The sequence below is a fragment of the Anabrus simplex genome, chromosome 1, assembly GCF_040414725.1.
Source record: "Anabrus simplex isolate iqAnaSimp1 chromosome 1, ASM4041472v1, whole genome shotgun sequence".
Lineage (NCBI taxonomy): Eukaryota > Metazoa > Arthropoda > Insecta > Orthoptera > Tettigoniidae > Anabrus > Anabrus simplex.
Genome location: NC_090265.1, coordinates 53,478,319 through 53,550,407, shown reverse-complemented (window position 1 = coordinate 53,550,407; position 72,089 = coordinate 53,478,319).

The window sequence follows — 72,089 nt, the reverse complement described above, 5'->3', positions numbered from 1 at the left end:
TATGCCAGTTAATAGCATAGAGTACACCACTGTTTAATTCTACAACTTAACCTTAGGAAAACAGAGTTAATTAATTAATTTATTTAGCGTATGGCTTTACAGATACGCCAACGGCAGTAGCCGTGTCGAAACACCGGATCCCGTGAGATCTCCGAAGTTAAGCAACATTGGGCGTGGTCAGGAGTTGGATGGGTTGCCACGCGCTGTTAGTGGGGGATAAGGGAATGGAGGAGCGGAAAGGAACTGGTCACCCTACCGCACGTAAACTCCGGCTCAGGAACACCTCTGCTGAGGTTCGGACCTGCCTTCGGGCAGAATAACCCTTCCCTTACCTTTACAGATACAACTCACAATGATTCTGAAGAACAAACTATATATTTATATCTAGGTTATTTATATAGCTAACTGTCTCTGGAAGCCCATGAGCAAAGTCACTGATATCGACACTGGACTTTCTTGTTGGACATTCGCTGATAATGTGCAGGATGGTCTGCTTGGAGGCACCACAGTCGCAGTTAGGCGTAGGAATTCTTTTCCACTTGTAGTGGAAATCTGCGCAGTTACCATGGCCCGATCGTATCCTGTTAAGAGTAGACCAGGTTTTCCGATGAAGCTCAAATCCAGGTGGCAGTGACGGTCCTATGTTTGGCAAAGATGACTCAGGCCTAGTATCTTGTCTTTCCTGCCATTCCTTAGTAATGTTGAAGTTGGTATTCTTCAGTTCTATTGCAGTTCTTATTGGTGGATTTCGGGACCTTAGGCGATTCAGATGAACACCGGCGATGTCGTCATGTATTGGTAATTGGGGATTATTTATAAATTTCATAAATTCCCTGAGGAGAGCGTTTTTACGTCGAAGATTTGGTGGGGAGATATGGCTGAGAATAGGTAGGCAATATGTGGGTGTAGACCTTATTGTGCCAGTGACGAGACGCATCGTGGTGTTGAGCTGCGTATCTATGAGGTTGGTGTGAGGGCTATTCAGCCAAACAGGAGCACAGTACTCAGCAGCCGAGAACACAAGTCCCAAAGCGGTGCATCGGAGTAAAGTTGCTGTTGAACCCCAAGTTGTACCACATATTTTTTGGATTACGTTGTTGCGAGTTCTTACTTTGGATTGGACGTTACGAAGGTGTTATCTAAAGGAGAGTGTTCTATCTAAGGTAACTCCTAGGTATTTAGGAAATCTATTATGTCTCAATAACTGATTTCCAATGTACACCTGCAATTGTTTGTTAGCCATCTTGCTGTTCAGATGGAAGCAGCATACTTCTATTTTATTGACATTAAGTGTAAGTCTCCACAATTTAAAGTACTGTACCAACACTTTTATGTCGTCCTTTAAGGTCATCTAGGATTTCTCGAATGTTGTATCTCTGGTAGCAATAGCCCAATCATCAGCATATACAAATTTTCTTGAAAATGTGGCAGGCATGTCTGAGATGTATAGGCTAAATAAAATTGGAGCAAGAACAGAACCCTGTGGAAGTCCATTATTTAGTGATCTTTTGGTGATTACAGTATTCCCCATATGCACTTGGAAAAGTCTTTGGCTTAGCATATTATTCAAGAGCCGGGCAGTCGTCCTACATGGTATCACTTTCAGAAACTTTCAGAGTAGGCCGTCCTTCCAGACTGTATCATAGGCTGCTGTCAGATCAATAAAAGCCACTGATGTCTTAATCTTTCTCTGATAGCCTGCTTCTATGTAAGTTGTACGATACATTATTTGGTCTGTAGTGCTTCTGTTCGGTCTGAATTCTGCCTGTTCCACTGGGACTTTCTCGAGGATCTCTGGGCCAATTCTATTGAGAAGGAGCCTTTCTAGTAATTTATATGTCACACTAAGCAGAGCAGTAAGTCGATAGTTCTCTGGTTTATCGCTGGCTTTGCCTTTCTTCAAGATGACTATGATCTTTGTTTGTTTGAACAGCTTTGGCAATTGTCCACTCTGTAGGATGTTCGTAAAGAAGATTGACAGCCATACTCTAGCTCTATCCCCACAATGAGTGATAAATTCTGGATGAATACCATCCACACCTGGTGCTTTGCCTGGCTTGATATCAGCAATTGCAATAGTTATCTCATTCTCAGTAAAAGGTCTGGAGTACTCCGATATATATGGGACACTGTCCTTTAGGATTTTCAGATTCTTCTTTATTCGTTTCGTGAATATCCCTGCTACTTTTGGATGTCGTGACTATATGAGATGCAATTTTGTTTGGGTGAATTTCTGAATTCATTCGTGTAATGGGTTTTCCATCCCACAGCTTCCTGAGAAGGGACCAAGCTTCACGACTAGATTTTGTAAAGTCAAGAGATTCAACTTTTGAAATCCACTTTTGTCTTCTTCCAGAATCTAAGCCATGTAAAAGTTGATCTGAAATTTCCTGATCACCAATATCAATGTATTGCTGATAAAGATTATCTGTTTCCTCACTCCATCCAGGGATATACTCTCTACGAAAGCCCCTAGGAATGTGCTTTTCTGCTGTAGAAATCACAGCTCCCACGAATCTCTCATATCCTGGGCGTGTTGGTGGTATCTTTCGCAAAACATTGTCAAGGTCCTCTGTAAAGGCAGACCAGTTAGCTTTACTGAAGTTCCAGCGTGTTCGTGGGGTAGTTGAAGCTATAGGAATCTGGATTCCTAGCTCATAGAGGACTGGTCGGTGCTGGCTATGAGGAAAGTCTGTGAGCACTTTCCGGATGTTTGGTAAGGATTTATCGCCTTTGTTTCTAGACACAAAGCATAGGTCAGGGCAATACTCTAATATCCATGCTGCAGATCTAAAAGTACCTCGATCATTGGCGTAAAAAACATGGAAAAGGTCATTAATTTCAACCCAACCCATTAGTGCCTCTCCATTGTCGTCGTTGGTTCTATAATTAAACTCCTGATGATGGCTGTTGAAGTCTCCTACATAGACAGCTGGGTGTGGATGCACATCCAAAACTTGACTAAGCCACTTGACATTGGGTGGTTTATAGATATTTGAGACTACAGTGTCACCTATTCGAGTAACAACAGTGTGAATATCCTCGCTTGTACTGGAAGAGGCAAGGTAGGCATTATCTCCGGTGGAGCGTACGTAGGTGGCATTACCATACGCTTGATGGTAGATAGCTCCCAGAAGATCATATCCTGGAATCTTTCCTCTTGTTCTCAACTGCTGATCATCTGCAGCATGGGTTTCTTGGGTAACTACTAAGTCAACATAAGAAAGTAGCAGTTTAGACAGCGCTTCACTCTTGGATCGGCTAATGCCTTCTATATTATGTTGGGAAATACGGACAGTAGGTCCCAGTCTCCTAGTAGTAGTAGTAGTAGTAGTAGTAGTTTGGTCCTGGAAAGGACCTTTGGATAGTGAAGCCATGTTCATTAATGTTGTATCTTGACCAGGAGAGAAATATGTCTGGTCGCCTGTTCGCTCTTGCTCTCTTAGCACCACCCGGGGATCACGTGTAGGGTACTTAAAGGTTAAACCTACGGACGTGAGCAACAATGGATCCCCAGGAAAACAGAATAATTGAAGTGTGGAAAACAACGAAATGGGTCCATTAACATCGGTGAGGTTCGTTTTTCTAAAACAATTTAAATATTTGCGATTAGTCATTGTTTCAGATTGTGATCCACTGCCAGATACAAGGAATAGAGTAAACGCAGCCTGGATGAAGTGGCGCTAATTTATGGGAGTCCTTTTCGACCGGATGATTTCGTTGTACTTCAAATCAAATATTTATAGAACGGTCGTTCGTCCTGCAGCACTATTTCAAGTGGTAGTACTAGCACTACAGAAATATGCAATAGTGAATACTTCACTCCATTTCGCAGAGGACTGGTGTCAAGAAGGTCTTTCAGAGGCAAAACTGGGTCAAATTCACATCAGTTGCCGTCCCTGGTAAATTAGAAAAAGCGTAGGAACATGACTATCCTTGGTTATAAAATGCCACCTTTGCAGACTAGAAGAGTATACACTGATAGTGTACAGTTTTCCCTTTCAGTATGTTGTCTGTAGTTGCAATGAAAATAAATACAAAATATTGAGCATGAAGCAAAAGACTTAATCGTTGTTTTCTATTATGAATATTAAATGTTATCTCCTACGTACCGGATGCTTCAGAAACATACTTTGCAGTTTGTTGGGTTTGCACACCGGGGAGGTGCATTCGCATGGAAAGGAAATTCACAATAACTATTGAACCGATGACCTTTGAGTCATAAGGAACCAGAGTCCCAAATTCATTACATGAGGCCCCATATGAATTTCAGGTCATAAGGAGCGCTAGTTGCATTTTATTTCTGACTAGATACGGCACGTGGAGAACAAGGGGGATGATTCTCATTCTCACGCTACATAAATTACGCCACCCACGCGTGTAGAATGTGCAGGGATACGAAGTAATTTGGCGGAACTATATTTTGTTAAAAGTCCGTTTTGAGAAGAAGTGGCGGCGAAACCTCTGTGGTAACCGGCAGGAAATAATGTGAAACAATTTGGTTGTTAATGGTAAAGAGTTTAGACCGCAAAAGCTCCAGAAAGAAAAGTGCGAGTTGCGGAGTTGTGATGTTAACGAAAAGTCTACTTGTCTACCACAATTCACTATGCGTAACGTCAGTCACATTTTGATGGGTAAATTTATTTTTAATCGGGGGCACCCTTGTAAGGGTCCACCTATACCTAATGATAAAGAGAATCAGGTGAAAGAGTTTTGAAAAAATGCACACTCCCTTGCCTTCTGCTAGTCAAATCGAGAAGGGAATTATTCATTACAATGGCACACAGGCGTTGGAGGAGGACCCCATTCCTACTGCCAGTTAAAGTCGATGTGGGCAGTACTGATTACAACAGCAGACGCCCTCCTTGTACTGTTGATTTGAAAAGTATTAATTACAATGGCAGACACACTCCTTCTAGACTGCTATAAATCGACTTAAATTAATAATAATAATAATAATAATAATAATAATAATAATAATAATAATAATAATAATAATAATAATAATGATAATAATAATAAATTAATAAATGTTCACCTTCATTTACAGAAAACTGCTGCTAAACGGTGCATCATATCGAAAAACGGTTTGTACGAAAATACGCCTCTGGCCTCATTTAGCGATCTAAATGGCTGGTCCTATGATATTTCCTCGTATCTCATTTATTTAAAGGTAAGATTGTTTTAGAAACGTTGAATAGGGTGAAATTTGTGTAAGATTTTCACACAGTGAATTACTTTTCTGACACTTATGCGACAGGTTCAAACATAGAATTTTGCTCACATATGGCTACTGTGTGGGCCAATATTCATGTAGAATTTGATTATCCCATCTTTCCTATAAGTGAATCAAACCATCAATTATACGTGTACAAAGTGCAAAATTTAGGTAAATCCAGAAATAGAGCCAAATATAACGTATAAGGGATAGAGATACTACAAAAATTCACAGGACAAATGTGGTATATCACTCCAATTTGAGCGGAGATTGTGCCTTCCGTTTTGTGATACGACTTACCGTTTATCCACCAAATACCCCGGAAAGAAGGTCTGCACCGTCATTAAAATTGCCTTCATATTTCGATATTTTTCGGGGGGTAAAATAATTAAACATCTCGTAAAATTTCCGTCGGTTACAGGCTAAAAGCTGTAATTTTGCCAAATTTCAATTTTCGAACTCGTCTGGGAGATTGTGCTGCCATCTTGATATTGGGAGGGGGTTAACAATAAGGACTTTCAGGAAACTTTTAAGCCCATGAAACCTATAGGTTATCGTTCTGGATAAATATTACCGACCGTGTTCTCATACAGATTTGAAACTCCCAGCGTGTCACCCTCAGATAATTTTGAGAATTTTAGACTTTTCTAGGGATCCTGATGTCATCAGCTTGTCTGCTACCAAGTTTTAAGTGTCTAAGATGCCTGGAATGGTCTCATTAATTCACGCCTGTTTTATTTTCTGCCTTAATTTATATATATAGTACAGTATATATAGATCGCGGCAAACTGACTTCCATTTATTAAATGAATTATATTTCACCTGCTTCCCTAGTGGTTCTAGGGGCGTCTTACTCCCACAGTACGTTTTCCAGGTAGTAAGTCATACTTGAAAGTCATACTGGAACATACAGGCATTCATTATCTCGGTCATTTTTGACAATTAATTTCTTCACCCTTTCTCACCCCCTATGCCAAAGGGGGCTGAAATTGGACTTTAAAAATCCGGAATGTTACTATTCATCTCAGCGACCCGGAAAACTATGGATTCGGCAGTATATTCGATTGTTATATTATCTCACTCCCCCCTCCCCGACCCTAACGGGGGCTAACTTCGAGTTTGAAAAAATCGGGAGTGTTACTATTCATCTCAGCGACCCCGAAAACTATGGATTCGACACTACTTTCGATTATTTGTATACCTAAGACCTCTCGCCCCACCCCTCTCGCCCCTTAGGGTTCCTGGGGTGTATTACCCCCACGTGGTTTGTCTCCTGATACTAAAAATCCGGAGTGTCACTACTCATCTCAGCGACCCCGAAAGCTATGTATTCGACACTATTTTCTCTTATTTCTATATATCACTCCCCCATCGCCCCCAGCACGAAGAGGGCCAAACATGGATAAAAAAATTCGGAGTGTTGCTATTCATTCAGCGAGCCCGAAAAGTATGGATTCGACACTAATTTCGATGATATTTTTATCCCACCCCCTCGTCCTCCCCCGCACCTAAGCGTTCCTGAGGTGCCCTACTCCCACGTGGTTTGTCTCCTGATACAAAAAATCCGAAGTGTACAATTCACCTCGGCGACCCCGAAAACTATGGATTCGACACTATTTTCGAACAATTTTAAATATCACTCCCCAATCCCCCCACCCTAAAGGGGGGTGAACTTGTACTTATAAAATATGTGCAGTCCCACTATTCATCTCAGGGACACCGACAACTATGGATTCAACATTATTTTCGATTATTTTTATATATCACTCTCCCAACGCCCCCCACGACGAAGGGGGCTGTACTTGGACTTAAAAATTCGGGAGTGTCACTATTCATCTCAGCGACCCCGAAAAGTATGGATTCGACACTACTTTCGATGATTATTATGTCTCAGCCCCTCGCCTCACTGCCCCTAAGAGTTCCTGGGGTGTATAACCCCCACGTGGTTTGTCTCCTGATACTAAAAATCCGGAGTGCCACTATTCATCTCAGCGACCCCGAAAACTACGGATTCGACACTATTTTCTATTATTTTGTATATTACTCCCCCATCGCCTCCACCCCGAAGGGGGCTGAACTTGGACATTGAAAAATTCCGGAGTGTCACTATTCATTTCAGCGAGCCCGAAAAGTATGGATTCGATACTACTTTCGATTATTTTTGTATCTTTGTATTTTTGTATTTTTGTATGGTGGTACATGCAGTCTCAGATGGAAACCGATCTTAGGGATCTCCAGACTTTCTTTATTTCATTCTTAAATTAAGACAGTGGTTTCTAGTAAAGATACCCCTCAGGCGGTTAAGTTCTCCAAAGCCAGCGTCTCTCATCATCGTTGTTGTTATTCGTTTCTTTTTTAAAACGAACAGAATTTAGTTCGTTGATTAGATGTCACAGGTTTCTTCGATTTCGTTTCAAATGATAAATAAACTTATACTTTCAAATCGAGTCCTCTCATTGTAGATATTATTTTAGAATTAGTGAAACCCACCTCTCACATAAGTAAGTGACGAAGAACCCATCAACGATCCAAGAGAAAGATCTCATGCCGATTTGCTGATAGGTAAGGAAGGTAGGTATCCTTCGAAGGGCTTTAAAGATTTCAGTAAGAATATTGTGTACTTTCAATCAAAACAAATGTTCAAAATAGCATTCTCCCTGTTTGTACACAAAGCTATTGTTCTCATTATGCTCTCTCGCGCTCTTGTTAACATTGCCAATGTGATAGCTGTTGCTGCACAAAGTTTACGAGTAAAGTCAGCCATGTTTGCAAGCAACGTTTCATAATTTTGGTAGTGCAAATGGTCCCATAAATAATATCCATTGGGGGTTAAATCAGTGTAACTTGGTAAAACGAAACAACACAAGACATTTCATACGTTATCTTGCGACCTTTAAGTAAGAACATAAGTAATGTTCAGGTGTAGGTTACTCACTTGTCCAGCGATCCACTTGGAGTAAGTTTCGCAGCTACGAATATGATCATCCGGTTACGTGCAGTTTGTCCGGGTACCAGTGCGGATTAAATTTACTTGCTAAAGCTGATTGTGTCATGAGGTATACCTTGGATTTGTAGGTGGTAATAGGTTAGAATGCAAAGTAATTTGGTTTGTAGGAAGTGTCATGCAACCCGTTGGACCACAATGTAGGAAGAGTGGCATAAATTCAAGGAGTTCTATAGGCTGTACCCCTAATATATATGCAAATCTCATAGCATAACCGTTGCGCAGTGTAGTGTATACTTGTTACTGGCTTAAGTGAGTTTGCATTCTAACCGAACAGTACCTAATAATCCGGACTCTTTTCAAGAGCAATGCAGAGAGAACCCTCACGCAGTGTTTCAGCCGGTTAGTCTGCAGTCCTTGCAACATTCGGAAACCTCCCTGACTTTACATTGTTGCGTATAGTCATTTTGAGCATCACAGTCAAAGCTCCTATCGCGGTACAGGTAAAGTATGTGTCTGAAACACCCGGTTTACACATATTTGGTGGACACTTTTCTCAATGAACTCAGTTCTCAAAACTGTTTCCCCCCAACAGATACATATTACCATGTTAAAGAATACAAACGCGCTTGTTCCAAATTTCGATTAATAAAAACGAAAAAGGTGAAATTTGGGAAATTAGATTAATGGAATAGAATAAATTTTCTTATAAACACTTATGTTGGTTAATATCACAGAGTACGCCATTATTTAATTCTGCGACTTAACGTCAGAAAAATGGAATTCTTAGACTCAGGAGAGCAACTAAATAGGGCCCATTAACATCGACGGCGTTGATCTTTCTAAAACAAATCCGTTTAAATATTTGCGATTAGTCAATGTTTCATACTGTGATACACTGCCAGATACAAGGAATAGAGTAAATGCAGCCTGGATGAAGTGGCGCCAAGTTGCGGAGTCGTTCTTGACCGGAAGATCCCGCTGAATTTAAAATCAAATATTTCTAGAACGGTCGTTCGTTCTGTAGCAGTATAAGGGGCGGAATGCTGGCCAGTCACAAAAAGGCATAAAAAACATCTCCATGTCATGGAAATGAGAATGCTTTGATGACCTCTGGGACTCAGTAAATTGGACCACGTAAGTAACCAGGATGTCAGACCTGTATTTGGATTGGCTGCAATTTCCAACAAAATGCGAAAGACTCGTTAAGATTTTATGGTCACATATTGCGCAGCAGTAGTACTTCAGTTGCGAAGGTGGCACTAGATTTGAACCCCGATGACCGTCGACCGCGGGGAAGGCCGAAGAAGAGATGCCTTGATGCAATATGGGACGACATGTGCTTGGTGGGCATTACTCCAGTTAACGCCAAGGATCGGAAGCGATGGGAAGTGGACCCTGCAATTATCCCGCATAAACCCTAGGGAGAAGAAGGGTATACCGTTATTTATAAGGGGTGATCAAAAGGTTTCCGTTCGACGGAGGCACACTCCTGAATCAGGATGCCAACCAGGCAAAATCGCCCTGAGCATTGAGGCATTCATCGCAGCGACAGACCATGTTGAAGAACACCGTGGAGTAAAAGACCGTGTCCTGATGTGTGAAGAAGTCCGTAACCGCCTGCTGCACATCCTCGCCCGACAGGAAGCGCTGACTCTCCAAGGCTTTCTTGAGGGGACCGACGGTGCGGTAATCGCGTAGGCAGAGATCAGGTTATGCACCAGTCCGCACTAATCACCTCATCCACCGCCCGTTTGTTTTATTTTCCGTAACGGTTGAGGCTGGCCTTCCAGATCGACCGGCGTCTTGTGTCGAAACGCGACCTGCACGGAACTTGGTGCACTATTCCACACCGGTGGTTTTCGACAGACTTGTTGTCCCTTATACAGTCTTTATTCTCCGATGGATGTCCACCAGTGTTTTTCCTTCGGCAGCCAAGAACAGAATAACAGCACGTTGGTCCTGTTTGGACTGATTTGGTAATAAAGTCGCCATAGTTCACGTGGCCGCATTTAACGCACGCACCTCGGCATGTCACGACTGCCTCACCAATCCCTGTGCTTACATATTCGTGCTTTTATACCCGCATCGGAGTCGTGATACGTTGCATGTCCTCTTCAGCAACGCTCTCAAGCGGAAACGTTTCCATCACACGTTATAATTTCATTTCTATTATATATTTTTGAAGATCGCATCAGACAAATGTCCACCTTCCCTTCACAGACATCCTCACAGACTTTTGTACAGAAATTCTTGCCAGTTCCTCTCATATTTTTCCATTCAGTTCTTCCGTCGTAGCAGCTTAAGTATGGTAAAATTCGCTCTTAAGGTATACGAGGCTCAATCACATGCTATAAGGCAAGGAGGGAGACCCAGCTTAATACGGGGAAAATAGGCCAATTCTCATTCGATTTTTATACTGTATATGCTAAAAACGTTGTTGACAAATGATGCACATATCCCAGTATTGGCATGCATCAGGGCAATTGGAAGCAACTTCAGTAATGTCAAAAGTCTAATTATAACATTTTGAAATAAAATTTTGAAAATTTCCCACCTTTTTAACAATATATCATGGTTTCCTTCATAACTCTCTTACTGATTCACGGATAATTATAATTTTATCAGTGTTTCCTCCCATAGTGTTGTACTACAATCTGTACCTCATTCAGATCAACAGGATTTAAATTAGATTTTAAATAATATTTTTATTTAAAAAACTATTAATATTTTCTGGTGCTCGGAATAAAAACGCGACAAAAATTCCAAATCACAGTCTATGTTAATGATTGCGGTTGATTTTGTAGCTGGACGTTTGATACACACTTTAAAAAAGGAAAAGTACGAAAATTCTTATAAACTTGGAATTTATAACGGAAACAGTGATATATTGTTAAAAAGGCGGGAAATTTTGAACATTTTATTTTAAAATATTAAAATTATTAAAATTCTGACATTATTAAAGCTGATTCTGGTTGCCAGGAAGCATGCCAATACTGGGATATGTGCAGCAATTGTCAACAACAACTGTAGCATATTTAACAATCGAATGAATATTAACCTATTTTTTCCTTTGTTAAGCTGGGTCTCCCCCCTTGCGATCTTGACGATACTGATCCTCGAAATGACATGGTTGCTAAACATTTGTTGCACAGTTACCATATTCGTGCTGTGTGTATCGCTACCTCGTCTTATTGGAACCGAATGTTGATAATCCGTAGTAGAAAATGAGTAATTGATGTGCAACACAGTTTTCCAGCATGGAACCACTCCACTGACCAATGATTATTGAGTTCGCAAGATGTTATGATCAGTGTTTTATATGTCATTCAGCGGTACCAACATCCCACGATAACCACAACACATTTCAAAATTTCCCGTTTTTTTTTTTTTTTAGTCGCGCTGTACGCTATAGCTCTCAAGCACACTATTATACAGGGTGTTCGGAAACAACTTAAACCGGGCACATGAGCGTTAGAGGGTTGGTCATACTGATAAATAATTTGAAAAGAATAAGTCGATACCTCGCTTCCTTGTCATTTTATCAGCCGCTGAAGTTAGCCAAGCAGATCGCTTCGCCGGCGAATTCAGATGGGCTTTGCGAGGCAGTGTTACTAAATATGCAGGTGGCTTACACCGGATTGAGAGCACCAATCGAAGGAAAAGCTTCACTAGCGGAGGGATTTGAACCCTGGCCTCCGAGCTGACAGGATAGCAAGTACACTGCGGTGAAACTGGCTGACTGTTGATTCCTCGGCATAGTTCTCAAGTAGGTCTTTAGCCAGTGCGGATTTCGCAACACCGTCTCGCATAGCTCATTTGAATTCGCCCATGATGCGCTCTGAATTTTTAACTTCAGCAGCTTATAAAATGAGAACAGTACGAGATATCGAATTAAGTTTTCAAATTATTTATCAGCATGACCAACCCTCTAACGTTCATAATTATATCCGATTCAATTCACGTTGTTTCCGATCTGCCTGTATTGTTGTTTTCTTTATAATTTTGGAACTGAGAAGCAGCGTTGAAAGTGCGAGATTGTAGTTTCATTTTGACTGAGTTGTAGATGATTTAATATTATTTCAGTGTCTGTTTCTGTAATTCGGTTAAGAAATGATACTGACTTGCATGATGGCGTCCCATAACAATTGCACCCCCGGAAAGGTTAGTTGTCCTCGAAATTCGCTGAAATACTGGATCATACAGGTTCAGTACTTCTGGCATACATTGAGAAGTAATTGCTTGTGGGCGTCCCCACGTTCTTCCTCTGCGAACATAAGAAGGCAAGTCATCTCAAAATATTTATCTAAGGAATTTCTGTGAAATGTCATCAAGAAAATTCGCAATTTTGGACATCTTCCACTTGGAGCACAAACGGTAATTCACACATTATTTGTGCTGCTATGTTCTTGTCTTTCAGTCTGTATTTTTCTGCAAATACTTTTGCGAAAACGAAACAAACAGGCTGTAAATCTACCTGAATAATATTTTCGGAATTTATGAATGTGAATTCAAAGTATTTCATGATGTACTGTGACATTGTTATTGAGAACCCAACATTTTTCTCACTTCCTTTATGACTCCTAATACTTTAGAAAAAACGAACTTCGGATAGGACACGTGCATTTACTGAAATAAAAGACAATTTATGGGATTTCTACACATTGATTCCGCTCCCTTTAAAGCATATTTCAGTTTACTATATATGGCATTAATGAATATGACAACAACCTAACACACGAACTAATAATAATAATAATAATAATAATAATAATAATAATAATAATAATAATAATAATAATCGTATGGCCCCAGCTACCGTGTGCAGACATCTCGATTTGACGCCATCTGGCTGTCTGCTTGTCAATTTTGACGTTCCGGTTTACTCAAGGCCCACTAGATGGCAGGCAGAGTAAACCGGATCTCTCTTGGGCGACTATGGCTGAGATTTAATGCATTTTGTCGGGTAAATACCAAATGTATCACCAGAGATCTTTTACACGCCGACATCGTATGACATGGAATGTCGAATGGACTTTTTCCGCCTTTCAAAAATCCGACTGCCTCTGCCGGGTTTGAACCCGCTATCTTGGGATCCGGAGGCCGACACTCTACCACGGATCCACAGAGGCAGCTTACAGACGAGCTGAAACATATCTTTGCTCTACTTCCCCTTCATGGGATCTTTGGGCGCGTTCAGATGGTATTGTGTCAATGTGTGGTACCATTGCTTGCGAAATGGCAACGCAAAGCACATTTCAAGTTTTGATCGGTGAGCCTACTTCTGTGTCTGGATTTACACATCTTCATTAATGAAAACAGCACTTCGCATGAATCAGTTGATCCGAATATACGTTTGTGTAATATAAGAAATATTTCCCGTGGAATACGATCAGATATTTCCGTAAAACTGTTTGTGTTTGCAAACTTATCTTTGATTTGAATTTGCACGGTGAATCAATCAGCTCTAGCTGCATTTCTGGTGTAATAGTTTGCACATCTGCAAATCCTTTTATAATGCCTGCATATCATGGAACCTATTCTCTAATTCGTCATATGGAGTGAGAATAGTGTTCATCTCCACTGGCTTTCAGGACGTATTACGCTCTGTACTTCCCCTTTATGCTCGCTCGGCTGCTCTCGTTCCTCAACAGCGTGGAACAAACTGGGTCCGAAATTGTTTCGCTCGGAGTGAACGCTGTTTAAACTACGCTATTTGATGAATATTTTTGTTTATTGATTTATTCTCACTTTCTTAATCTGTTTACCCTCCAGGGTTGGTTTTTCCCTCGGACTCAGAGAGGGATTCCACCCCTATTTTCTCAAGGGCGGTGTTCTGGAGCTTCAAACTTTTGGTCGTGGGATAAAACTGGGGAGGTGGACCAGTACCCAGCTCAGGCCGTCTCACCTGCTATGCTAAACAGGGGCCTTGCGGGGGATGGGAAGATTGGAAAGAAGGGGGAAGGAAGCGGCCGTGGCCTTTAGATACCATCCCGGCATTTGCCTAGAGGAGAAGTAGGAAACCACGGAAAACCACTTCCAGGAAGGCTGAGTTGGGAATCGAAGCCCCTCTACTCAGTTGACCTCCCGAGGCTGAGTGGACCGTGTTCCAGCCTTCGTACCACTTTTCAAATTTCGTGGCAGAGCCGGGAATCGAACCCAGGCCTCCGGGTGTGGCGGCTAATCACGCTTACCACTACACCACAGAGGCGAACTTATTTATTTATCTTGTTTCAAGTGGCGAAGTTAGGGCGCCTGTCCCTCTCTTCCACTTAACCACACTTACAACTTTTCTGCAGATAGATTAAGTTATAATTTAGTAGAATTACATTATGCTAACACACACGCTATCACTCTCACTCACATTCATAATGGAATTAAAATATTGTACTGTACATTAACCAATATGAAATAATATTGCTCGAACACACACAAAATTAATACACATATTACACAACTATCAACTAGCTCTACTGTACATGTCCAAGGCTTCAGTACATAAACAAGTTACCGTGGTTCATAAATATGACGTTAGAATGGAGCACCATCGGTGAGCCTCGAACTCAGCCCGGTCGTCGAAGCCTCACCCTCCCCTACTAGAATAATTCGCTAGCTAAGTCGGTATCGCATTTCGGGTCAGTAGACCGTCCGATGGGGCGGTAATTTCTTTAATAATACTCTCTATAGTAGGGGAATATTAATTATGAGAAGAACACTATTTCATTACTAATGAGACGAGAAACTATATCTTGTATAACAATTTTTACTATACTAGTGAAACACACCTTATTGACATGGGTATGCCCTACAACATCGTACATGTGATATTGAAGGTTATCTTGACGTTAATGTTCGGTAGTCTTTCTCTACACTTCATCGTACGTTCAGTTATTCAAACTTAAGAGGCGTTCCCTCTTGAACTATTTACACTATCACAGACTTAGAGAGGCGTTTTCTCTCTAATTACTTCACTTTACACATACACTGATCACCTTACACACAAATCTATTCAGTATGGACATACCCTGCTGTAATCCTGTTCATTTGCCGAGAATTAATATACTCAAACTACATCAGGTTGTGATATAGGCCTACGAACACTTATGAACTGAAATATACGAAGGCAACCTAAGTGTTTACTCCCAAGCATTTGAAAGTCGTACCACAACATTTCCCTAACTTCATCATTACTTAATAGGCAGTGTAATAAACACGCTCATTTCATTAGGATTTTTATCAATAGACACAACAGGACACTATTTACACAATGTTGCTACCTAGGGACAAATCATAGAGCGACTCCAATACCAAACATCATACACAGAGTATCATAGCACTTCCTGCGAGAAATGGACAAGAACATATACATTTCACACACTCACTCGAATCACAGATGGCACAAGCCACCCGCTGTTAGTAACAGTGAACATAAACTTTCACTGTCTCCTGGAACGAACCCAGGATCTTCTGAGACGGGTTATATCTAACCTGCAATTCCCTGCACGCTGTAAATAATTAAGAAAAGAAATTGGAGGGATCTTTCTTTTAATTCATATTGGAATATGTGCGACATTGGCAATATTTAAATTGATGCACGTAATCGTTGTGTCGAGAGGAAAGAAACCGGCTACTTGTATTTGTTCCCTTTCACTGAAGAAAACACTTTTACTCCGCCGTTTAAAGGGGCTCATAAAACTTCAGCTGTTAGCTGCCCGTGACACACTTCCAAAGAGCGGTCCACTAAGCCTTCTCGGACAATGGTTTCACGGCAAATAATCTATCTCACTTCTTTCAATACCGGCCACAATGGCATCACAACAAATCTCGACTCTATATCCGGCCGTAATAAACATATTCACATCGCGATATCCATCTCGCGTATCTTAATGACAGATTCCAAGGGGACTTCAAATTTTAATTTCACACTATATATTATGGCTACAGCCTGCTCAACCATCTCGTTTCTCCTTTCGGTACATCGACTACGATGCATATTTCATGATGAACTCCTACCACACGGGTCCAAATTACCTCACGCACTCGCGAGCTAAATAATTCGACGTAATATTCCCCACTGTCTCGATCCGTTCTCCAGGCGCCTTACTTACTAATTTGGAGGAATCTCTACCAGGTGAACTGCGCAACAAAAAAATGAATTACTGAAAAATATTGATGACTCATATATGCTATGGAAAGATGATAACTGGGGTCCTTTTTACAGAATATGTAAGCCCTCTTTACTTGACAGCGCTTCACACTTAATTAATCTAAGGTCCTTATTATTACGTCATGCATTACCAAATCTTTATATAAAAAATGGAAGTAAAATATGGTCGTTCCAAACCATGAAGAAAGTATTCTATAGAAGACCCAAATATAATAAAATTCTTATTATTATCCCTCTGAAATGGCATATTGGCGATCTACTTTATGTCAACATGCAAAATTTATATATTTACAATGGGTAACGACCTTCAAAGCTACAAATACTTGGAAATGTACTCAGCCTTCATCATGCCACGTTCACAGCATTACAGGAGGGCACATCCCTGAGTTTACTCGAAACCCATAATGTAGTCAGCGATATGAAGTTCTCTGGTGACCAACTGGCAAATCACGAACATGATGGCGACGTTCCAGACGTTCTCTGCTACCAGGCGAAATTTCGGCAGACAGCTAGATGTCTCGTTCTCTCTGGTACACAGGCAAATTCTGGCATGCAGCTGGATATCCCGTCACTCCGACGCTCTTGTAGACTCCTTATATAAATGAGGGGAAAATTATTTCATGTGAATGCGTTAGTTTGTTACACATCACAATTTAAATACATGGCTGGATCTGCTCAATAGCACGAGCATTCCAACCCAATGCCGGTAATGTCCTTGAAGCCCGACACTGTTCCCTTCTCATCTACCTATCCTTTTTATGGACAGCTACTCTAGGCCCTGAAATTCCACTGGGTCACTTAGTACAAGTCACTGGTTAGGCCACTAATGCGTTAGCATTCTCGTATTTCACGACGAGAGTTCAGGCATACTCTATTGCACTTAGTCGTAAGTCGAGCTCCCTACTGCATTAGAAATTGATATAACGTGACACTGCCCTTAATTATGCCGACAATGAGTCGATCACTCACTTTCTTGGTAATTCACATTTATATCGAGCACGCTCGCTCCACACACTTCGCTAAATACGTGCCTATTTATGTTAATTTAGCCGCATTAGTTCAGGCAAATATGAGGCTCGACGCACGACCTCTTCGACACACGGACAGCGGTCATTACGGTTCCGTACTCTTCCGACTAGATTAATTAGCGGCACACTGTACTCGCAGACAGCTTACTTAGATTGTGGTTATTTCCACATATATTCACAGACTTTAATAAATCACTGCATTACACTGTTCACACACAAAAAAAGTTCCTTCATAAAGGACTCACTCACAGTCGCGACGAGCTAGCACCGAACTGACGTTGAACTGAAAATGCACTGGTGGTGTCTGCCTCTCAGCTCCTAACTGTATAGGCGAGATGCTCGGATGCCTAGAGTGGGGAAAAATGCAACCCCTTCTCAGAGTTCGCTCCGGTAATATGCAACGTAGAGTGACGAGCAGGGTCTCAAAATGTAGCTCCTGTATTCCCATTTTCACTGAGTGAATGTTTTTGAAATAGCTTCGTAGATTCTCAAGCAATCTTAAAAGAGTCCTTTTGTCTCTGTCGGTGAATGATGACGAGCACTAGGGGATTCCTTGTGTTCGCTCGCACGGTTAGGGTCCGACATCTGGTAGTCATTAAGACGCGCCCTTATTTACGGCGTAATTACCGCTCTGTCAGTTAAGTAGAGCACTTCTCGGTCTCATAATTATGCATAAAATTCCCTGATTCAAATGAATGTTTGCACTTGATTATCCATTGAGTATCTTGCGATTTATAAAAATTAACAGGGAAAAACAGTTGAATTCGATGAGTTGGCAGTGGTGAAAGAATGAGGGAAGTAGGCTATAATGTTTGTTCTCCCGTTGGATATACTCTCTGGGCTCGGCTAGTGACATAGATCCTGTGTCACGTGATAACGCGTCTCTTCTCATCTCGCTCGCGGTTGGAGTGAGAAAACTTCACGTACAAGCGCTCTTGCACTGCCTCGCTGTTAATTACCAGCAACTAGAGCTGGATACTGCAAATCGAGTCCCGGAGCGGGTGGAAAAATTCCAACTTGGGCAGTTTTTATCGTAGAATGACGCGGAAAACGGCATATTTCATCTCCTGGATATCATGACATACCATAGGTGGCGTTGTGAACGGTCACACTACACGTACCAGAAAAGCAGTCTATCGCCATTCAGACCTTCAGCTGTACAGTACACACGTCAGTCGGTAGTTTTTAACAATCTCGGCAAGATCTCTGTGTCGTCGCTGTTGCGAACAGTGTCGATTGCGGACACAAAATATTTGGGAAGAGTGCCAGCTCGTTCCAGGATTTTCCTCTCTCAGTTGTCTTTATAGAGTTTCTCTGCACGAAATATTGCTTGTTTTACATCCAGCCGAGCCTCATCAGGTATGCTATCATGATTTAAAGTTCTCAGTACTTTATTAGGGTCTTCTATACTGAGAGCCTCCGTGGCTCAGGTGGCGGCACACCGACCTTTCACCGCTGGGATCCTTGATTCAAATCCTTTTCACTCCATGTGAGATTTGTGCTGGACAAAGCTGAGACGGGACAGGATTTTCTCCGGGTATTCCGGTTTTCCCTGTCATATTTCATTCCAGCAACGCTCTCCAATATCATTTCTTTTCATTTCCCCAGAGGAGTGCGACAGGCTTCGGCAGCCGGCACAATTCCTAACCTCGACGCTAGATGGAGGCTTCAACGGGCGAGTTGGCCGTGCGGTTAGGAGGGCGCAGCTGTGAGCTCGCATCCGGGAGATAGTGGATTCGAACCCCACTATCGGCAGCACTGAAAATGGTTTACTGTGGTTTCCCATTTTCACACCAGGCAAATGCTGGAGCTGTGCCTTAATTAAGGCCACGGCCGATCCCTTCCCATTCCTAGGCCTTTCCTGTCCAATCGTCGCCATAAGACCTATCTGTGTCGGTGCGACGTAAAGCAACTGGCAAAAAAAAAAAAAAAAAAGATGGAGGCTTCATTCATTCCATTTCTGACTGGAAACAGGCTGTGGATTGTCATTTTCATTCCATTAATATTGAATAAATAATGAAATATTAATGCAGATGGACTTAAATTTGGAAGGAAGTAAAAGAAAAAGAAAATATTGTAAACTGGATGAAAGAACTGTTCGAAGCGCGAGTAAGTACAATGAGGGAGACAACTCGGAAAGGTTTTTGGACGTATTGTAATTTGTTCTCAGACTGATGTGAAATGAAATGTCGTATGGTTTTTAGTGCCGGGATATCCCAGGAAGGGTTCGGCTCGCCAGGTGCAGTTCTTTCTATTTGACTCCCTTAGGCGACCTGCGCGTCTTGATGAGGATGAAATGATGATGAAGACAACGCATACACCTAGTCCCCGTGCCATTGGAATTAACCAATTAAAGCTAAAATCCCCGACCCGGCCGGGAATCGAACCCGGGACCATCTGAACCGAAGGCCAGTACGCTGACCGTTCAGCCAACGAGTCGGACTCAGACTGAAGTATCCGTAAGTGTCGTTCGTTCAAAAAACGTATGTTGTAAATACGATTGTATTATTAGCAGTATGTATTTACATTTTTTGATGAATCTTATGGATGAGAAATAATTATAAGCCTAAATTGTTTCTCCGTCTCAATAAATTCCATAATACCACAACGACGATTAATGAACAGAAACAAGCAAATGAACTAAAAAGGCTGTACAGTGGAAGAACGTTCTGTATGACGACTAGAGCAAAACTGGATTGGTAAAACGGGTGGAAGAGGATTGGAAAAGAAAACCCTGGAACGAGCTGCCACACTTGCCAAATATTTTGTGTCCACAATCGAGACTATTAATGAGGTATCCGCAATTGACACTGTCCGCAGTCAACACGCAACCGATCTCGCTTGAATTTAGTTAATGAGTCACTGTCCCTGACATTGAATGGTAAGGAATTCCAAAGTTTGGAACCGGTCACAATAAAAGAATTTTTATATGCTGATGAATTGTGAAGAGGAATTGCACGAGTATTACAGTTATGAAATGAGGAGAGAAAGTGAAATTTAGAGGAAATGTACTGAGGCGAGTTGCTGTTACCTTTTTTTGCAAGTTGCTTTACATCGCACCGACAGATAGGTCTTATGGCGACGATGGGACAGGAAAGGGCTAGGAATGGGAAGGAAGCGGCCGTGGCCTTAATTAAGGTACAGCTCCAGCGAGTTACTACAGTATGTGTCTCTGTTATTCGTACAAGCTTCAATTTCTTATCAAGTCTCGTATATTCACATTAACGATTGAGAAAGTGAAATAAAACGTACATTACGAGTAAATACATGGTTTGTCAATGACAATTCGTTAGTGAAAACCATACTTATTTACATACAGGCAAGAAGACTTGATATTAATGTGCCGGCATCAACAAACGGGTGTATCGTTGTATTCGTATACATGGGCAGGATGATGCCCACCATTGGGTTGCGATGCACGGAAAAGTCTCAGTGACGGCATACGACTGGTCAAGTGCGATAGTCTCCTTCCTAGTGTATCTGTGGTGGAGTGCAGATTTAAGAACGGAGCTCAAGAACACTATACTTAAACTGGCACCAGGACTTTCATTACGAAAGATTGAGCAGCTGGTCAATAGAACACATTCTACGGTGCAATATGTGGTTGATGCATTTAAATACAAAGGCACTATTAAGAACATGCCAAGGAAACCCAAGAGAAAGTGTTTAACTGAAAGGAAAGAACGGCTTGTTGTTCGGCTTATAAAGTCAGATTCCAAATTAAGTGCACCAGTATTCAGGCAACTCACGGAGAAACGAACTGGAAAGGAGATCAGCAGCTCCACCATCCGTCGGATCCTGTATCGGCATGGGTACTATGGAAGTGAAAATGAAAACCTACAACCTGTTTTCCAGTCATTGCCGGGTCAGGGATGTAATGAATGAAACATATATAGGCTGTTATTACAATGGGGTCGCCACTCCCAAGGTGGGTACTATGGACGTATCCTTCGGAAAAGGCCACATGTAAGTATAAACAACAGACGGCTTACAATGACATTCGCTAAGGAGCGTATAAATAAGGAGAAAGAATTCTGGAATGATGTTATCTGGTCTGATGAGACAAAAATAAACCTTTCTTGGGTCAGATAGCACCCACAGAATATGGAGAAAAATTGGTACGGACAATGATGTGGTGAATGCACTTCCAACTGTAAAATATGGCGGTGAGTCTGTAATGTTTTGGGGCTGTATGTCAGCCAAAGGTGTGCGTAACATACATTTCATCCACGGAATACTGAACAAGGAGGGCTATAATGCAATCCTGTGGGCAAACGTGAAGCAGAGTGCCGAAAATATGGGGATGCCACCTGTTTATATATTCCAGCATAATAATGAACCAAAACACACTGCTGATATTAAAAAGACATGGTTGATCTGGAACATTCCTAAGCAGCTTAGAACACCTCCAAAGTCTCCGGATTAAAATCCCATCGAACATTTTTGGGCTACGTTGAAGAGGAATCTCCGTAGGCAACGTATGCGTACGAAGGAGGAACTTAATAGTGTTATTCTTCAGGAATGGCAGAAAATCAGCCCCGACATGTGCAAGAAATTAGTGTATTCTATGCGGCGACGATGTCAGGCAATTGAGGACATTCCACTAGATACTAAAATGTTCCAGGAACCCTTTATTTTTTGTTTATTTCAAGTGTTCAGTTTGCTTGTACGAATAGGAATGATACAAGATTATGGGCGCGCTTTTATTTATTAGCAACTGTATGTGTGGTTAACATGATTGCAGAGAGATACAGTAGAAGGCTTTGTTGAATGTATGTTGAGTGAATAAAATCCTTTTCAGTTCATTATTTTCTGGCAGTGCATTGTAGTACTAAAGCAAACAGCCCGTACGAATAGAATAGGTACATATTGTACGTACGAGTCTACGTATAAATACAAGTATGTCATATTTACGTCTTTTGTCAGGTTTTAGCCAGTTAAGTTCTTGATAGTAAGCAGTTAGGCGCCTATATGCACATCAAATCTCAAATTATACAGTAGAATCTCACGTATACAGTAGAATAGCAATATTAAAGGGGTCAAAATAGGAAACGCCGAATCTAACGTGTACCAGTAGGTGTATTCAAACTGGGGATCTTGGTTTCCCGGGCTCACGAAATCCGAGCTCTGTGTCTGAAGAGTACACGTTGCTCAAAAAACGTGTACAAGCGATATTCGCAGAACACGTAATTCCAGACAACTGTTTTTGTTCTGAACTTACGCGCAAATGTTTACACAAGAGAAGCGCAAACTGGCTGAATAGCCCATGGGTACTACATCGGCTTCTCAGCCTGTGATTGTAGTTCGATTTTTACTATCAGCAATGATTGTTTCTAGCATAAAAATACACGTTGTCCAACATTCTAGTATGTTAATGATATAAGAATTTCGAATCCGGTTCGAATAATATGAAGGTAAAAATACAGCGTAGGCTCAAAGTTCCGCTGGAAGATAAAAATTATTTGGTAGGTATTTAATCATTTAATTCCACATTAAGGAAATTCTAGAGAAACTATGCACAGGCATCTAATGATGACACTCAGCTGATATACAGTGAACCTGTCTGTCTCTGTCGTGTAGTGGTTAGTGCAATTAGCTGCCACCCTCGAGGCCCAGGTTCGATTTCGACCTCGCCATCCTCGAAGTGGTTTTCCGTGGTTTCCCGCTTCTTCTCTAGGCAAATGACGCGATAGTATCTAACTTGGTTGCTTTCTTCCCTATTCCCTGCCTATCCCTTCCAATCTTCCTATCATCCACAAGGCCCCCGCTTAGCGTAGCGAGTAAGGACCACCTTGATTCGAGGACTTGAAAAAGTCCAAAGAAAAGCAGCTGGATTTGTTCTGGATAATTTCCGACAAAAGAGTAGCTTTATGTTATTCCACGTCATCTCTCCACTGTCCGGCTCTATGGGTAAATGGTTAGCGTGCTGGCCTTTGGTCACAGGGGTCCCGGTTTCGATTCCCGGCAGGGTTGGGAATTTTAAGCTTAATTGGTTAATTTCGCTGGCACGGGGGCTAGGTGTACGTGTCATCATGATTTCATCCTCATCACGACGCGCAGGTCGCCTACGGGAGTCAAATCAAAATACCTGCATCCGGCGAGCCAAACTTGTCCTCGGACACTCCCGGCACTAAAAGCCATACGCTATTTCATTTCATCTCTCCACTGACAATTCAAAACATACAGTTTAGCCGAGCCGCTCGTCTCCTTACTCCAAGTCTTCCCATCCCAAAATTTGCAATATTTTCGGGACACATCTCTTTTGTCGAAAATCACCGAGAACAAATCGTGCTGCTTTCGTTTGGATCGTTTCCAGTTTTCGTATCAAGAAGTCCCATACACTGAAATCGTACTCTAATTGAGATCTTAACAGAGACATACACACACTCTCCTTTGCAATCCCTAAACACCCTCATAAACAAATGAAGAGATCTGCAGCGAGCCAGTGGCAGCGAGATCTGAGTAACGTAGCTATCAGCTTGCATCAAGAGATAGTGGGTTCGAACCACACTGTCGGTAGGCCTGAAGATAGTTTTCCGTGGTTTCCCATTTTCACACCTGGTAATTGCTTGTGCTGTATCTTATTCAAGGACATGTAGATTTATTCTCACTCCTGCGCCTTTCATGTCCCGTCATCGCCGTAATACCTATCTGTGTTGCTGGGACGTAAAGCAAATATTATAAGATAAAACTGTAACTTTTATTTACAACCTTGTTAATGTGATTGCCCCAGAGAAGATCTTTCCTTTATCTGACCCTGTAATAACTGAGAGGGGAATTCCTCAAGGCAGTATTATTGGACCTTCATGTTTTATTATATATATTGTGACCTTTCATGCACATCTCATTTCTGGGTTCTTAATGCTGGGTTACGCCACGGCAAGAAAAACAGTCGGTGATCCATGAAAACTCCACTCTAGGGACATGCAAGTTCGACGAGTTGGGTCACAGGTCTTACGGTGGACTGATATTGGTACGGTTGACGTGAAGGAGTAATCATTATTTTCTACCTTAAATTAGGTAATTATCCCATAACTGGATATCAAAAATATTTAAGATATTGGCATGTTTGACATGAAGAATTGATTATTGTTTCTATCCTAAATCAAGTAGTTATCTTAATATTCCTTACACTACGACAAATGAGAACGCTGAGAATATTTTTTATGGAAGGATTTTCCGTTTAATGATTAATAAAAAACTTCAAATGACAACTACATAATGGTTAAATTGAAGCAACACAAACGGATATAGAAAATTGAACATTACGTTAATCAGAAAATAAAATGCCTAACTTCCTGCTCTTATTAATGTATTCTCACAATATCATCAGTTAAAATCGAAAATAAAAGAGACAAGTGTCCCAGTGCTAAAGGCTTAATGTAAATAAATCTTATCGTCCATCACACATTTCTCAAACACGTAACTGGGAATTGCTAAATCGCCCGTATCGAAGAATTATTCCTACTCAAATATGTCTCAATATTCCGTTGTTTCTTATTTAAATCATTGTATTAATTGTCGGGAAAATTCTACTTAACAACTTGAAAACACCGATACGTTATGTTCATAATCATCGCACATGCAAGAAAATGTTCGAATGACATGGGATTACACCATAATACATCATCCATCAACATGATACAAGTGAGAAATAAGTTCGATCCTCTCGGACATTCACCAACGTCTGCACCTAGATAATGGACATCAAGAAATATTACAACATCTACAATAATCTTCTCTAACTACGTTGATTCCGCATCTCTGGAGTCCTCTACGAAGTTCAGCCTGAAATAACATCAGCCCTAGGCACCAGTTCAAATGATCTACAGAATATATACGACTAGCAGAAAGAATTGATTTACTCACCGTTGAAGATCATATCCTTTTTAACGTAATCCGAAATCATACGACATTATTCATTTTGTGAAGATCATAAACGTTCCCATTAATACCGAGTGCGCTTGTCTACCTTGTATTTAATTGGGATAAGTTTGACGACCATTCTATCAGTGTTCTCGAAACGAAATCTTAAGAATAATTCTAAATACGGCTTCATGCCTAAACAATTATTCATTCATTCATCATAACAACGTTGAAATTCACACGCATGACCGACTCAATTCCTAACATAATAACCTTCACCAGGACCTTCATATCGCATCATCCTAAGAATACGCAATCCCAATGACACATCTATAGCAATTCACATTACATTAACCATGTACATATTTTTCAAAGACCCTATTATATTAAACAACTCATCGTATCACTCAAATGTTATGCACAGAGAATCCACATTACCTTTAAACAATCTATTCAGGCATTTTCACGTCGAAGACTACTAATCTTATTGCCGTATTAACACAATATCACCACGATAACATCGCGTTTACATTCTCGAACACTGTATCCTGTACAAGCACATGATTACTATTGACCTTAAAACTGCGCACATCACGATTATTAGGCTCTTCCGAAGTATTTCGAGCTACGAATTAAATGAACAATCTTCACAATGACACCATTCTGACACAAACACCTTCGATGCCAAAATCATTTCGTATAACTTTGCCAGAAAAACATTTTAAAAAGTCACACGACCTATCGTATATTATATCGCAACATAAACTGAACTACCACACCAAATGCAACGATCTTGTTTGACGCAACGCAATGATTAATGAAAGGAACGGTCGCCTTCAAGTCGTAACATTACATGTCATAAATCGACATAAATCAAATACTACTCTACATTTTAAGAAAGCAATTACTTGCGGAATAAAGAGAAAATATTCAAGTACTCATCCTTAGTCGAGCTCCATGATGATGACACCTCTCGTCTTCCAGTTCTTATGTTTTATCAGCCATTGGAATCCATCATATCTCTCGCCAGATCCTTTGAGGTCCCTTTATTTTAACTGCTCATGTTGGAATTTGTTGACATTTCATAACCACATCCAATATTCATTGATTCCATGTCACCTGAAACTTAAAATACCTATTAGAACAAGGTTACATGCATTAGTATAATTACAAATTTCGAGCAACACACTTGCCTTTACGTTCTGTCAGAACAAAATATATTTTGTTTTACAATATGTTATTTCTCTATGATATGCCAATATCGCGTTATGTTTAGCCTTATACAATCTCTCTCTCTCTGCGTATTCAGTAGCTCTGATCCTTCCAAGATACAACCAGACTGAGAAACACCCTCATCAGAAAACAAATTTTTTACATTACAATATAATAATTACAGACGGTTTGCATTTTTAGGATTCTTCTGTACTTCCAGCTCCCATATGTTCTTGACAATTAAAAACACATGACACATAATGCGTAGTGATCCCTTACAAATCATTTATGTCGGCAAAGGAACTCGTTTAACAATTTACTGCATCGTATTTTAGGTTATTAATCGACAATTTCGTCCTCAATCTCGATCGTTGAATCGTACGAGACTAGATGAGCAAGGTATGGCCCTCACATATGAACTCTGCTTATTCCGATTAATTCAATACATTTCCATGGCCTTCGGTATCTTTCTACAATGATGTTTTCCGCCATTTATACACATTTTAGCAAGTTTTACTCGAGGGACGTGTAATATTTATTTAGTTCTACATTGTGATCCACAACGTCTTATTATTTATTGACATTTTGCGAGGCACCACGGGGTTTAGAGCTAATCACCATTTCGCCGATACCTTCAATCTGCCGCCTATCGTTCACATAATTAGACAAGTCACCTGAATTCATACATTCCTGGGCGTATGATGATCGGACATAAGATTTCATCGACATTATTTTCATCATAAACTTCCAATGTATTTACCGACTTCATCCTGACATACATTGGAAGGTTATAATATAAATGATGTGAGTAAATAAGTGGAATCAGAGCTAAGGCTTTTTGGGGATGATGTTATTCTGTATAGAGCAATAAATAAGTCACAATATTGCGAGCAACTGCAAAATGACCTCGATAACGTTGTGAGATGGACAGTAGACAACGGTGTGATGATAAACGGGGTTTAAAGTCAGGCTGTGAGTTACACAAATAGGAAAAGCCTCTCAGTCTTAATTACTGCGTTGATGGGGTGAAAGTTCCTTATTGGATTCATTGTAAGTACCTAGGTGTTAATATAATGAAAGATCTCCCCTGGGGTAATCACATAAATGGGATTGTAAATAAAAGGTACAGATCTCTGCACATGGTTATGAAGGTATTTAAGGGTTGTAGAGCATGGATCCAGTGTATGGAACCCTCAGCAGGATTACTTGATTCAAGAACTGGAAAAAGTCCAAAGAAAAGCAGCTAGATTTGTTGTGTGTGGTTTCCAACAAAAGAGTAGGGTTACAAAAATGTTGCCAAGTTTGGGCTGGGAAGACTTGGGAGAAAGGAGGCTAGTTACTCGACTAAATGGTATGTTCCGAGCTATCAGTGGAAAGACGACGTGGAATGACATTAGTAGACTAATAAGTTTGAGTGGTGTCTTTAAAAGTAGAAGAGATCACAATATGAAGATAATTTCGGAATTCAAATATTCGTTTATAAGAACGGGAGTTAGGGATTGGAATAACTTACCACGGGAGATGTTCAACACATTTCTAATTTCTTTGCGATCACTTAAGAAAAGGCAAGGAAAACAACAGATAGGGAATCTGCCACCTGGGCGACTGCCCTAAGTGCAGATCAGTAGTGATTGTTGTTGTTCATTGTATTAACACCTAGGTACTGACGAACATCGTAGGGTAGTCCCCGTACGGCCAGGCACATCAATGTTTGAGAGCTGCATATTAACGTAGGCGTGAAATTTCTCATGCTGTCGAGCTCACCCGTCCATCACGTCGTGGTCTTGAGCTGTCAACAGAAGCTAGTATTCTTCTCACGCATCGCCGCTAGTTTGCTATTCACACAGTCGGACAACCATGACATAAGCGCTAATCAATTTGAGCGGGACCGCAGCTCTTGTTGTGGCTTCTTTCTCTTCAGAATTGCTTACAATTGTGACGGGGATAAATATACCTTTTAGACCGTCTAATGTACAACGGGTTTCTGTCCTATTTTAGGAACCCTGTTCAAAGCATAGATGTTTCTGTTATGCTGTTTGTATAGTGTAAACACCGAGTAATAGGCACGTACAGAGGGAGTACAGTGAATGTATAGGCATCGATCACTATGAAATGAAAGAAAGGCATAATAAATGTGAATTCATTACAAACAAGAAAAGAAAGAGTTCGACCCTCCGTGGCTCAAGCCGCATCGCGCTTGTCTCTCACTGCCGGGTTCTGTGGTTCAAATCCCGGTCACTCCATGTGAGATTTGTGATGGATAAAGCGAAGGCGGGGCAGATACTCCGATTTTACCTGTCATCTTTCATTCCAGCAACCCTCTCCATTATCATTTCACCTCATCTGTCAGTCATCAATCATAGCCCCAGAGGAGTGCGACGGGCTTCGGCAGCTGACACAGTTCCTATCCTCGCCACTCGATGTGGTTTCATTCATTCCATTCCTGATCCTGTCAATTCACTGGAACAGGCTGTGGATTCATTTTCAAAAGAAAGAATTAGACCTACTGCGAATTATGTTACAGGTTTTAGGTCTCACTAAGTACATTTTCTGAGATTTTCGGAGACGCTAAAGTGCCAAAATTTTGTTCCGCAGTTCTTTACGTGCCAGCAGATCTACCGACACGAGGCTTACGATCTGAGCACTTTCATACACCATCGGACAGAGCAGTAGCGTAGCCAGAATTAGCCGGTTGGTGGGAGGTGGATGGGTTTAGTTACAAAATGATGACAGAACACTATCAAGGTGTTTTTTTCTTGCTACTGGTTTTACGTCGCACCGACACAGATAGGTCTTATGCCGACGATGGGATGGGAAATGGCTGGGATTTGGAAAGAAGCGGCCGTGACCTTAATTAAGGTACAGCCCCAGCATTTGCCTGGTATGAAAATGGGAAACCACGGAAAACCATCTTCAGGGTTGCCGGTATCAAGGTGCTTGTGTGTGTGTGTGTGTGTGCGTGTGTGTGTGTGTGTGTGTGTGTGTGTGTGTGGTGCGCGCATACAAGACTTGTCATCATAAGGACACTGCTATAAGTGAAGTATTATGTTTATATTCAGATTGCAGTACACTAAAAAATCTTCCATTAAAATACAGAACAGGAATAATACGATGGGGCCGATGACCTGCGATGTTAGGCCCCTTAAAACAACAAGCATCAGAACAATACGATCAAGGTCAACAGTTTTACAGTGAATGGTATGTTCAGTTTACAATCTAAAATCCAACTTTCAAGGCTTCTTAGGAAAAAGATTCAACAGATATGTGATTTCTACGAATGTCTGTGAATTTTTATTTAGTTCATTGTTTATTATCAGCTTCTGTTTATTTGCCAACGGCCGTAGCCGTGTTCAAACACCGGATCCTATGAGATCTCCGAAATAAAGCAACATTGGGCGTGGTCAGGAGTTGGATGGGTTGCCACGCGCTGTTGGTGGGGGTTAAGGGAATGGAGGAGCGGAAAGGAACTGGCCACCCTACCGCACGTAAACTCCGGCTCAGGAACACCTCTGCGGAGGTTCGGACCTGCCTTCGGGCAGAATACACCCATACCTTACCTCTGTTTATTTTTATAAAATGTCCATTGGCGGTGGGTGGGGGTGTGGTGGAGGTTTTTAACCTCCAGTAACTACCCCTTGGCTGCACCCCAGGAACTGAGCCAGGATCGAAGTTTCCAAGCTGGGCTCGGAAGTCCAGTTCTCTACCTCGCGATCTACTCACCCCGTCAATGTCTCTTCTTCTTCTTCTTTCTGGTGTCATCTCATCACAGAGAGTTGCCGACCATCCTGGAGTATTTTTTACTCGTCTATGTTTCCCTTATCAGAGATGTCGTATTGTGGATATTGGGCCACTGTCGGAGGTTCCGGGACAAGAATAATCTTCTGTATCCACGTTTTCCTCTATCTTCCTCTCTACGATCGGTCGTGCATAATGACCGAAATGTTCACAATTTCCGTCCAAAATATAGATATTTCAACTTTCGTTTAAAATATACTTCATTTTTTGCTATTTCCAAGAGTTGAATTAGTTTCATCCTGTCACCACTTTGTCAGGCGTTTAAAGAGCAATTGCACTTTTCTCACGTTTATATGTTTTAGTACTTCGTCATACACGAAATGCATCTTGCATCATATTTTCAACCATATTCCTGTGAAACTTTGAGGAAATCTACAAGTATGTATAAAAATTGAACTTTACTCTACATTATTCTGATCAAGTGAGTGTTACTAATTTTCGTGTTGTTGTCTGTTTAGGTCATCAGCCCAGAGGTTGGCTGGATCCTTAAATAACACCACCAAAGGTTATGCGGTTATAAGGAAACCCCCAAAACCAATGGCAGCACCAAAATGAGGCCTACTAGGCAAGATGAGGAGTGAGATAGTTTGCCATTGCTTTGCTCACTGGGTCAGAAAGTACTATTGCAGCATGACTAACCCTATGAGCAGCACCTTTCATAACACTCAAATGCACTAGTCATGCTCTGAATGTCATTACTCAGCACTACCCATACCCCAGCAACTTCCATATTGTCACAGCCATGGATGTTGACTGGGACTTCGGTGGAAGCTACAGTTTACTCTGGCCTGTGCCAAGAGATGGATGCAAAAGTACTGTATCCATCAAGAAATGACAGCAGGCAGTCTAATTTTCGTATCTCTTAAAAAGGAGTATACTGTATCCAATCCTTGTCCCGTTTCTTCATTGATGTGAGATGGTCCTTCGCCGTGACTGTTTAAGACCGGATGCCCTTCCTTGCGTCGACCTTATGAGAGGAGTTATTGAGATGAAATGATTGACGTGATATGTGATGCTAGGAAGGGGGAGGGTGCAGCGCATAGCCTACATCTGTCGAATAACAGCAAAGGGTCTACTCAAGGATTTACGTCCCCATCCGATGGACAAATCACATCAACAGCATCTTTTGCCATCGCTCCATATGGATACTGCGGACAGGTTTGGATTTGAATCCAGGTTTTAGTCACGCAGTCTAGTAATTAGATATTGTATACCACCAAAACCAAACCAAACCCCATGGCACTACAGCCCTTGAAGGGTCTTGGCCTACCAAGCGACCGCTGCTCAGCCCGAAGGCCTGCAGATTACGAGGTGTCGTGTGATCAGCACGACGAATCCTCTCGGCCGTTATTCTTGGCTTTCTAGACCGGGGCCGCTATCTCACCGTCAGTTAGCTCTTCAATTCTAATCCCGTAGGCTGAGTGTACCTCTAGCCAGCCCTCAAGTCCAGGTAAAAATTCCTGGCCTGACCGGGAATCGAACCCGGGGCAACCTCTGAAAAAAACGTCCACCAATGGGACACGAACCAGCTAATCACATAGACTTGAAGATTATTCTTGAATTCAGTGTTTTAAGTGTTTCACCTGGTCTTTTCAAATTGGAACAAAACTTTGAGAACTTACACAAAGACGTGTGTTCGTGATTAGTGTTTAACATTCAACTGTTTACTTGTCTTGTACTGAATATCAACAACACACGCTTGCTTCAAAAAATTTATCTATCTATAATTCATTGTCTTGCCTTAAATTTAATGATTTTGACATGATGGTCTCTAGCAACTTTTTTAGGTTACGATAAATAGTATTGAATGGGTGGAAACCTTTTCGCTTTCGTTTCACATTATATTGCTCTTCAAAAATACGGAATAATATGAATTTGTTACCTATGATTGTAATACTATTACCATGTGTTTTCGATTTCAGTTAGTTTATACATTTATTACTCAAAATTATTTTCGACAGACTGAAGAACCTAACAGTTAAAAGTTAACTGAGTCTAAACTGAAAAGAGAGGGCTTCGGATATTACAAAAAAAAAAAATCAATGAAACACTCTATTCACTTAAACTGCTACTGGTATGATTTATAATCACGAATTCAAACAACTAACTTACCGAAACACGTCAATTAGGTTTCTAATAAGTACAAAACTGAACTTCAACCAGCGTAAACGCCTTCAAAAACACCACTGTGTGTTTTATAGGCCTAATAACAAAACATGTATACCATCAAAAGTAGTCAATGGCGAGGAAAGGCCTAAGCATATCATAAACTTTCTATTCGTATGAAAAGACGCGAAAGGAGGAAAATACTAAACTATACTGATTTAGAAATTCCACTCTTTAAAGAAAATGTATTCTTTTTCTTGAGTCTATTTCTTCGATGGGCGAACAAACGCAACAGTTCTGTCAATGTTTGTATTTTATCTCCTGGGATTTCGATATGTACTCCAGTGGCGGCTGGTGGTTTAAAAGTTCAGTGGTGCACAATTTTTACCAATGATATAATATGATTACAGGCTAATTTTCAAATCTAGATACATCAACAATACTCTTTTATTATTAAAAATAAAACAAACATTTTACATTTCTACATTTCTATTTTCAGGAATATTACTATAACGCATTAACATTTTCTCATTTAAAAACTCTTTTACCATACTGAAATGAAACACTTTGAGGTAGCCTAATTCCGGTATTGAAAAAAATATCCTTTTGTAATGTGTCTGGTTTCGAAATTAAACGTCGCGTGGGCCTTCCCATTCGTTTCACCTCGGATTGTTCCTTGGTGGTCCGTTGCGGAAACGGGCTAGACATTAAAGACTGTACCGAATTCATGATCTGGCAAAATACCACTAACTGATAAAAACACAATTGCTAACACGAATGTTCACACAATGAAATCAATAAGCTACTTAGCTTGTACGCACATAACAAAGCTCACGACTATACTGAAAGAAATGGCGGTGTTTATTATCAAATTTAGAGACATTAGTTATATATCCAGCCACGGCCGACTTGATGCGTCGCTCTAGCCAGGACGAATAGCTCTAGCTAGCTCCTTACTGAGCGCAGCGAGGGATCCAACCGGCCGTGATCCAGCAGATGAACTTCCATCCGGTCTCGCTAGATGACACGCCTGTTCTATAACAGAATCTCACGTTGAGCAGCAACGGTCTCTAGCGACTTCGCTAGTAGTTGGTTACGTAGGAGCACGGCCGATTTGATGCGTCGCTCTAGGTAGCTCCTTAGCGCAGCGAGGGATCCAGTCGGCTTTGGTAGAAGGAGCCAGGTTGATAAACCTCCATTTAAGCGATGTATAAGAAGCCACGCCTATCTTTTCCTCTCCCCGCGCACCCCTCTAGCAGCCAAGAAGCACACTTCTAGCACACCTGCGCACCCCTCGAGCAGCCCAAGTTTCATCCTACCTCAGGTTCACTTCCCGCTGCAAACTTTTCGCCTCCTGCAGTGAACATCTAAGAGTACAGGCTTGTAAAGTACCCTGTAGTCAATATTTGCTCTTTAAAGCTCTTGAAAGGTTTGTCTTGTTGAATGAAAATACAGTAGTTGAGTAATCCAAATGATAAAGATAGGGAGATAGGACTCCCTCAAACAATGTACAGGTTACAGTAGGTGTACAAGAGGAAGGGGAAGGAAAGGGAAGAGTTGTAGAAGACAGGTGGTCTAATGTTCTAAGGGGAAGGAGATTGCAGGCTAAGGGCTCTATTCAGGATCAGAATTCAGGACAGGTGTCTGTGCGAAATCGGTACGAGTCACTCCAGGTAGAACAACAGAGGGAAGATGAGGGACAGGGAACTGTTGCTGAGATGCGTGGAAGTAGGAGGAAGGGAAAAGGTAGGAAAGGGAAATGTAGAGTAGAGGATAGGAAAATACAGGTGGAACAGGGTCATGGGAAGGAGAAAAGGGAGGAGGAAGTAGCTTCTGCAGCAGTGAGAGAAGATAGGGCTGACCAGGAGGGGAGGGGATCAGATGAGGTGGGGAGGGTTGAGGCTCTGGTCATGGGGGATTCCATCGTTAGACATTGGGGAAAGTGTGTGGAGGAAAAGGAACCAGGGTAGAATGTTATCCAGGAATTAGGTTGAGGCAGATGTTGAGGAAAGTAGAAGAGAGGGAGGAGGGGAAGGAGAAGGTGGTAGTGTTTCACGTTGGTACCAACAATGTAAGGCAAGCTGATATAAGTACCAACATAGTTGGAGATGTGTGGGATCTGGTAAATGCAGCATGGGTGAAGTTTAAGAAAGCGGATATTGTTATTAGTGGAATACTGTGTAGGAGGGATACTGACTGGAGGGTGATTGGGGATTTAAATGAGACTATGGAGTGGATATGTGGGAAACTGGGAGTGAAATTTCTAGATCCTAATGGGTGGGTAGGAGATAGGGATCTGCGCTCAGATGGCCTTCATTTAAACCGCAGTGGTACATATAAGTTAGGAAATTTGTTTGGAAGGGTAATAGGGAGGTATATTCAGGGAAACAGGATGGCCTAGGGAGCGGTGATAAGGGAACACGGAACTGGAAATCAAGTAGGGATGACATAAAATTGTTAGTGTTGAACTGTAGAAGTATTGTAAAGAAAGGAATAGAATTAAGTAATTTAATAGACATATATTTACCAGATATTGTAATAGGAATTGAATCATGGCTGAGAAATGATATAATGGATGCAGAAATTTTCTCACGGCACTGGAGTGTGTATCGTAGAGATAGGATAGGAATGGTGGGAGGGGGAGTGTTCATTCTGGTGAAAGAAGAATTTGTAAGCTACGAAAATGTTAAAGATGAGACACATGAAATTCTAGGTGTAAGGCTCATTTCTAAGGATAATAGGCAACTTGATATAATTGGAGTGTACAGATCGGGAAAGGGTAGCACTGACGCGGATTCGGAATTATTTGATAGGATAGTCAGCTATGTGGGAAACGACATGGAAAGAAATGTGATTGTAGCGGGAGATCTGAATTTGCCAGATGTAAATTGGGAAGGAAATGCGAACGACAGGAAGCATGACCAACAAATGGCAAATAAGTTAATATGGGAAGGACAGCTGATTCAGAAAGTGATGGAACCAACCAGAGGGAAAAATATCCTGGATGTCGTGCTGATAAAACCAGATGAGCTCTATAGGGAAACTGAAGTAATAGATGGTATTAGTGATCATGAAGCTGTTTATGTGGTAGTTAAAAATAAATGTGATAGAAAGGAAGGTCTTAAAAGTAGGACTGTTAGGCAGTACCATATGGCTGATAGAGCATGCATGAGGCAGTTTCTAAAAAGTAACTATGATCGGTGGAAAACGGTAAATAAAAATGTAAACAGACTCTGGGATGGGTTTAAAGAAATTGTTGAGGAATGCGAAAACAGGTTTGTACCTTTAAGGGTGGTAAGGAATGGTAAAGACCCACCCTATTATAATAGAGAAATAAAGAGACTAAGAAGGAGGTGCAGACTGGAAAGAAATAGAGTTAGAAATGGCTGTGGAAGTAAGGAGAAATTGAAGGAAGTGACTAGAAAATTGAATCTAGCAAAGAAGGCAGCTAAGGATAACATGATGGCAAGTATAATTGGCAGTCATACAAATTTTAGTGAAAAATGGAAGGGTATGTATAGGTATTTTAAGGCAGAAACAGGTTCCAAGAAGGACATTCCAGGAATAATTAATGAACAAGGGGAGTGTGTATGTGAGGATCTTCAAAAGGCAGAAGTATTCAGTCAGCAGTATGTAAAGATTGTTGGTTTCAAGGATAATGTCGAGATAGAGGAGGAGAATAAGGCCAAAGAAGTAATAAAATTTACATATGATAACAATGACATTTACAGTAAGATACAAAAGTTGAAAACTAGAAAAGCGGCTGGAATTGATCAGATTTCTGGGAATATACTAAAGACAATGGGTTGGGATATAGTACCATATCTGAAATACTTATTTGATTATTGTTTGGTCGGAGGAGCTATACCAGATGAATGGAGAGTTGCTATAGTAGCCCCTGTGTATAAAGGAAAGGGTGATAGACATAAAGCTGAAAATTACAGGCCAGTAAGTTTGACATGCATTGTATGTAAGCTTTGGGAAGGCATTCTTTCTGATTATATTAGACATGTTTCTGAAATGAATAACTGGTTCGATAGAAGGCAATTCGGTTTTAGGAAAGATTATTCCACTGAAGCTCAACTTGTAGGATTCCAGCAAGATATAGCAGATATCTTGGATTCTGGAGGTCAAATGGACTGTATCGCGATTGACCTGTCTAAAGCATTTGATAGGGTGGATCATGGGAGACTACTGGCAAAAATGAGTGCAATTGGACTAGACAAAGGAGTGACTGAATGGGTTGCTATATTTCTAGAAAATAGATCTCAGAGAGTTAGAGTAGGTGAAGTTTTGTCTGACCCTGTAATAGTTGAGAGGGGAGTTCCTCAGGGCAGTGTTATCGGACCTTTATGTTTTCTTATATATATAAATGATATGAGTAAAGGAGTGGAATCGGAGGTAAGGCTTTTTGCGGATGATGTTATTCTCTATAGAGTGATAAATAAGTTACAAGATTGTGAGCAACTACAACGTGATCTCGAAAATGTTGTGAGATGGAGAGCAGGCAATGGTATGTTGATAAACGGGGTTAAAAGTCAGGTTGTGAGTTTCACAAATAGGAAAAGTCCTCTCAGTTTTAATTACTGCGTTGATGGGGTGAAAGTTCCTTTTGGGGATCATTGTAAGTATCTAGGTGTTAACATAAGGAAAGATCTTCATTGGGGTAATCACATAAATGGGATTGTAAATAAAGGGTACCGATCTCTGCACATGGTTATGAGGGTGTTTATAGGTTGTAGTAAGGATGTAAAGGAGAGGGCATATAAGTCTCTGGTAAGACCCCAACTAGAGTATGGTTCCAGTGTATGGGACCCTCACCAGGATTACCTGATTCAAGAACTGGAAAAAATCCAAAGAAAAGCAGCTCGATTTGTTCTGAGTGATTTCCGACAAAAGAGTAGCGTTACAAAAATGTTGCAATGTTTGGGTTGGGAAGAATTGAGAGAAAGAAGAAGAGCTGCTCGACTATGTGGTATGTTCCGAGCTGTCAGCGGAGAGATGGCGTGGAATGACATTAGTAGACGAATAAGTTTGAAAGGCGTTTATAAAAGTAGGAAGGATCACAATATGAAGATAAAGTTGGAATTCAAGAGGACAAACTGGGGCAAATATTCATTTATAGGAAGGGGAGTTAGGGATTGGAATAACTTACCAAGGGAGATGTTCAATAAATTTCCAATTTCTTTGAAATCATTTCGCAAAAGGCTAGGAAAGCAACAGATAGGGAATCTGCCACCTGGGCGACTGCCCTAAATGCAGATCAGTATTGATTGATTGATTGATTGATTGATTACCTAAAATAAACATAAAAATTTAACGGGGGTAGCGCAAACCTGAAACCTTATGGAGAAACCGCCCCTGATGTACTCGTGGGTAATATTGGGACTACAACAATGGTACATATGCAGGGTGAAGCCGAAATCCATCGACAGACTTTCGAAAATTGTTCAGGGATACCTTCCGAGTATAATGATATAAGGCACCCATGGTCTCCAGTGATTCGTAACAAAGTAGTCTAATTACGTAATTAGGATTTTTTTCGGGTTGTTACCCCATCATCCTTGTTTCTGTGAAAATACCTTCATACCAATTTAAAATCCTGTAATATGCAATAACAATAACCAAAACGTACAGCACGAAACACAGAGTAATACAATAACGCTCGGACGAAACACGTATACTTTTGTGCCAGTGTGTTCAGTTTGTCCTGTCAAAGTAAGCTCACCGGATCAAAAAGTAGTCACCCTAGTGCTCACGCTCACTGCCTCTACGTGAGCATAAGACAGTAGCGATCAGTGAGACATTGATGTTTCAAGCGGGCAGAGTACGTCAATATGGGTAGATGTAAGTCACTCGGTCACTACTGATCTGCATTTAGGGCAGTCGTCCAGGTGACAGATTCCCAATCTCTTGTTTTCTTAGACTTTTCTTAAATGATTGCAAATAAATTGGACTTTTATTGAACATCTCCCTTAATAAGTTATTCCAATCCCTAACTCCCCTTCCTATAAACGAATATTTGGCCTAATTTGTCCTCTTGAATTCCAACTTTATCTTCATATTGTGATATTTCCTGCTTTTGAGGCACTACTAAAACTTATTCGTCTACTAATGTCATTCAACGCCATCTCTCCATTGACAGCTCGGAACATACCGCTTAGTCGAGCAGCTCGTCTGCTTTCTCCCAAGTCTTCCCAGCCCAAACTTTGCGAAATTTTCGTAACCGTACTCTTTTCTTGGAAATCACCCAGAACAAATCTAGCTGCTTTTCTTTGGATTTTTGTTTTCGGTTATTGAATCAAGTAACTTGTGTCGGTCCCATACACTGGAACCACACTCTAGTTGAGGTCTTACCAGAGACTTATATGCTCTCTCCTTTACACCCAGGACCGTTGACCTTAGATGTTAGGCCTCTTTATAAAACAAGCATCAGGCACCTTTACATCCTTACTACTTTTTAAAAAATGCTATGCTATGCTGTGCTATCCCCACGGTATCCCCTGCCTGTCGTAAGAGGCGACTAAATGGGGTCTCAGAGGCTCTGATCTTTGGAGCGTGGATTGGCGACCACGTGGCCCTTAGCTAAATCCTGGCATTGCTTCCACTTACTTGTGCCAGGCTCCTCACTTTCACCTATCCTATCCGAACTTCCTTGGTCAACTCTTGTTCTTTTCCGATCCCGAAGCTATTAGGTTTCCGAGGGCTAGGGCGTCTTTCACTTTCGTGCCATTCGCTGCCCTTGTCTTTCTTTGCCCGATACCTTCATTTTTCGAAGTGTCGCATACCTTCTATTTTTGTCTCTCATTAGTGTTATATAGAGGATGGTTGCCTAGTTGTACTTCCTCTTAAAACAATAATCACCACCACCACCACCACCGCCTCATAACCATGTGAGGAGATCTGTGACAGAGTGGCAAAAAGGAGCAGTAGTGTTTGTTCGTGCCCATGGCCATACGGTGCGTGAAGTTGCTAGATTTGTTGGTGTTTCGCAGCGGACTGTTCAACTTGTCTACAAGCAATGATGTACTATACGTGGCCACGAAAGAAGACGACAGAATTGTGGTCGGAAAGAACTCTTGGGGGACAAAATTTCGACACCCCCCGGCGTTTGTCCATGATTAGCATTAATTACTTTCATTGCAATACATGTACAAAGCTAACTGGGGGAACAAACCAAGCGAAATACAATTATTCTGTAACGAGCCACTGGAGACCACGGGCCTCTTATATCAATATACTCAAAGTTAGTCGGTAGAGTTCGGGCTCACCTATACCAGGCGACTCGCGAGCGCCGTTACTTTCTACTTATACCTGCCCTGCAAGCACAAGTGATGAATGGGATGTTTACTAACTGATTTTCACAGGGGCACTGCTATCAGCAGGCAGGTTACATCAGAGTATGAAGAGATAAAAATCGGACGGTCGCTCGCAGCATGTTCCTCGGTGCTACCCGTCTAATGCAACCCCATGTATTAGTAAACCTCGTATCCGACCGCGTAATACTAGCCTGGTATATGGTACAGCAGTACTACAATTGCTGTCTGCATATCGACAACAGCTAGTGTGTTCAGCAACTACGAATACACAGACATCATTTTTATCTATGGAGAATCTGCTCGGAATGTAGCCGAACCTCGCAGACGGTATGCACAGCGGTTTCCAAAGAGACGTCTGCCTTCTACACGCGTATTTCACCGATGAGTATTAGTTTTTCTTCCATACGAACATATCTTTTGTAGATTGGAATGTCTACTCGTGTATAAATTCAAAAGTTATTAAATTTTCCTTTCTGCATCTTTGGCGTATTTAAAAATTCACCCTGTTATGGAACGTGTGCAGTAAAATGACTGCTATTTGTTTTACAACATCCGAAATATTTTTGTTTTGTTTTTTATTTGCTTTACGTCGCACCGTCACGGATAGGTCTTATGGCGACGATGAGAGAGGAAGGGGCTAGAAGTAGGAAGGAAACGGCCGTGGCCTTAATTAAGGTATAGCCCCAGCATTTTCCTGGTGTGAAAATGGGAAACCACGGAAAACTATCTTCAGCGCTGCCGACAGTGGGGTTCGAACCCACGATCTCCCGAATACTGGATACTGGCCGCACTTAAGCGACTGCAGACATCCGAAATACAGCACGTTGTAGCGCTCCTTCTAAAACAGTGATTGGGCATCCACGCATCAATAGTGCAGGCGGGACATTTGTAAGTAGAGTGTACGGCGCTCGTGAACCGCCTGGTATAGCTCTCGATCTATAAAATACCGTAACGGTAGGGCCTATTGGATTAAAAGACCTTTCAAGTGGAGCAAACATTTTTTTCCTGTCCACTTCTTTTAAAAGGCAGAGAAAAGTCAGGGAAAAGGTGCTGAAGCGTCAAAGACGACGGAAAAAGGGGGAGAAATGTGCTAATCGTCTAAAAAGGTGCAATGTAATGCGTTGAATCGCTTCATTGCGTGCCCCAAAATACAATATCTTGGTTTATCCATAAGAAGTATATTTTTGATAATGTATCGCACCTTAAAATAAGTTGTCTACTATGATAACAAAATGAAACTTCACTTCCGAAAAGCGCGAGTATTTAATTTTATCCATTCAGTGATAGTTTTTGCACAATTTTAGATGACTTGCTAATAGTGAAATAAAATATGTCCACCCGTGTGGTGTAGTAGTTAGTATGATTAGCTGCCACCCCCGATTCCCGGACCTGCGATGAAATTTGGAAACTGGCACGAGAGCTGGAGACCTGGAGCAGCGTCCACTCAGCCTCGGGAGATCAATTGAGTCAAGAGGTTCGATTCCCATCTCAGCCATCCTCGAAGTGGTTTTCCGTGGTTTTCAACTTCTTATTCTCCCGGCAAATGCCACGGCCGCTCCCTTCCCTTTTCCTTGTCTACCCATTCCGATCTTTCCATCCTCCCCACAAGGTCCCTATTCAAGATAGTAGTTGAAGCAGCCTGGGCGAGGTACTGGTTCTCTTCCCCACTTGTATCCCCCGACCTAAAGTCTCACAATCCACGACACTGCCACTGAGATGGTAGAGGTGGGATCCCTTGCTGAATCCGAGAGAAAAACCAATCCTTGACGGTAAGCGGATTAAGAAATAAATAAAATACTTATCTCTCTATATTACAGTATTTTATCAATTACTTTATTTTCGATCAACATTTGTATTTTACCGAGTTTCTGATTAGAGATGATGCAGAAGAATAAACTGTAAACATAAGAACATCTAGTGAAGGATAAAAATGTAAATAACAGATTTCTGCACGTCCCCACATTTGTTAACTAATTTCGTCAACATACAATCCTTTTCCTTTTCAGCTATATGTAATTTTACTTTGTCCAGTGCAATGTTAAATATTTTTCCAGTTGTATGGCTGATATGACCAAAGGCATATAAAAATGTATGTATTAAAACTTGCTTTTCACGTCCTCTCACACACCTCCTTTCACTCAAAGTATTCTGCCAGTCTGTCATTCATTCATTTACTCGTGTTTTCAAGCGAAAAGCTCTGTACAATGTATCTATTCACATTAAATTTAAATTTGAAAGAAGCAATTCCATGAGATGCTCGAACTGCGTGTTCCACAAACTTGTGAAAGTGCCATTGAAAGCCGTTCTGGAGGGCAGATGTATGAGGGAATGGCGGTCAAAGGCTAAATCCTCGCCCAGCACTGAACTTCTTGTTATTCTTTTTATTCTGGACGTTATTCTGGTCAAATTGCAGGGTTCGTATTTCGGGATGTTGATCACCATTTCACTCGGTATGTGACGTTGGTACTCATATTCTCGCGCAGACAATCTTACCACAGCTTCTTTGGTCTTCCTCTAGGTCACCATCCTTCGAGCATGAATGCATGTTGTATGAGGACAACTCTTGCCACGTGTCCATACAAGTCTCATCTCCCTCATCTAGTTTGGTAAGGGTGTTCCTGGCGTGTTCATCTCTGCTATTGTCCAGCCTTGTGACTCCTGCAGACCGCTACAGCATCCTCATATCCACTGCAAGGGTATCTGCTCATTCCGTTGTATGGTAGGCCAACATTCTTTACAGTGCTACTGGGGACAGCTCCATGGTTAACTGGTTTTTTTTTTTTTTTTTGCTAGTTGTTTTAAGTCGCACCGACACAGATAGGTCTTACGGCGACGATGGGACAGGAAAGGGCTAGAAGTGGGAAGGAAGCGGCCGTGGCCTTCATTAAGGTACAGCCCCAGCATTTGCCTGGTGTGAAAATGGGAAACTACGGAAAACCATTTTCAGGGCTGCCGACAGTGGGGTTCGAACCTACTATCTCCCGAATACTGGATACTGGCCGCACTTAAGCGACTGCAGCTATCGAGCTCGGTGGTTAACTGTTTAGTGTGTTATCCTTCGGTCCAAGTGGTTACGGGTTCGATTCCCGACTGGGTTGGTGATTTAGGCCTTCATTGGTTGATTCCTCTGGCTCGGGGACTGGGTTTTATCTTGCCTTCAACATTACATTTCATCTTAGGCAGGACCTTGTCCTCACAGACGTGCAGGTCGTCTATGGGAGTCAACCCGAAAAACCTGTACGAAGCATCTCCAAAGTACACTCATGTTTATAAAAACCAGAACACCTTGAAAGACTAGAGATAGGAAATTCATATTCACAGGACAGGAGCATTATTATGTTATGAAGAAATGATTAGCATTTGAACGATGTTGTTCCTTAGGTTCAAGGTCCACATCGATATCTCTGCGCAGCACCACCGATTGATGAAATGTGCCTGCGTCTCTTGTTGTCTCTATAAACCGAAGGTTATGGATCAGTGTGACTTGAGCAGACGTGCAGGATGCCTGGCAAAGGTACTCTATGCGAGAATCGTACCGTCAAATGATTTTGAAAGAGGGCGCATTATTGACATGAGAGATTGCTGCTCGTGTGGGATGAAGTGTATCGGCAGTGCTACGGGTGTGTACAAAATGGTTCACAAAAGGCCATAGAACACGACGAGATGAGTCTGGTCGCACCACCTACACCACCCCCGGAAAAGATCGACACCTCATCCGAATGGCGTTTCAGGGTCTGAGTCCCTCTCGGCTCTGGCGCAACAGTGGAACAGTGTAACACATCGTGCACTATCAGAGTGACAGACCGTCGCCGTTTATTACGCTCTGGGCTACTGGCGCGTCGTCCACTTCTCCGCCTACCTCTGACTAATGTGCATAAACATGCTGGACTGCAATGGTGTACGAAACGACGTCACTGGGAACAGGAATAGCAGCAGATTTTTTTCGGACGAATCCAGGTTCTGTTTGTTTGAAAATGATCCCCGTATTTTGGTTCGCCGCAGACAGGGGGAGATGCATCACATTGACTGCATTCGCACAAGACATACAGCGCCAACTCAAGGCCTTATGGTGTGGGGTGCTATTGGGTACAGCTACAAATCAAAGTTGGTGCGTGTCCGGGGCACTGTGACCACTTTGACCTACGTGAATGACATCCTGCGACCCGTAGCCACACCCTTCCAGCACGTCACCCCAGACATCATATTTCAGCAGGACAATGCGCGATCACATGTTGTTGCACGAACATGTGCCTTCTTGTTGTCACAGGATGTCAGACTGTTGCCCTCGCCTGATCACCGGACTTGTCGCCAATCGAAAATGTGCGGGATATGGTGAAATGACTGGTGCGGCGCTGTGACCCAGTGCCAACCACCAAAGATGAACTGTGGAACCAGGTGAATGAAGTATGGATGGCTATACCCCAGGACGCTATTCCTGCCTTAAACGCGTGGATACAATCACGCATGGAACAAATTATCAGTGCCCATGGATGACCCAGTGCAGACTAGGCGACGGGACATATGCTGAACTTAGGTGACTGAAATGCTATTCGTTTCTGCAGAACATACTAATGAACATGCCCTGTGAATATGAACTTCCTATCTATAGTCTTTCAAGGTGTTCTATTTTTTATGAACATGAGTGTATTACTGTGCAGAAGACTAGGGGTATACAGTACCTTGCTTTCAATTACAGCGGGATCACAATGGTCACAGCGGATCCAATGACCTGATATAATTTAAATCAGGCAGCATAAATGATTCCCAGGGCATCCAATTGCATGTTGTTGTCAGTGATTTCCCGAACCAAAGTGAAACATTCGTAGTAGTGGCGGTGATATGTTCGCGTCTGCTGTGGCAACAGAATGTGACACGTTTATTCCCACCGAAGCGTCAACTCTGCTTCGCAGTCTCACCATCATGTGTGGATCAATGAGCAGAGAAGAACCACAAGAGGAGTACTTCATTAATATAAGTTATAACATTTCAACAGTTATTAGAATGGACACAGCTTTTTAACATAAGTGGTTGTACAGTTCTCTATCCCGTAATTTCTACTTACGGGGCGAGTTGACTGTGCGGATAGGGGTGCACAGCTGTGAGATTGCATCCGGGAGATAGTGGGTTCGAATCCCACTGTCGGCAGCCCTGAAGAGGGTTTTCCGTGATTTCCCATTTTCACACCAGGAAAATGCTGGCTGGGGCTGTACCCTAATTAAGGCCACGGCAGCTTCCTTCCAACTTCTAGCCCTTTCCTATTCCATCGTCACCATAAGACCTATCTGTGTCGGTGCGACATAAAGCCACTAGCAAAAAAAAAAAAAAATATCTAACTATAAGTGTCCCGCCTGCACTAACAATGTATGGGATGTCCAGTAACTTATTTTCACAGGGAACTACTACATGTCAGCATACAAAGAGATAACCCGCTCGCTGCATGTTCCTCTGCGCTACCCGTCGAATGCCCCCCCCCCCCCCCCCCCCCTTGCGTTAGTTAGCCTCTTTTCCGAACGCTCAGCAGGAGGCTGGTATTTGATACAGTAGCTGTCAACATATCGACAATGACTGCCGTGTTCACCTACGACGAATACCCAGACATAATTTTAATATATGGAGAATCTGGTCGGAATGCAGCCGAAGCTCGTAGATGGTACGCGCAGAAGTTTCCAGATAACCGCCTGCCTTCTGAGTGCGTATTTCGCCGAACAGAGTTGCAATTAATGGCTAATGGATCGTTCAAAGCACATACCACATCCAAGCATCTGTATGGTAGAGTAGAATGTGTGTGCGAGATAATTAATGAGTAATAATAATTTCGTGTGGCTATTTCTAGCCGAGTGCAGCCCTTGTAAGGCAGACCCCCCGACGAGGGTGGGCGGCATCTGTCATGTGTAGGTAACTGCGTGTTATTGTGGTGGAGGATAGTGTTATGTGCGGTGTGTGAGTTGCAGGGATGTTGGGGACAGCACAAACACCCAGCCCCCGGACCATTGGAATTAACGAATGAAGGTTAAAATCCCCGACCCGGGCGGGAATCGATCCCGGGACCCTCTGAACCGAAGGCCAGTACGCTGACCATTTAGCCAACGAGTCGGGCTATTAATGCGTCATTAAACATTATTTTCTGCATCTTCGGCTTGTTTACAAACGCAACCCTGTTTTAGAACGTGTGTAGTAAAGTGGCTGCTACTTCTTTTACATCCTCATACAGCACGTTGTAGCGCTCTTTCGTAAACTAGCGATTTTAGTTCAGTTCTTATGAGTTTCGACTTGACATTTGAGCGCTGCCTTTTGACGGAGGCCGTATCCGTGTTGAAACACCGGATCCCGTGAGATCTCCGAAGTTAAGCAAGATTTGGACGGGTTGCCACGCGCTGTTGGTGCGGCGGGGGGGGGGGGGGGGGGGGTTAAGGAAAAGGAGAGCGGAAAGGAACTGGCCACCCTACCGTACGTAATCTCCGGCTCAGGCACACCTCTGCGGAGATTCGGACCTGCCTTTGGGCAGAATACACCTTCTGAGTGCTACCATACCATTTTTGGAGGAGGCTAAGTGAATTAGAGCACATTAGACTCTAGTTCTGGTTACCATTGTTGTCCATCGGTTGTTTTCTGTAACCACGTGATGAAAGTGAAATGGCGTATGGCTTTTGGTGCCGGGAGTGTCCGAGGACAAATTCGGCTAGCCTGATGCAGGTCTTTTAACTGACTCACGTAGGCGACCTGCGGGTCGTGATGAGGAGGAAATGATGATGAAGACGACACATACACCCATCCCCCGTGTCAGCGAAATTAACCAATTATGTTTAAAATTCCCGACCGTGCCGGGAATCGAACCCGGGACCCCTGTGACCAAAGGCCAGCAAGCTAACTATTTGGCCATGGAGCCGGTCACCACATGCTATCAACTGTGTACTGTATTTTTCTGAGTTCTTTCTGCGGTCTTTGTCAGTTCACTCGGCCATTCTTTTTTTTTTTTTTTGCTTTACGTCATACCGACACAGATAGGTTTTATGGCGACGATGGAATAGGGAAGGCTTAGGAACGGGAAGGAAGCGGCCATGGCCTTAATTAAGGTACAGCCCCAGCATTTGCCTGGTGTGAAAATGGGAAACCACGGAAAACCATCTTCAAGGCTGCCGACAGTGGGATTTGAACCCACTATCTCCCGGATGCAAGCTCACAGCCGCGCGCTCCTAACTGCACGGCCAACTTGCCCGGTCGGCCATTCTTTATAAAGCACCAACACTGGCGGTTAGTAATAATAAGTTGATTGAGCACAATATTTCAGTTCGCGATAACATAAGGAAGAGGGGAATTCGTGCACCTTGTGAAACAAAAAGGCTTAGGACCCAGTTTACGAGGTGGATGAAATAGCCAGGGGAGTGAAACCTCAACAGACGATTTCATTTCATTTTCTCGCGTTTTATCTGTTCGAGCACTGATCTTTTTATCTTAAAGCCTTATCCTAAATATGTTGTGTTATTGTTCATCTTATGTGAGCTATGCAGTTTGCTACAAAGAATAATTTATTCTGGACTGAAATGAAATGGCGTATGGCTTTTAGTCTCAGGAGATCCCAGGACGGGTTCGGCTCGCCAGGTGCAGGTCTTTTGATTTGACACCCGTAGGCGACCTGCGCGTCGTGATGAGGATGAAATGATGATGAAGACAATACATACACCCAGCCCCCGTGCCAGGGAAATTAACCAATGATGGTTAAAATTCCAGACCCTGCCTGGAATCGAACCCGGGACTCCTGTGACCAAACGCCAGCACGCTAACAATTTACGCATGGAGCCGGACTATTCTGGACTTATAATCGAGTACATACACTTTCGTTCGTGTTATGTGTTGGGAATCAGCTGTTGGTACACGTAACAATTTGGCACCAATTTCTGACTTCCGGTTAACTGTCAAGTCGGAACTATAGGCATCCCATTCATGATTAGTGCATGTGAAACACTTATAAGTAGAAAGCACGGGGCTGGAGCCCCAGTTGCTACATTAAAAAAAGGTGTTTGATTTGTTAAAAATAACGATGTTCTTTCAATAACGTTACCCGGACGCCCAGGGTTCGATTCCCGGCCAGGTCAGGAATGTTTACCTGGATCTGAGGGCTAGCTCGAGGTCCACTCAGCCTACATGATTACAAATTGAAGAGCTACCTGACGGTGAGATAGCGGCCCCGGACTAGAAAGCCAAGAATAATGGCCGAGAGGATTCGTCATGCTGACCACACGACACCTCATAATTTGCATGCCTTCGGGCTGAGCAGCGGTGGCTTGGTGGGCCAAGGCCCTTCAAGGGTTGTAGTGTCATGGGATTAGGAGGGAGTCTTTCAATAACGAAAAATGTCATTCTATGTTAATTAAGTTATTTATTTTCTGTTATTACTTTTAGGCATCTTCTAAATTTGATTTATTCATAAATTAGTTTCGACAAATTGAAGAACCTAACAGTCATAAATTGATTCAAAATGGAAAATGAATAGCTTCCACTATAACAATAAGAGAAAATGTTATGTTATGTGACCCTGTTAGGCTGATTCTGATGGTTCGGTCAGCTTCCGCTTCGAACGCTAGCGCTGTGCCACGTCCGGGGAGCGATCTGGTGACGAATGAACGTACCATTTCCACTTCTATTATAACGTCTAAATTCCAAAAATCATTGTTTAAGAAGCCTTTCTCGTGGACAGTCGATATTTTCTTCTGATGGCGCAGAGCACAGTTCTCTGCGAAACGTAAATAATTTCATCCTATACAGTATCATGAAAATAAGAGAGAAGTCTAGATTTGTGATTTTTTCTTACTTTGACATTACATAATTAAATTACTAGCAAGATACCCGTGTTTAGCTACTGTTTTAAATTGAAGTTTTAAGTATTGGAGAAATCAGTGTCGGTGGAACGTGTAGGATAACCCTAAGTTCCTATGCCAATTAGTTCTGGACGAATGATAATAATAATAATAATAATAATAATAATAATAATAATAATAATAATGTTATTTGCTTTACGTCCCACTAACTACTGTTTCAATTTTCGGAAACGCCGAGGTGCCAGAATTTAGCCCCATAGGAGTTCTTTTACGTGCCAGTAAATCTACCGACACGAGGCTGACTTATTTGAGCACCTTCAAATACCACCGGACTGAGTCAGGGTCGAAGGTGCCAAATTGGAGTCAGAGGGCCAGCGCCTCAACTGTCTGAGCCACTCAGCCCGGCAAAAATCTTCGATCCGGCAGGGTATCGAACCTGGGGCCCTCTGAACTGGAGAGCACTATGCTGACCATTCAGCCAAGGACGCGGGCTGGACGATTGAACTCAGGCACACAAATTTCGCAGCGATGACAAAAAAAGTTGGCAGAAGGCTGTCACTTTTGTAATGGCATCATGGTGTTGAGGGCTTCGTAGACTTAATAGAAACAAAAGACAAATATCCATCATTTACTTCTAAGTAGTTCTTTCTTTTCTTTCTTTCTTTCTTTCTTTCTTTCTTTCTTTCTTTCTTTCTTTCTTTCTTTCTTAATCTGTGTATCCTCCAGGGTTGGTTTTTCCCTCGGACTCAGCGAGGGAGCACACCTCTACCGCCTCAAGGGCAGTATTCTGGAGCGTGAGAGATTGGGTCGGGGCATACAACTGAGGAGAATGACCCGTACCTCATCCAGGCGGTCTCACCTGCTATGCTGAACAGGGGCCTTGTCGGGGGATGGGAATATTGGAAGGGATAGACAACGAAGATGGAAGAAATTGACCGTGGCTTTAAGTTAGGTACCATCCCGGTATTTGCCTGGAGGAGAAGTGGGAAATCACGGAAAACCACTTCGAGGATGGCTGAGGAGGGAATCGAACCACCCTCTATTCATTTGACTACCAGAGGCTAAGTGGTCCCCGATTCAGCCCTTGTACCAACTTTCAAATTTCGTGGCAGAGCCGGAAATCGAACCTGGGCTTTCGGGGGTGGCAGCTAATCACACTAACCACTACACCACAGAGGCGGTTCACAGTACTGTAGTTACTTATTGTAAATTGTTTTCGCTGTTTCAATTTCTCATAGTAACGCCGGTTACCCTCTTTTCGTCTCATTTCTTTTATTCCTTCCTCATTCACTTTTCTCGTTTCAACTCTTTGTTTTTCACGTTTCAGCCGAATCCTAATCAATTCTTTCTTTTCCATTATTAAACACGTTATTCTATACAATTCACCACGATGTAACACTACGATAGCAAACCTCCAACTACCGGGCGAGTTAGCCGTGCGGTTAGAGGCACGCGGCTGTGAGCTTGCATTCGGGAGATAGTGGGTTCGAATCCCACTGTCGGCAGCCCTGAAGATGGTTTTCCGTGGTTTCCCATTTTCACACCAGGCAAATGCTGGGGCCGTACCTGAATGAAGGCCACGGGCGCTTCCTTCCTACTCCTAGGCCTTTCCTATTCCATCGTCGCCATAAGACCTATCTGTGTCGGTGGGACGTAAAGCCAATAGCAAAAAAAGAAAAGAAATCCTCCAACTGAGCGCGCGAGTCAGCACAGTGCCATCTTATAACAGAGTATGCGTATGACGTCACATACTTAGCACATGCCATACTTTGAAGTGCTATTTCATGAAAACTACATTCGAGGTTTTTTCTTGCAACAGGTAGCCTTTTCTTTCACCTGTCAATCGAGGCATTAAACATAATCGCAAGACTCTCGGCGATACACGCGTTTTTAAAATGTTTCTTTCCATGTCCCCGTTCTCGACGAACGAAAGTCTACGTTAAAAAAAACGTGAACGAGATGAACCTAAATATAAGCGCTGCATTCAGTAAAGGCGATTGGGAATTAAAAGTGCGGGGGCAAAACAAATATGCATAGAACAAAGAGTACCAGGTCTGTGGGATATAGCGGACGGGAGGTTTATATAAATCAAAACTGAAAAATAAAAGCTACGAAATGTTAAGGTTTTTGATGCTTTATGAGCGAATTTCGGCAGAGAGGTAAAGGTTGACAGTTTACCGATTTAAGTGCGGTAATGATAGTGTTTTTTGAGATTTTGATTCAATACTACACAACAAAACTTTCACCAAAGGAACAATATTACACATTTATTACAATTAAAAAGAAGTACGGTGTGATTATACAATTAAAATCATTTAGAACTTGACTACACACTAAAAACTAACAGGTACTAAAGAGACTGCCGGACTGACGAATGCGGGCGTCAAGCGGGTGAACCATACCTCAGTGTCCATGACCTTGGCAAAAAATACACCCCTGCTACCCTTCATTACAACATACGTAAAGTCTCCACTACTTGTGGTGCTATAGAAATCGGTTAGACGAGACGAACGGTATTTTGTGCATATTTCCGCTATTAATTTTGTTAATAATTAAAGATAATCAAGTAAAGAATTACGAAGATAAGACAACAGGACTTGTACAAATTGCTTTTTTAATAATTCCTGGTTTCAGCGGGATAAAATGGAATAAAAATGTAATATTCTCTCAAGAAAGTTTGGGAGGCGGGGTGGGGGAAGGCGGCGACGCTACTGGCTGCATTCCTTCTGACGCCTGAGCGGCAGTTTACTCCAGTGTGGTCATACTCATATACAGTTTGGTTCAAAACATGACGACCTCGCCCCACACCACTCCCCTCCAGCGCAGCGGCAGCCCGGTATCTAATAGCGGCTTATAAGATTTACTACGTCTACTGTAGCCGGAGTTGCTAAATCGTCTACTGCACTCTACACTAAGAAACGGTAACGAGTGAAGAGAGTGTGGAAGAAAGTGGTTTGACAACATCTCCACACCAAACAAGGATCACTTAGAACCCCTTAACTCAGCAGGGTGCAGGATGTGATTGACAGTTGGCTTGCAGCTCACTTCCAGGAACTGAGGCCGTCAGGTTTAGTCCTAAGTACACTGTAACGTGCGCTGAGTCACCGTCAACTTACCGTAGCGGAATTTTCAGCCCCTTGCGAATATTTCTCGTTGGTGTGGGGAGTCCTTTACTCGGTGAATATTTCCGAAATATGATGAGCATCGAAGGTGCTGTTTCCGCGGAATTAATGTGCAGCGCTGTGTTGGGGGAACAGGAGTAACGTTCATCGCGGTTATTGGGAAATCACACCTACTGCTACGATTTACTTTTAATCAAATAAAAAATAAAAAATAATAAGAGGAATAAGAATAAGAATATTCATAACAAAAAGAAGAAACGTAGTGAGCCGTATCCTGAGGGCCCATAAGAGACAATCAGATGTATATTTGCCATATAAAATAATTATGTTAAATTTCAGTCAGGCATTGTAAAAGTAGTAAATTGCAAGACAGTTGAGACCGGAAGTCCTTGGAGACATAAAGTCGTTGTTTATTGCGTCATGCTGGCCTCTGACTGTGGGAAAGGTTCAGCGTTACCAGAAGTTAGCACATCTCGGCACGTGCAGAAGACGTTGGCCAAGAGGAGCATTCAGCCAATTAAGAAGTGAGGGTGTGGCCAATATGAAGTCTGGACCGCGCAGAATTAAAATCCCAGGTTGACCAACATGGATATCTGCGTGTGAAGAAGACATCGCTTTAGAGGAATCAGTTCTGTTAGTTGATGGATTACCACAGGTCTGAAAGTGTGAAATAATAAGGAATGAGCTATAGCAATTATCTGAGTCATTTTAAGTCATCAGGAATGTGTTTTATGTTAATTTTAATTAATATAAAAGTCATTGTGGATAACAAGCACGCTGATTGGTTGATTCTTTGAATATGCGGGAATCCCATAGCTACAACGGCGTTAGCTAAGCTTCTGAAGCGTCCCAATCATTGGGAACGTCAGTCTGATTGTGCGAGTCGCCGGAAGCGTTCATCGTTATATACTGCTCTTATATCTGTGCGCGAATGTTGCCACGTGGGTAGACATATAACAGTGTATGGTCCTTTCGACCGTAAAACAGTGCATTTAGTTGTGAAATTTGCTAAATTAACTGGTGCAGTGATAAATTGCCGATTACATTATGACGCAAAGTTCTACTCCAAAGTAGTAGACGGTAATATCAGCCGTAGATTGGTGAGTGAAGGAGAGACGCTCCGCTGCATTGTATTTTCGGGTCGGTCGTGTATAGCGAAGGACTTTCGTACCGAACCGCGAGCCGCTCTGAGTAATTGTGTTAAACCCTAAATATTTATGTTCTGAAATTTACGTGCGTATTTTCTTTTAGATTGATGTTGGCTTAATTCACAGCTGACAAGGGTTTATTCGGCATGTGCACATAGAGCGATGAAGAGGTATTTACTTGAAGTCTTCTGTGTTGCAGTGTACAGTAACTTTCATCAAGAAGATGGCACCTCCCATAGAAGAAAGAAGATTGTTTCCATGTGTTAAATCCGTGGTGAAAATGGAGTAACCTAATACCGGTGCAGGGATGTGAGCCGCTGTCGATGTCCAGGAAGTTGTCAAAGATAAGACGCATGTTTTTAAATTAGATGGCATGTTATATGAATTATGAATAATACTAGTGAAGATTAGTGTAGAGTTTTCCTTTAATGTAATTTTTGCCGGACGGTATATGTTTATTTTACATTTGTGATGCTGTAAATACGGATAGGAGGGGAATGCATGATTTCTCTATTTTTCTTTTACTTTACGATTAGTTACCTGGGATATTGAGGGAGATATTAGGATTTATTTTGTTTGTGTGTTATTATGCATGTTACCTAGCTTAGGATTATTCCGATATTCTTGTATGTTAGAGATAGGAGGATTAGATTGCCAAGATCATCCACTATCCGAGTTAAACACTTGCTGCGTTGAGAGTAAATTCAATTTTTCCATTTGGAAAGGTTAGTAACAGTTAGATTGCATGACGCATGTTATTTCAGGAGCTGTGACACGTGTGGAGCTGCATCGCAACGTTGACTAGAAAAGGATTCTTCCAATGTGGTTGGAAACTGTTTCGTACAATGATTTGAGTGGGAATCGAACCCGGATTTATAATGAGAAAGGCTGCTGAGATCGTGAGAAATACAAGATAATTTAATGCATGCTGATTTATGAAGTTGACTCTGCAGGCCGATTGCATGCCTGATGAAGCGATAAGAATTGAGTACAGTAAGAATAGTGCTGCAATTGTATTCTGAGAGATTATTGAGAATCAGAATTGATGGGAAATTAATGTCAGGCCAGTGAATCTGATGTGTGTGTTGAATTATAATAGCATGCTAGCAAGAAGTACGATTGTATGTGAATTTCCGAGCAGTTGAGGAAATACAAGCTCGCCTTACAGGTTTACTTACCAGCCGTGTTTATATAGACAGTGTGAAATGAGATGTCGTTTCCGTAATACAATATTGTCGAACAGTGACCAAGCCCTCAGTGCAGTATTGAGTTTTTTAACATTTCTTTTCAGCCTACAGCAAAGCAGGAAATATGTGACAGATGAACGCACTTTCTGGTGCGCAAATGCAGCAGAGGAATGCAATGTTTCCCATTGCTTTCCACATGTTTAATAATATATATTATGTGTTTTATCTTACAGGATGGTGTTTTGTGCAATTTCATATTGTTTTGATATGTTGTCTTGTTGTTTAATGCGGAACAGCGTGAGTGCTGAGTGAATGTTTGTGGTCAATCTAGTTCCTACTAGATATTCTTGGTGAACCGCGATTCACGTCGAGTCAGTGTAGTATATAAGTTTTCCCTTTCCTAATCCGATATAAATATTGGAGATACATTAATTATATCGTGATTATTGTAAATATAGCGTAGGTAAATGCCACTAGTATTTTCATAGTTCATATCACGTCCCATTGCGTCTTAATTTTCGTGTAATGTTAATTTTTGCGGCAACTCTCCTGAATTTAAATCCGTATCATGGTGATAGTTAAAATCGTATAACTCCATACGAATCGAATACGTATATGCATACGCATACGTATACAAATATGAACATCAACATTGGACAATGATGTGAAGTCATTTTAAAGTTCACAAGTATTTAATGTTGTGTTTGAACTTTCATTTTGCAGTTAATTGATTGAGTACTTAACGTTTTGTTGTCCAGTTTCCTTTTCTATTTTATTTCTTTGACAATTTTATAATAATTTTATTATTTGATTTTCATTTATGATAGTATGATTCGGGGTTATTTTACGAAATAAATTCGTCCTACCGTATTATTGTTTCTCATTCGAGTTAAACCTCCATGTCCTGTCATATACTTATAATTAAGTGATAAACTTCGACATTTAGACTTGCCAACCCACTTCTCTGCCCAAACCTGAGTTATTCGGATGTTTAATCAGGAATGGAGGCATCGTCCTAGAGGGTTATTACCCCTGGGTTCGGTACAGTAGGAGGAGGAAGAAGAAGGATAGTGTTGGTGACTTTTAGTGCTTTTAGAATCAGTAAATTTGCATTTTTATTTGTACATTTAGAATTTTTGGCTGTTATACATTTCTAATTCAGCGTTTTACATTGTTTTGAAAACTAACATAGAATTTAAGTTTGGTAATTAGATGTTTGTTTATAATGTTAATTTTCGTTTTCTTTTCTTCTTCATATGCTACATCCAGTCTCCTGGACGTTCACTGTGGCTATGCTCTGCTGCCTTGTTCTTTACTTTTTTTGCTTTACGTCGCACCAACACGCAGATAAGTCTTATAGCGACGATGGGGTAGGGAAGGGCTAAGAGTGGGAAGGAAGCGCCCGTGGCCTTAATTAAGGTACAGTCCCAGCAGTTGCCTTCAGGGGTGCCGACAGTAGGGCTCGAACTCACTATCTCCCGATTGCACTTGCCCCGTGATCCACGTTTCAAAATCTTCCAGTCGCCATATGGAGTTAGATTTTGAATTCCACGTCTCAACACCAGTTTCCTCCCTTTTAAGCTTGCCCTCAATTCTTTCTTGAAGCATTATCTTGTATCTTGGCTCAGGCCAGACCAAAATGTAGTTTCCATCAAAGTCCCAGTCTTAAATATCGCTGTGGCAGTATGGAAGGTACTGGGGTATGGGTGGTGCTGAGTAATGAAGTTAAGGCACTATAATGATAATTTCGTGTGGCTATTTCTAGCCGGGTGCAGCCCTTGTAAGGCAGACCTCCAATGAGGGTGGGCGGCATCTGTCATATGTAGGTAACTGTGTGGTATTGTGGTGGAGGATAGTGTTTTGTGTGGTGTGTGAGTTGCAGGGATGTTCGGGATAGCACAAAAACCCAGCCCCCAACCTTTGGAATTAACCAATGAAGGTCAAAAGCCCTGACCCCGCCGGGAATCGAGTCCGGGACCCTCCGAACCGAAGGCCAGTACGCTGACCATTCAGCCAACGAGTCGGACAGTTAAGGCACTAGGCCTGAAAATGCGCTAAAAAGCATTGAAAATAATTGCGCAAATTAAAGTCGTATATGCAAAATAGCTCTCGTAGCACAACTGCACTGGAAAATTTAAAGTGTATTTTTTAAACAGCATTCATAATCACAGCTAAATTAACCATTCTCTTCCACACAATTTTGTTTTAGTAAAATACATGCAATCATTTTTTTCTCACTAAACATTCATGAAGAATACACACAAAACTAACATAACACCACTAAAGCACACTGAAAAACGAGATATAGTGGGCGAGTTGTATACGCGGTTAGGGGCGCGCAGCCGTGAGCTTGCATGCGGGAGATAGTGGGTTCGAACCCCACTGTCGGCAACCCTGAAGATGATTTTCCGTGGCTTCCCGTTGTCACACCAGGCAAATGCTGGGGATGTACCTTAATTAAGGCCACGGCCGCATTCTTCCCACTCCCAGCCCTGTCGTACCCCATCGTCGCCGTAAGACCCATCTGTGTCGGTGCGACGTAAAACATAGTTAAAAAAGCAGGATAAGTAGTTTACCTCTTACACAGACTTCTTTCATTTACATTTCCTCATGTATATTATCACGTCCATAATCTGAATTACAGTAAATAACAAGCAACATTTCAAGATTTAAAAAATCAATCAATCAATCAATCAATCAATCAATCAATCAATCAATCAATCAATCAATCAATCAATCAATACTGATCTGCATTTAGGGCAGTCTCCCAGGTGGCAGATTCCCTATCTGTTGCTTTCCTAGCCTTTTCCTAAATGATTTCAAAGAAATTGGAAATTTATTGAACATCTCCCTTGGTAAGTTATTCCAATCCCTAACTTCCATTCCTATAAATTAATATTTGCCCCAATTTGTCCTCTTGAATTCCAACTTTATCTTCATATTGTGATCTTTCCTACTTTTATAAACGCCATTCAAACTTATTCGTCTACTAATGTCATTCCACGCCATCTCTCCGCTGACAGCTCGGAACATACCACTTAGTCGAGCAACTCTTCTCCTTTCTCTCATTTCTTCCCAACCCAAACTTTGCAACATTTTTGTAACGCTACTCTTTTGTCGGAAATCATCCAGAACAAATCGAGCTGCTTTTCTTTGGATTTTTTCCAGTTCTTGAATCAGGTAATCCTGGTGAGGATCCAATACACTGGAACCATACTCTAGTTGGGGTCTTACCAGAGACTTATATGCCCTCTCCTTTACATCCTTACTACAACCCCTAAACACCCTCATAACCATGTGCAGAGATCTGTACCCTTTATTTACAATCATATTTATGTGATTACCCCAATGAAGATCTTTCCTTATATTAACATCTAGATACTTACAATGATCCCCAAAAGGAACTTTCACCCCATCAACGCAGTAATTAAATCTGAGAGGACTTTTCCTATTTGTGAAACTCACAACCTGACTTTTAACCCCGTTTATCAACATACCATTGCCTGGTGTCCATCTCACAACATTTTCGAGGTCACGTTGCAGTTGCTCACAATCTTGTAACTTATTTATCACTCTATAGAGAATAACATCATCCGCAAAAAGCCTTACCTCCGATTCCACTCCTTTACTCACATCATTTATATATATAAGAAAACATAAAGGTCCGATAATACTGCCTTGAGGAAATCCCCCCTTAATCATTACAGGGTCAGATAGAGCTTCACCTACTCTAATTCTCTGAGATCTATTTTCTAGAAATATAGCAAGATTACTGGATCTCACAAGAACATACATTGATGTGATTGGAACGAACGTTAAACTCCTCAGGATATTCACGGGTATTCCCCCTTAGCACATTACAAATTGAATTAATTATTCCATAGCTAGGATTTGTTAACTGAACATTGTTCAGTTTTTCAGATATTTGAGTAGCATACGTACCAGGAGCTTCTTTAATTTTTATGCAACCAATAACAGTGGCACGGATTCACAAAACTACAAACTACTAGTCTTCATTTGTTGAATAGTATCTGATACAAAAGTGAAATGTGCATCGGTGTAATGCCAAATACTCTTTCAGACCTTTTATTTGAAACGCACATTGTTCTTCTTTGAATGACAGGGAATCATTATCAGAAACGTAATATTAATAATAATAGTGTTTGTTTTACGTCCCACTTATTACTCTTTTACGGGTTTCGGAGACGCCGAGGTACCGAAATTTAGTCCCGCGGGAGTTCTTTTACGTGCCAGTAAATCTACCGACACGAGGCTGACGTATTTGAGCACCTTCAAATACCACCGGACTGAGCCAAGATCGAACCTGCCAAGTTGGGGTCAGAAGACCAGCGCCTCAAGCGGAAACGTTGTTAATAATTCGTGCTATTTGTTCGAAATTCCTGGCGTAGCATTTGATGATGATAAACGGGGTTAAAAGTCAGGTTGTGAGTTTCACAAATAGCAAAAGTCCTCTCAGATTTAATTACTGCGTTGATGGGATGAAAGTTCCTTTTGGGGATCATTGTAAGTACCTACCAGGTGTCTGCATAAGTCTTTTCTGGTTTCACTAAGAGACGGCGCCAGGCAACAGTACGCAGCGTATGAATTTGACACATACAGTATGTCAGTTTGTTCCGACATTAACCTACCAACACACACAAGTTGAGTCCGCTAAACACTAGCGTGTGTGTTGTATCCTTCAGTGATCATGTCGATTGTGCCCGAAAAAGAACATTTGCGGCACGCGTTGCTTTTCTTATTTAATCAAAATAAAAAGGCTGTAGAAAGTCATCGAGAACATGTGAGACATGGTTTCGATAATTTTATCGTGTTGATTTCAATGTGAAAGACAGTGTGCTCTGGTAGACCACAGAAGTGCGAAGACGAGCAATTTCAGGCGTTCCTGGATGATGACCCACCTCAAACTCAACGCTATCTCCAACAAATAAAATGAATTTAAATCATGCATTTATCGAAAGACGACTGGAATGGGTCAGAAGACATGGCAAAGTGATTTTGTTACACGACAATGCGCCGTCTCACACAGCAAAACCAGTGAAAGACACCTTGAAATCGCTTGGATGGGACATCCTTCCGCACTCGCCACACTGCCCCGACCTCGCGCCATCTGACTATCACCTCTTCGCGCCAATGGGGCACGCGCTTGCAGAGCAGCACTTCAGCATTTTCGAGGAAGTTGGAAAATGGCTCGACGAATGGCTTGCCGCGAAAGAAAAGCAGATTTTCTAGCATGATATTCATAACTTACCTAAAAGATGGGCGAAGTGTGTGGAAGCCGATGGCCAGTATTTTGAATAAACAAAAAATTAATTTCCCTTGAAAAAATTACGTGTGTCCGCCCCTGTGGTGTAGTGGTTAGTGTGATTAGCTGCCACCCCCGTAGGCCCGAGTTCGAATCCCGGCTCTGCCACGAAATTTGAAAAGTGGTACGAGGGCTGGAACGGGGTCTACTCAGCCTCGGGAGGTCAACTGAGTAGAGGGGGTTTCGATTCCCTCCTCAGCCATCCTCGAAGTCGTTTTCCGTGGTTTCCCACTTCTCCTCCAGGCAAATGCCGGGATGATACCTAACTTAAGGCTGCTTCCTTTCCTCTTTCTTGTCTATCCCTTCCAGTCTTCCCATCCCCTCACAAGGCCCCTGTTCAGCATAGCAAGTGAGGCTGCCTGGGTGAGGTGCTGGTCCTCCTCCCCAGTTGTATCCCCCGACCCAAAGTCTCAATCTCCAGGACACTGCCTTTGAGGCGGTAGAGGTGGGATCCCTCGCTGAGTCCGAGGGAAAAGCCAACCGTGGAGGGTAAGCAGATTAAGAAGAAGAAAATTACGTGTTTTCTTTATCACAATAACCGGCAAAAATTTATGCATACACCTGGTTGGTGTTAATATAAGGAAATATCTTAATTGGGATAAGAACATAAATGGGATTGTAAATAATGTGTACAGATCTCTGCAAATGGTTGTGAGGGTATTTAGGGGTTGTAGTAAGGATGTAAAGGAGAGAGCATGTAAGTCTCTGGTAAGACCCCAACTAGAGTATGGTTTCAGTGTATAGGACCCTCACCAGGATTACTTTATTCAGGAACTGGAAAACATCCAAAGAAAAACAGCTCGATATGTTCTGGATGATTTCCATCAAAAGAGTAATGTTACAGAAATGTTGCAAAGTTTGTGCTGGGAAAACTTGGGAGAAAGGAAACGAGTTGCTCGACTAAGTAGGATGTTCCGAGCTGTCAGTGGGGAGATGGCATAGAATGACATCAGTAGATGAATAAGTTTGGGTGGTGTTTTTAAAAGTAGGAAATATCACAATATGAAAATAAATTTGGAATTCAAGAGGACAAATTGGGGCAAATATTCATTTATAGGAAGGAGAGTTAGGGGGAATAACTTACCAAGGGAGACGTTCAATAAATTTCCAATTTCTTTGCAATCATTTAAGTAAAGGCTAGGAAAACAACAGAAAAGGAATATGCCACGTGCGCGACTTCCCTAAATGTAGGTCAGTAGTGATTGACGGCCTCGATCATGTACCCCCAGCACATAACTATATGTTCAGGGGGAAGCGGGGTGTCCGATAACTTCTCTCTGAATACACTAACAAAATTTTTAAGAAAACTTCCTTAAGAGATGAAATTAAGTTATTCACTGTCAGAAACAATTTCCTTACTTCCTCCGTAACTCGATTGAGGCTATGGACAGGACATGGTAAGTATGTGAGATTGGTATAATGGCTTCATAAATTAACCTGCTGCGATCATACATCCCGTTGCATCTGTTAATATAAACGGTACACTTTGATTTTCAAACAATGTGGATATAAAGTTTCTAATATAGAATTAAGAAAATACGCAATAATTCGGGAACTTGCTTTTTGAACTTCGTTTGGCCACAAAAGACGGGCCTTTCGTGATACATTTTTGCTGATTTTTCCAACAATTAAGTTCATTATATATCGGTCAAGTGAATCCGTATCTTCACGAACTGAAATTCAAATATTAGAGTCACCAGTGCAACAATTTACAGCGTACTTCCAGTTTCAACCGGGCCAGGAATGGAATAAATGAAGCCCCTATCTAGGGCAAGATAGGGACTGTGACGGCTACCGAAGCCTGTCGCACTCCTCTGGCGCAATAATTAATGAGTGCCGGATTAAATGAAATGATATTGGAGAGTGTTGCTGGAATGGAAACTGACAAGTAAAACCGGAATACCCAGAGAAAAACCTGACATGCATTCGCTTTGTGCACCACAAATGTCACATGGAGTGACCGGGATTTGAACCACTGAGCCCAGCGGTGAGAAACTGACGCGCAGCCGTCTGAGCTACTGAATCGAAGTAGCTCTTACGTAATATAGATTCCGAAGGTAAAAGTCGAACACGATATTTTTTCCAAGAATTCTTTCATTGTAGGATTTACTACAGTGATCCAAGGGATATTAGCACTTACAAAAGCATGACACATAGTGTAATAAAATTGTGATTGTCATGCAGATGTAGTGGGTTGAGTTATTAGCGTCTGACCATTTCCTTGTTGGCGCGTGATGTTACCTTGATGGAGAGCAGATTTCTCGTGCTGAGAGGGGTAGGCCTATAATTTCTTGTCTGCAGCAATGTATAGGGCAGAAAATAAAAATAAGGGTAGGCCATTAGAGATGCAATATTGAATTAAATCAAAATCACTCACTCGGTTATTTTTCAAGATTAAACAGAATATAAAACAACAACGGAGCATATATGCGAAAAATTCAAGTTAGAATAGTACAATAATCTAGCATATTTTAAAAACTACCAATCATTAAATATTCTTAGTCACTTCTGATTATTTTCCTTTCATACAGAAGTATGCAATTAAAATAATACCATAAAGACAATTTGATGGAAAAAGGACATCAGTTAAAAAATAAACTATGAAAAGGACCTTTAAGGACTTCAAAATTATATTTTAAAATAAGAAAACCCAACATTGTTTTGCTACTCAAAATGTTAAATCTTGTAGAATGTTCGGATGATTAAGATGAAAAATGCTCATTTTGAAATTGAGTTCCTCGAGCACTTTTTTTAATCAAAACAGGACAATTCAATAACAACTCAAATTTTGGGTGTGGAAACTAAATTGGTTGCATATCATAGTAAAATAAATTAGGGAATATTATAATACAAACTTAATAAGTAATTTAAAATCTTTGACAAATGATTTTACAAGAAAAGATAGGCCTATTTCAAACTCTTTCCCTCATTTCATAGTAAGCCTATATTAACAGTATTTTAAACAGGATAATTTTTTGAAAATTGGTTCTTTTCATTTATGAGAAGTAGCTGCTAGCTACAATGCTGATTTCATTAAGCTTGCCAATATTATTTCCCACTACTATGATGCTTCTAAAGTTACTATGGCTATAGCAACGAAATTTCTCAGAGGCACACCAAACCCTAAGGAAGAAAGAGAAACGTTTTAGGACAAAACGGCGTGATTGCTCTCAGGCTTCTTTTCTATCGAACAGTGCAATTAATTAATTACACTTAATTATAATTTAACATAAACTACATAGGACGACTGAGAATGTGGATCCACCGGTGAATGTTTCATTTATCGTGGGCAGAAAATAAAAATAAAAACACGAAGTCTGTAAACGAGCAAAATATGAGAAAGACGAAGTCTGTAAACGAGCAAAAGCAAGCCATGAAATTTTGTTTTTGATTGTTTCTCTGCTAGGTCATGAGATCGAAGGCTGTTTTGAACCTCAAATAGCACCAAAAAAAATTAAACGGTTATAAGGAATCCACAAAAATCGATGGCAGCGACAAAATTATTTTCTTCTTCTTAATCAGGTTACCGTCCAGGTTATTTTTTCCCTCGGACTCAGCGAGGGATCCCACGTCTACCGCCTCAAGGGCAGTGTCCTGGAGACTTTGGATCGGGGGACAAAACTGGGGAGGAGAACCAGTACCTCGCCCTGGCGGCTATGCAATGCTGATCAGGGGTCTTGTCGGGCATGGGAAGATTATAAGGGATAGACAACGAAGAGGGAATGAAGCGGCCGTGCCCTTAACTTAGGTATTTGCCTGGAGGAGAAGTAGAAAACCACGGAAAATCACATCGAGGATCGCTGACGTGGGAATCAAATCCCCCACCCCTTCTACTCAGTTGACATCCTGCGGCTGAGTGGACGCCGTTCCAGTCCTTCTACCGCTTTCCAAATTTCGTGGCCGAGCCGGGAATCGAACACGGTCCTCCAAGGGTGGCAGATAATCTCGCTAACCATTACACCACAGAGGGGAGAGAATGAATGAATGAATTAATTAATTATAAACAGAAATATGCTTGTTCAGAAACTTACCGCTTTGTTGCAATACTGTACATTATAATACTTTCATCAGTGGTGAAAGTAGGAAATTCTGCTAACTACTGACGATATAAATGTAAACCTATCTTTATAGAATGCTATACTTGACTTTCTTTCAGTAGTTGAGTATACTGTAGATAACGTTGAAGGTACGAATTTCTAAGCGATGAGAAATATCCAGAGAAAGAAGTAGATTAGCAGTTAAAAAGTTCTTTTACGCAACTCTGTATGCATGAAGGCATGAAAACAGAACACTCGCTACGCTATGAATCGGAAAACAAGAGATGACAGAGGAAGTTTAGACGGGGAAAACTTTCTGGTACAAGAAGGCTGCCTTGATGGCACTGCCTGACACTAGGGGCGTAAAGTGGGAAATAATGCCTACGTGGGTGACGCTCTGTTTGCATCTGGAGTGATAGTGACCCAGGAGACCAATCGATAGAATGGACACACGTGGAGCGGTACCAAACACGCCGAGCACATATTGCCATGTTGACGTAATAACACTGCTATTTACATTCACTCCTCGGGTGCAGGAGATATAGGAAGTAGCAAGGGAAGATTAAATTTATGGCTTAACAAACTCTAATAGACTAGTTTAGGGAAAACTCATACAAGAAGATATCAGCGCACGCGAAACTGTATTGAAAAGGGAACAGAATTTTAACAATAAGTGGAGGAATTTATGGTCTTCCATCCCATAGAGGTAGGTTCAAACTCGGAACAGGCAATACGAATTTTGATGTTTGCACCAAGTTCGGACACTTACTGAAATCACAGGTACACAGTTTTGACACAATTGAGGACCAAAGATGGAAAAGGCTGAAATGAAATGAAATGTTGTATGGCTTTCAGTGCCTGGATATCCCAGGACGGGTTCGGCTCGCCAGGTGCAGGTCTTTCTATTTGACTCCCGTAGGCGACCTGCGCGTCGTGATGAGGATGAAATGATGATGAAGACAACACATACACCCAGCCCCCGTGCCATTGGAATTAACCAATTAAGGTTAAAATTCCCTACCCGGCCGGGAATTGAACCCTGGACCCCCTGAACCGAAGGCCAGTACGCTGACCGTTCAGCCAACGAGTCGGACATGGAAAAGGCTAAAAGTGCCAGAAACACGTTTTCGAGTGAACGCCAATATAGAGTTCTCGAGTGCAATGGCACTTTCATCGTTTTCTACCAAAGGAGACCAGGAATTAATGATTATATACGGCCTTTGGAGTGCAAGTATACTACATCCAATAAATTTTTTTATCATTACATAACAATACAGTCGAACCTCGGTATATTGAACCTTCATTACTAGAATTTTCAGTATCTCGAAGTAACTTAAATTTCCCGGCCGTTTGTCCTATGCTTCACGTGTATTTATTTCTCTATTAATCGAAATTCGGTTACACAAATTTCTCGATTTCTCGAAGCAAACATTACGCTGTAACTCGAATTTTGTACAATACGGCATTTGTCGTTCGTGAGGAACAGTTAACAAGTAAAGAAAGGGTTACAGTGATGCTGGGAGCTAATATGATGGGAACAGGAATAACTAAAACTTCTAGTGATCGGAAAATCGGCAAGGCCGCACTGTTTCTCGGGTTTAAATTAATTACCGGTCACGTACGAAAGCAATCCCGAAGTCGCGGATGACAAGCTGCATTTACGAATCCCGACTGCGTGGTATTGACGAGAAGTTTCAACGTGAAGGGAGGGAAGTTTAACCGTAACAAACAGAAGAGACTAACGGATTTTCTCCCCAAGATGTTAACGGAGGTTTGTTTCTTGTTTCACTGCTGTATGTACTGTACCCTGTCTTCTAAAAAGTTACTATAATAAGGGTTATAATTAAAGTGATGCTGTAAAATAGTTGCCGACGGCCGTAGCTGTGTTGAAACACCGGATCCCGTGAGATCTCCGAAGTTAAGCAACATTGGGCGTGGTCAGGAGTTGGATGGGTTGCCACGCGCTGTTGGTGGGGGGGTAAGGGAATGGAGGAGCCGAACGAAACTGGCCACCCTACCGAACATAAACTCCGGCTCAGGAACACCTCTGCGGAGGTTCGGACCTGCCTTCGGGCAGTATAACCCTTACCTACCTGTAAAATAGTTTGTTCGCATATTTTTGAGTACTGTTAAAAATAATGTATGTAGTATAGGCCCATAGATACATCATCATCATCATCATCATCATCTGTTTACCCTCCAGGGTCGGCTTTTCCCTCGGACACAGCGAGGGATCCCACCTCTACCGCCTCAAGGGCAGTGTCCTGGAGCTTCAGACTCTTGGTCGGGGATACAACTGGGGAGAATGACCAGTACCTCGCCCAGGCGGCCTCACCTGCTATGCTGAACAGGGGCCTTGTGGAGGGATGGGAAGATTGGAAGGGATAGGCAAGGAAGAGGGAAGGAAGCGGCCGTGGCCTTATGTTAGGTACCATCCCGGCATTCGCCTGGGGGAGAAGTGGGAAACCACGGAAAACCACTTCGAGGATGGCTGAGGTGGGAATCGAACCCACCTCTACTCAGTTGACCTCCCGAGGCTGAGTGGACCCCGTTCCAGCCCTCATACCACTTTTCAAATTTCGTGGCAGAGCCGGGAATCGAACCCGGGCCTCCGGGGGTGGCAGCTAATCACGCTAACCACTACACCACAGAGGCGGACCCATAGATACATATGATTCAATTATGTGCTTTACATGCTCAAAAACGGTATTCTCTATATCTGGAAATTTCGATAACTCGAAGTAAAATTTGGCTTTCGAGGTGATTCGAGATATCGAGGTTGCACTGTATCAGGTTCTATAAATTTCATTTGTTTAATTAAGTGGCTAAGAAATTAGAAAATACATGAGTGATAGGACTCTGACATGATGGACAGCACATAAGAATTGCAGCGGGCATATTGGAGTGTGGCTCTACCTGTTGAACTTCCTACCAACTAAACTAATGCCCTCAGGTACATGCACAAGTTACCCTCATATGCTGCATGGCTATTTGCCTACACCTCTTTATCATAAAATAACACATTTTTCATATTTCGGCACTTTCGCCCTTTGGTCCTCAAATATGTAATGTCCAAACAGCATTATTTTAATTAGCATATCTTCTGAATTTTAAGGGTAATTGAAGACCTCCCCGGATTAGGGATGTAACCAGCAAATCCTTGCTTTTTTTTCAGGAGAAAGGAAACATTATTTTTGTGCTTTATTTAATGGTATACACCAGACGTCATCGCGTAGTTGCTCTAGGGAGCCGGTGTTGCTTGCTCCGCTCGGAACGCCTGTCAGTCACGTGACAAGAGAGCAGCGGACAGGCGGGTTGCATACCGTGGCCGTACTGTAACTTGCCGCTCTGAAATGTTACCATATGAACAACAGCAATGAAATATATACCGGTACATAAATACATCATCTGTGAGGAATTATGAAACATTATAATATAAATAGAGTTGAGTAGGGTAATATGAAATGTACGTACATCCTCAAATGCGGCATTTTTAAGTTTTTCAAGTAATGCTATCCTTTCTCGGCCTTCATATTTCTCATACTTGTTGGCATAACATAAGGAACAACGGCGCTACAAATTACATTTTTAATGTGATTCATTATTTTATTACATATTAAATATTTTGTGTGTTATTTTCTTGAAGTATCAAATACTCTCCTTCCCAAGAAGGTTTGAAACTTATTGGCGTCGAGGGCCTACGCTGTGCTGTACTCTCCTCCATAGTAAATGCAACATTTACCGACTAGGCTTGAACGTCGTGTGGTGTGAGGATAAAGGCGGGAACACACTACTGTCACCACACGTGAGTTCAAGTGCATCGTGTCGCAATCTAACCCATCCAGAAAGATTGCTATACCTTTGCGCCACTGACCGTCAGTGCGAACTACATCATGCACTTCCCCTACTTGCTCGCTAAGCTGCTCTCGTTCCTCAAGAGCGGGGAGCAAACTGGCTACGAAGGCATTTCACTCTCGATTGACGTTGCCTGGTATACACTACTTGAACCAGTCCATACGCAAGTGTACAAATGAGTTAATTTTATTGTTATAATTTAAGGTCTTTATATATGAATTGAAAATGATACCTTGGGAAATAACCTGCAACTATGTCTTACTTTTGTATATAACAGAAGGGAAATCCCGTACATGCACTTGGAACACAAATTATAGCAAATAATATTAGTATACTATTAAAAATAACAACACTAACAATAAGAATGTCAAGAAAATATTTCAAAATATAGGTGTGATTTCGTCTATGGCCTTTGTTTAAATGATCTACCAAAATGATGAACCAACACAAGCACTGTTCACCATCTTGACTGATGTTCTATCCTTACACCATGGAGGACAAAGTTTTGCTGGCTGTAAACCAGCTTGAAGTTCAAATGTAAGACATAAGATGACACCACAGCATAGAGGCGTGATGATACACCCTATTTTCAGTACAATCTCACTTATCAAAAATTTGTTGGTTACATCAAGCCTCCGTGACTCAGGCGGTAACGTGCCGGACTCTCACCGCTGGATACCGTGGTTCAAATCGCTGCCACTCCATGTAAGATTTGTGCTGGACAAAGGGGAGGCAGGACAGGTTTTCCTCCGGGTACTCCGGTTTTCCATGTCATCTTTCATTTCAGTAACACTGTACAATGTCATTTCACTTCATTAATCATTCATTAATCGTTGCCTCGGAGGAGTGTGACAGGCTTCAGCAGTAGACACAATTCTTATCCTCGCCGCTAGATGGGGGCTTCATTCATTCCATTCCTGACCCGGTCGAATAGCTGGAAACGGGCTGTGGATTTTCATTGTTGGTTACATCCTTATTAGAATAAACTATAATAGAATACTCCCATCTCCTAGTTCCGGATCGCCTGGAACTGAGGAGAGAGTAATCATGTATTGCATTTCATACTATTTTGACACATGAACGCTTTTTCTTATCTACATATAAAAAAATTATGAAAACTCAAGTCAGTCAGTACGGCCATTCTATCCGGTCGATTTCCTTCATTCTTTTTTTAACTGAAAGGTTTTGATGCACATATTTGTCATCAGGTACTATAAATAACTTCCGCCTTCCTCAATTTACTTGTCTTTTTCAGTTTTTGTCTCTTTGAAGCAATCATATCTTTCGTTCTAATTGAGGTATGCAGTTAGTTTTGGTCTAAAACACTCAGTGGATCAAGCGCTTTCTTTTGAGGTAATAACTACTTAAATTGGTAGCTTCTGAGAAAAGTTATGAGTACATTTGTTTCCATGACGAAGATCTTTGAAGGACTTTTTAACAGTTCGGCGCAAGTTTTGTTACAAGGAACGTTTAATTCAATTTCTTTGTGTGATGTACTTTCAAGTGTTTTGTTGACATAATATTACATTCTATTAGGACAGCAGATCACGTGCTTTATTTCATTAATTCGAAACTTTACAAATACATCCGTGAGGATAGTAATGAACAACGCCATACTTTGTACATTGCGGGCGGAGCCAGCGGGAAACTGCTAGTTACATTTAAATTAATCTACTACCAGCTTAAAAATTACACTTAGGCTTACACATAATTACTATTTACACCTAACATATATATTGTAGATCAAAAAATGTTTTGTCCTAGCATTAAAGGTGTGACAAATGGCTATTTTTGTGTAACTGCTACATCTGTCACTGCTACAATAAAGTAACTGTAAAAAGTAACAGTTAAAAATAACGTCCAACGTTACTCACCTTTTATTGGTCACAGGCTGGTCACGGCTTCAAAGCTTGTCTGTGTTGCGAAGTCCCATTCATTCACACGCACATGCGCGCTCGCATCACTTCACTGTTGAAAGTCGGTGAAGCAAAACACGCACTCCTATTTGCTATAAAGTTAACGAGAGGCAAACAACGAATGAAATGACAAGACAACATAGCGTCGTTTGTGAAATCTAGAGGAGTGAGTTTGACAATGCCCCGATCAAGGATAGAAGACAAGATGATCCGTCTGCCAAACTCGGCACAAACTGGTACAAGAGGATCGATTAAATAAAATGAAGTAATGTTATGTTATCTATAATATCAATATAGAAAGTTAGCATACTAATTTATTTATGGTACAAGAAAAATTATACGGGTGAAACTTATAATAATATTATAATGTAGGTAGCCCTGCGCGATGTCTGAGTCAACGATTATCATGAGCAGTTGAATATGTCGTAACAGTTTACACTAGCAGCAACTTAAACAAATACACTATAGTGTATTTGACTTAAAGCAATCTCTTATGAAAGCGCGCTCACTTGGAAGACATATGTACTATCTGAACTCTGAAGGTCACATTCTGTGTCTGTAAGCTGCTACTAGTGACAGTTCCCACTTCCCTTTTCATGAGTACGTTATTCTGTTGTCGTTACTCGGTAACCTGTTATTTCTTGTCCTCGTTACTTTTATAACAGCGACAGGCATGTAACTGTAGCAAAGAAACTGCTACGTTACTTTTCATCCATCTCTGCTAGACATTAACAGTGTTTTATAGTCTAGGACAGCATGCATTTTACAATTAATAATAATAATAATAATAATAATAATAATAATAATAATAATAATAATAATAATAATCATAATAATAATAATAATAATAATTAATGCGAGTATCTGTTTCGTTACAAGTCCATCCAGATTTATCCTTAGCTTACAGTAGATAGTGTGAATTAAGTGGATGGACGGATGGACGGAGGGACGGATGGATGGATGGATGGATGGATGGATGGATGGATGGATGGATGGATGGATGGATGGATGGATCATTTACAATTTAATGAGTGATTTAATGATTGGATGAATTGAATGCTCTCAGCCTACATTTACGGAGCACCAGCGGATAAGATGAGAACACTCCGGTGTTAATGGATGAATTACGAATGAGTACATGAGTGAATAAATGATCGAGCTGAATTTAAAAGTCACTGATAACCACCAACTGGGGAGAGAGTTCTTATTATGAATGAAGGTTTCATCCTTAATCTGGCGAGGTCTTCAATTTATGTCTGTGTTTAGGAGTTACAATATGTTTAACTTTGTACTGTATATCTAGCAGAATTTTGCAAATATGTTTAAGACAATATAATGTTGAAAATATTTTTCTTACGTTTGTACATGTTGACACAGGTTTTGCTAATCCAAGCTATTGCATCATTTGAGTTACGTAAAGAACCACTAAGCGGAAAAGAAACATGTACTAGTTCTAGCTATTGCAGTGAAGTGAATTTGAACAAACCTTGGTTAAACCTTGACTGTTAGAGGTTAGACGAAACCTTCTGCGAGATATTACTTCCAGTGCTGACTAATGTAAAATATATGCAGTTTTTTATGTTTGAGCTTGTTCGTTTCTTTGTTTGTTTCTCACGCAATGATGAATTATTCTGTCACCGAAAATATGTAACTTTGAAGTATGTTAGTCAGTCGAAAACAGTAATTATAACACATTTAACATACCTGTAAAATTATACACACTATTAAACAAAGAATTACATGTTTCGTTGTACAGGAACATCCTCAGATTCTATTGCACCCGTCCACCTCCCGAGTCCCAGACTAGCATTTATCTCAGGGGTGTCGGTTCATTATTTTAAGTCCACGAATATATAAATATAGAGGCATAATAGAACACGGGAATGAACGGAGCAATTTAAAATTAAAATGGGGAAAGCTCGATTGTAAACTTGAATTTAAGGACTCCATGATAGGACTAGGAAGTGACTGTTAACTTTAAAAAAAGGTCTCATCTAACTACAATAAAAAGATTATGAGAATGGTTTCCTTTGAAATAATTGCCAGAAGGAGCAGTTTATTACGCCACCCGACGTACGAAACTTTGATACATTTGGCAATGATATTTAAATTTCCACACATGTTACATAAACAAATCACTTGCTATACCGCAAGTGGTATCAATATCTTGCTGGGTTGCTTCTGAAAGAAATTACAAGTGGAGTATAACTTATGGATCGATTCCATTTGAATCGAACCGTTGTTCAAGGATATAGCTTCCTTCTATCGGGAGCCCGAGCATAACCCATGTTACGGTCGGCTTCCCGATTTAACTAAGATGATGTACTCCGGCTATATACGTTTTTCCGAGACCGGTACTCGGACTGGGTAATGTTTCTCGTGAATTACGAAAAATGGATTACACGGACAGTTCCTATCTTACGATGTCCAGCTGATGCCATACCACTGAATTAGCATTTATATTTTATTTACACATGATCTGAGATGGTACAAAGTAGCCTCAGTAGACTACTGCCACAGATGAGATAACGAGAAGCGATGGGAAATACCGTGCCGATGACCTCCCCTCGCATCGCGGGCGAAGTAAACAAACACACAAAGTATTACTGTAACTCGTCCCGTGCGGAAACCGTATGATAACGAGGTAACAAATGACTATAATATTTATCATTCTTATTATTCAAACGTACGAATCGAGGGATGTTGTCACCAATTAATTAATTCACTATCGTCAGAATATTCATTTATCCATGAAATTATCATCCTTGAAATTATTATTATTATTATTATTATTATTATTATTATTATTATTATTATTATTATTATACTCAACGGTTCCTGGCACTGTCCCGTTTGATTAATATCGTCATTATTATGCGGGACGCCAACACAGATGGTTATTAATGTTATTATTATTAGTATATCCCTCTTGTGGTTATTATTATTATTAATGAATAGGTGACTCCAGATATATGTATTATTATTAATGTTACTCAAGATTATTATTATTATTAATGAATCGGTCACTTC